General features: G+C 35.3%; 4 protein-coding genes across 5 annotated transcripts in view; 2 read left to right on the forward strand and 2 right to left on the reverse strand.

Moving 5' to 3' along the window:
- The window catches only part of LOC118751175 (basement membrane-specific heparan sulfate proteoglycan core protein-like), a 3320-nt gene extending 3203 nt beyond the window's left edge, over nt 1-117 (forward strand). The window contains exon 4 of the mRNA XM_036485946.1: nt 1-117. This exon is cut by the window's left edge and continues 690 nt beyond it. The gene's annotated coding sequence lies outside the window, so the exon portion shown is untranslated.
- A 36216-nt stretch (nt 118-36333) lies between these two features.
- LOC118751176 lies at nt 36334-46993 on the reverse strand. The gene is made up of 5 exons (XM_036485947.1): nt 46836-46993; nt 41284-41468; nt 40604-41223; nt 40106-40516; nt 36334-40049 (listed from the first exon to the last, which is right to left on the reverse strand). The coding sequence occupies exons 2-5, from the start codon at nt 41375-41377 to the stop codon at nt 36615-36617; spliced, it is 4560 nt and encodes a 1519-aa protein (XP_036341840.1). The 5' UTR covers nt 41378-41468; nt 46836-46993; the 3' UTR covers nt 36334-36614.
- Nucleotides 46994-47509: 516 nt separating this feature from the next.
- LOC118751177 (protein bride of sevenless-like) lies at nt 47510-55284 on the reverse strand. 2 transcript variants are annotated; one of them, XM_036485948.1, is made up of 6 exons: nt 55180-55284; nt 50794-50880; nt 50298-50723; nt 49586-50035; nt 48025-49487; nt 47510-47951 (listed from the first exon to the last, which is right to left on the reverse strand). In XM_036485948.1, exons 2-6 carry the CDS (start codon nt 50810-50812, stop codon nt 47694-47696), a joined length of 2616 nt encoding a protein of 871 aa, XP_036341841.1. In that variant the 5' UTR covers nt 50813-50880; nt 55180-55284; the 3' UTR covers nt 47510-47693. The 2 variants fall into 2 exon arrangements, with proteins under 2 accessions (XP_036341841.1, XP_036341842.1); XM_036485949.1 differs by having other exon boundaries at nt 55175-55233.
- Nucleotides 55285-58281: 2997 nt separating this feature from the next.
- On the forward strand, nt 58282-59868 carry LOC118751174. Its single transcript, XM_036485945.1, has 3 exons — nt 58282-58980; nt 59033-59156; nt 59217-59868. Exons 1-3 carry the CDS (start codon nt 58390-58392, stop codon nt 59816-59818), a joined length of 1317 nt encoding a protein of 438 aa, XP_036341838.1. The 5' UTR covers nt 58282-58389; the 3' UTR covers nt 59819-59868.
- Nucleotides 59869-68482: the final 8614 nt, after the last annotated feature.

Below are 68482 nucleotides of genomic sequence, written 5' to 3' on the forward strand. Positions count from 1 at the left end.
AATATTAAGTAATAAAAAATTTAACGCATTAATGTATTCAGGTGAAATCAATGCAAAATAATCAAAACCAAACACTCAATAGCAAGGCTAAAACAAAATACAATGCAATAAATAAAAACAGTGTGAATACTCTTCTTTTAATTTTTAAGTGTTATACTCGTAGCTATTTTCGTCCAACGGCAAATTTGGATAATGGGTAAGTACCAATAAAGCATCTTTAAAGATTACCTTGTTTGCCTTATTAACCGAGAAGCAGTTAGCCCAGGATTTTCCCAGCCAGATAGTTGCGGGCTAGCGCCGGCATTTTGGGTTAATACTGCGGTCTGGACGCCCCAGTGAAGCATGTTTCCAGATCTAATTTCAATGGTCAACAATGGTTAAACCCTTACTAAACGAAAAAACAAATGTCGGCCGGAAAACTCTGGTTCTCTTCAGGAAACTTCCAAAAACAATATCCAATTGTTTATTTAACCATTTCTTTAAACTAAAAATTTTTTATTTATCGCCCCGTTGCATTTTCTGTTACTATGAAAAAATGGTTAGAAAACTAATTGGGTTTTATTATTGGAAATCTCCCGAGGAGAACAGAGTTCAAGAATCCCATACCATTTTCCCCATATAAAATACATGGAAAACTTTGAGCGCTTTGAGCGACCTCTAAATATTTTTCGATTTAAAAATAAAAAATAGGGGTATATTTTTTTCGGTATGGAACAATCCTAGAGGGTGATAGCATAAAAATTCCGACTTCACTTTTTTACATGCATTTTTGGACAACCCTACTGTATATACTTCCAAACTTATTTATACTTTCTCAAAAAGTTATAGAACATATCTAGTATCTATAAACAAACCGAAATAAGTACGGTGTACATATGTATGTATGTCCATACTTATGTAAATGTGTATGTAATTGACCACTTTTATTCGAACTCTCCCAATGTTCTAAATAACCCCAAAACAAAGAATTATGAACAAAGAAATACAAAATAATTGGCTGTAACAATAGCAAAGTCTCGGACTTGCAGGGAAGATAATAAAACTTGGAAATAAAGCATTCAAGAACATATGCTCCTTTACCTCCTCCTCTTTATTTGTAACAACAATACAAACATGTACACGCATACATATTTTCATATGTTTTAATAGTGTAGCTACATTGTAGCCATCTCCTTATGTACCAAGGGGTAGAATTAAGAATGAATAATACTATACCACATATTACATAAATAGTGCGAGTGACGTTAAACATGCATATGTAAGTATATATGTACGTGTATATGTACGAGGCGAACGCGCAATCATTTCTTTAATTTGCTACTTTTAATCTTCATTAATTTTTAAATTTTCCATATAACACCCATTAATTTCAATATATTTCCTTAACCTGAACATCCACAATTCAAAACAGTCTTCAACATCACATTTTTTATCCTCTAAGGTTTGACATTAACCACATTAATAATCTCCGCATTGCTACTGAAGGCCTTCCCCTCATAATTTTCTTAATTTTTGGAAATAGGCAGCATTAAAACGGCGTTAAACGGCGTTAAACGGCATTAAAACAGCTAATTGCTATGTCGGTGGCGGCCTTTCGTCAAAAATTGTAGGTTATCTCATCTGCATTCTGACTTACTATTCTTTCAAATATTGAATGGCGCATCGGAGGATTCTTACAAAATGTGTAGAATTTTTTTATTCTTCAAAAACACTTAAAAACTAATTTATTTTACTTTTTTATTTTAATTTATTGAACTTTTGGTAGTCCCCTCGTAGATACGTTGAAGTTATAAGCGCTTCGCCGCTCCGTTTTGCTATCACATAAATGAGCAAAGATACATATTAACTGTAAATTAGAATGAAACGCTTTGCTGAACAAGCTTCTTTGTATGAAAGTTAAGATATAATACCTTAAGCGCTTTGAGTGAGACAAGCGCCGAGATATTACTCATACGCATAGACATACACAAAATTTTGTATCCAAACGCTTATTAGCAAATTAGTTTTATTTTACAGCTTCTTACTAAAATCATATACTGGTAAAAACATTCTAAAGAGTTTTAATGAAACTGGCATGGATATATAATTCCTAGGAATCTTTATTTGACAATTTTAAATAATCTACTAACATAAGTGATTTCGATGCTTAAATTGAACCCCAAATGAAACGCTTTTATCAAATCTTGCGTTTTACCTCTTTAAATAAGTAAAAATTTAGGAATTTGATAATTCTAAGAGCTAAGATGAATACCACACTCATTTGACACCCAACGCAAATTTAAAGCTGCGATGTGTCTGTTTTAGTTCAAGTCCACGGGTACATAATCTAAAATCTAATATTTCCACAAACAGATTTGAAACTAAATTCATGATTAACTATTTTCAAAGATAACCATAAATAACTACATATGTATGTAAACATCACAAAAATTCCTTTTGATATAGAATACGTCTTACGTGTACAAATGCTCGAAAACCGCTTGAATGATTTTGTTTTCGTTTTCTTTAATCAAAAACTCGAGAGTTTTCCTTTCGTTTGGTGTATGGGAAGTATTGGTTGATATCTTCTAAGTATTTTTATTTGCTTCAAATATATGGGCATAAATGATTTTCCAAACAAAATCACTTCGTCATCGGTTTGCAAACACGTGCATGTGTTGGAAGTGAGGGAAGGAGACAAAAAGTATGGATGTGTGCGGCAGTACATATTTCGGCTTTTGATAAACATACATATGTAACCTAATCGCAGCGTATGTTGCGTATGTACATTATATTTATGTATGTTGATTGCAGTTAATGTGGATCTGTTTCTATTTTTTAGTAATCTATGTGTGTCTATACATATTATATATGTGCATACATATATGTATGAACAAATGTATGCATAATACGTGAAAACTTTTTGAAGTAAAACAACACAGAAAACTACCAATCCCCGATCAAAAGTAAAGGTGAGTACGTACATAGATGAAGAAAAGGTAAAAATAAAAAACAAAAACAAAGTTTCGTGGAGTTAAAGGCAAATATGAAGACTAAGGTAAATTTAAACACTTACTTATATATGGCCAAAGGTGAAGGGGAATACGTACATATGTATATATAAATAAATATAAAGCAAAATATGAGGATGAGGATACCGATAATAGTATAGATGAAGATAGAGGAAGAAAGATTAAAATAAAGGTAGTTTTAGGGAAAGGAATATAGATAGAGGCTCAGAGATTCAGTCTGGGAACTATTTCGATATTTTAGAGATTTTCGGGATTCTCGGGACTTATCGATATAATAATCCAAATTTTTTTTCGGTTTTTTGATCGACATTTTTATCGATTTTGTTATCGAAATTTTTACCGTTATTAAATTTGATTTTGCTATCGATATTTTCGGAACTTATCGATATAATGATCGATATTTTTATCGATTTTGTTATCGATGTTTTTTATCGAGTTTTTTATCGACTTTGTTATCGATTCTATTTTCGCTTATTTCTCGATTTGGTTATCGATATTTTCATCGATTTTACTATCGATTATTTCTAGATTTTGTTATCGATATTTTTATTGATATTTTTGTTAGTTTTATTATCGATATATCTATAGATTTTTTGTCGATATTTTTATCGATTTTGTCATCAATATTTTTATCGGTTTTGTTACCGATATTTTTATCGACTTTGCTATCGATATTGTTATAGCTTTTTTTATCGATATTTTTATCGATTTTATTATCGACTTTGTAATCGATTTTTTGATAAATTTGGTTATCGATTTTGTAATGGATTTAGTTATTGATTTTGTCATCGACATTATATCGATTTTATTATCCATATTTTATCGATTTTGTGATTGGTATTATTATCGATTTTGATATCGATATTTTCATCGATTTTGATATCGATATTTTCATATATTTTTTTATCGATGTTTTTATCATTTTGCTATCGATATTATTATCTCTTTTGTTATCGGTGTTTTTTTCTTAGTGTATGCCTTAGTTTTTGACTTGGATATGCTCTTAACCATACGACGTATTCAACGTTTAAACACGAAGGTGCTGGACTGTTCCTTTTTAATAGACATTGAAAAAGCCTTCCATTTTGTTCTAAATAGTTCTTTTTTCATAATTGGCATTAAATTTGGAATGGAAGTGTATTTCAAATGAAACAAACGTAAAATTAAAAAATTGTATCTAAAAAAAATGTTAATTAGGGTCGTTTGCATTAATGGTGGCGATGTGTTTGTGTATCACAATTACATGCAGAAATCATTCAAAGTAAATATACATATGTGTATATTAGGGTGTGCCTATAAACCAAATTGATTTATTTTAGCGGTTTGCTGGCTGGAGGCAGTATCAACTTTAGATAGGAAATACAAAATCGCATTATGACTAAGTTTTCTTATATAGAAACTATTAAATTTCGTTTTATGTAGTGTAAGGAAAGTTTTAAAACTGTAGCAATATATGCGAAAATTAGATCTTAAAATAATTACTATTTAATTTATATATATGTTTCAGACAAAACATTTGGCTTTTGGACGTAATCTACAAATATAGGTTGCGAACTGAAAAAGTAAATTAACTTGGTAATTAGCAGACACCCTATTGTACATTCATGCTGCCTCGTGAATGCCAGTGTCTTCCCTTTAATTAATTTTATTACTTTGACTGAGTGGTCAGTTTACGCATTGCCACCAGTACACCAATTATTCAAGCCTATTGTGGCTCGCACAACTTTTTGTATGTACTTACATATATAAACAGATAATTTTACTTCATTACTACTCAGCCTTTAAGAGTGCATCTTCTTTTGGGGTTCTTTCCTCCTTTTTTGTACTACATACATACATACTGATACACAAAGTGCCCTCAACTGATTTTATATACCAGAGTATATAAGCATTGTAGTGGGTGAATACATAGGGCCATAATATACCTATTTGAAAATATTTGAATAGGAAAATTTCCAGAATTGATTAAGATTACTCATCTGAACTGTGTAAATCCCCACATAAACTAATTGTGAAAATATATTTGAATTTAACTTACATTAGGGGGGATAACATTACGCTAAGATTTCGATGTGAAAACAATTTGAACGATCAGAAAGATTAAGTTATCGGGCTATCAAAGCTTAAGTGGAACAACAAATGAATCGATTTTATCAAATCTTGTGTTTTAACTTTTCAAACCGACATATCAAATAAATTAAGCAACACTTTTGGAATTTATGGAGTACCATTAAATATACAACTAGGGGATTCACGAGACGTGTAAACCGTCGGAAAATCTTAAGCTTAAGATTTTGTATATAAAATAATGATTGTAATGGATTTAGAAGAATTCTAACTATACCGAAATATTTTTAAACTGACAAAAAATATATAATTAGCCCCTCCTAAAACCATTTTAACCTTATTATTAATCTTTGTGCTAACGCACTTTTATATATAAATGCATTTTATAAAAAAGTTTACTGACAATGATCACAGATCTGTTTCTAATTATCCTTATTAAAATAATTTATCCTTCCGTGATATTCTTGGTACATCTGTAATAATTCCAATTTTGAAAACGAATTTTTGATATTATTTATGCATCCACAGAGCTGAAAGGCCTGGGTACATCTTTACCTTTATTGGCATTCTTGATACAATTGTACAGCATGTATTCATGGAATATGAAGGAATTTTATGTTTGCATATACATACATATCATCGTTTAAAGTACAAAACCGCGTAACTGTCTCTTTTTGCAAAAAAAAAAAATGGATTTGCTCACACAAGCTCTTGGCTCAATCCTCATCCATTCGTCCTGAAATTTACTAACCCAAAATGCGATTGCTTTACAAAAACGAGAACCTTTTTGAAATATGAGAGTTTTTACTCTCTAGAAGATAATTTATGCAACCTCACATACGCGGTTTTGCATTTGGCTGACACGCGGTTTTGTACTTTGAACGACGATTGTATGTTCATTTCTTTTTTGTTTTTTTTACTTATGCAATTTAATAAATATAGCCCGCACTAAAGTATATCTGAGGGAAAGTCCTTGACCTTTCATAGCTGCTTCGTAGATTGACAAATTGTGTTGCAGTCATCGCATTAGCTTTAAAACGTTAAACCCCAAACCCAAGACAAACTGCGCAGTTGGACCACAACGATTAACGACCTCAAGATGAATACGATTAGACGAATGTATAGGTAAGCATACATTTGTACGTATTTATGTTAGCATCGAGAGAAAAGCTGATGTTTGATGACCTCAGCGAACGCAGCATAGCTATGCGTCAGAGACGAATACCAATCCAATCCAAGGAATGGGCGGCCAATGCAAGTAAGCAGCAATATTCATTAGGGCGACCATACGCACATGTCATTAGTTATTTGCACATTTGTACTTGTGTGATTGTGTGACTGCCTGACTGACTGCACGTGTTTCGATCAATCCATCAAAATGTCTGGAATGTCTGTACTTCAAATAGTCATTAGTTAGTTCAAGAAGCATGCTGTGATTACCGTCAAAGTTGGGTGGTCCTTTCGTACCAAAATGCCAGAAAAAGAAAACGCTATTTACGTATCTCATATATTTATATCTTTCTATTTACATATTTACAGTATCACTCCTACACAGCCTTCCACCTACACTATGATTCGACCAAGAATACTTTTTGGACTTTTATTGCTTCGTTAGTCTTTCACGGCGTGCAGCGTTGCCGGGGCATTAAGGAAATGTGTTGCATGACAGTCGACATGTGTAGTCTCATCCTAGGCATGGCACATGCAGCACACCGTCATAATTTACAGTGTGTACGCTCCAAGCTGCAAACTTTACGCTTCGAGGCTGGCGGACAGCCTGTCAAGCATATATCACAAACTTTTGCTTACAATATTTCAAATATGCCAAACTTTTGTTAGTTGCACTAGGCAACCAACAACACGCCTAGTAGTAATAGGACGCATAATTGCAACAATGCGAAACCTGCTTGGCAGCAATGAAACGTCACCAACAGGCGCAACTATGCGAACTTCTCGGGGCAGACTACATTTTTGGGTATTCTTTACCAACACTGTGCCTGCGATCCTTTGACTTTATTAAATTCTCACCAGCTACAACTTTTTCACTTTGTTTCTTTTAGATAAAAAAATAAAAGGAAAACAGAAAGCAACTAATTTAACTCGTTCAAGTCGGTGCTGCTGTCACTGCTGTGCGGTAAATAGCAAAACTTTGCCAGGACACAAAGACTTTATGCAAAGGCAAACATTGTATGGCCTAGAACCCTGAAGAACAGCAGCAGCTGCCGTAAGTACAACAAAAAGTCTCAAATAGGATCTCAATGAATTTTTAAGAGGTCTAAGGTAGAGTGGCCGCAAACTTTATTATCTAGCCCACAGGCTCTTGGCCCTATGAAGGTCTGAATTGTTATATTTAATCTGAATGTCCCTGCCAACGACTTTTTTGCATTATATATGTATATTCAACAATCAGTGAGACGGTCAGGTCACTACAAAATAACATTAGTTAACAGCCGTCTTCCATTCGCTGTTGTCTGATGGTTGGTTTTACGTACTTAAAGGTACGTCATTTTGAACAATTTTTTTTTTTGTTTCCTTGCGATTAGTTGGTGGTAAGAGTATTTATAAATCACTTGTGAAGGACATCATAAGTTTGGTGTATTTTGTAATATTATTGATATTATTATTATTTTTATTATTATTAAGAGCCATATGCATCGCAACCTCGAGAGTAATCTATTTTGCGTTACCCGCCGTGTGGGACGGCTGTAGCGTGGCACTTCCAGAGGCTTTTTATTCCAAATTTCAACTCGATTAAACCTATCACCAGCCAAGTGATCTAGTCTGTGCCTGCCGTCATGTTCACAGAGAATGTATTCTGCCGTTTGTTCGTCCAGCGTGCAAAAATACATTTCACTGAAGTGATAGCGAGGGGCGCAGTGCCCCGTTTAGTACCCAGTCACAGTTTTGAGATAATCTCTGCCTAAATTAAGTAGATATTTGAAGCTTCTTTTGAAGGACAGATAAATTGTTTGGCCTACCTCTGCCCTGGGCATTCCGTCCAATGAAAGAAATATTAAATAAATAATTTATACCAAAAAAAAAAAAAAAAAAAAAATTAGTGTCAGTAGGACTAACTGACTGTGCGACATAATGCAGATATATTTAGAGTATGCCCCTCTGCTAAGACATTCTCCGTCGCAAATTTCTATTGCATGAATCTCCGCTTGCAAGATGGTGGGGTAGCTACCCATTGGTATACATTTTTTTAAATATCGGCCGAAATATACCAGCTCCAGTTTGTGTCAAACCTCTCTATTACGGCTTGATCTGCAATGAGAACCTCCTACAGATTTCTAGTTTTGGAACTATTGGAATTTCATTTTATGTCAATTTTTTATATTTATTACAGGTTTGTAAGGCTAACTTAATTTGCATATACATATGTATATGTAAATACAACATATAACACTCCTATCGTATTGCTGTTGTGCAATAATATGAATGTAATTTCTTTTGAATGTTTAGTGTTAAATCTACATAGTTTTTTACATCTGGCGAAAATTCATAAAATTTGTTTAATTTTTTATAAAACAATATTTGCCATCCCTCTTCATAATATAAAATATTTCTAAAGTGTCCCGGTAAGTTTGGCTCTCCCATATTAAAACAAAAAAAAATAAAAACATTTTAAGATAAAGAAAACGCTGCTTAACACTAAGTCACTGCAATCCATTTAACTGTCGTCTGAGTATGAATAGCCATATTTTGCATTTTTTGTATAGTATTTTACACAATTGTTCTGCAAAAAAAAATTTTGTGGTTTTTCGATACAAGCTTAAATGATCTCCCTAAAAAACCTATTTTTTTGCAATCCTTTGCTTCAAACCGCTTACATGTGCTTCGCTTTCGAACTATTATAATTCCTAAATATCGATTAATCTTTTTTGCTAGCTGCATCAACTTTACTCGACCCGCGGTTCAAAAAAATTAATTTTAAAGATTCGTTAGTATTGGCCTCAGTAATGAAGTTCTTGCGAAATGAAATAATGTGCGCACTAGAATCAGTACAAATATAAGTGCGATCTTTGGACCCCTCATAAATCTCTTATACACAAACGAAGGTGAAAAGATGATGATTTGGGTAACCCACAAGATGAAATGAATTACATATTTTTCATGGAAAAGTGTTTGTGTGAATACTCACTGTAAAAAAGTGGTTTTGAAAATTCGATTAATCGCAATTAATTGCAGTTATTATTTTTGTATGGATTGTGATTAATCATATGATTAATTAATCGTTTATTTTATTTTATTTTTTTGGCACCCCTATATAAGTATATGTTTATATAACAAAATGCTCCAAATGAAGAGTTAACTGTTTTGAGGTCGGTGTGAAAGCAGGCAATACTCGCGTAATTATTATGTAAAGAACAAATTTAGTCTTGATAGTAAATATTAAAACTGATTGAAATGAAGGGGTGGAAAATAAAAACCAAAACTTAAGATTTAAAAATTGCCGGAAAAAAGAATTTTTCAAAACAACGATAACGAACATTCACAAAATTGAAACAACTTAATTTATTATCTTTTTGCAAGTATGTATAGTAGGTATATCAATAAAATGCGTTATACTTACTTTTTTTTATTTTCAGCCAGTCGTAAATACTTCCACTACAAATTGACTAAGAAGTTTGGTCATAATCATCTGCGTTTCATTTGAGATGAATGCACAGTGTTTTTATTCCACGAACGTCGATAGTATTTACGCTCGGTTTTAACAGACAGGCTTGCTTCGGTTACAACACGCACACACACATTCTCTCAACGGTAAAGTAACATCAGTTTCCGTTTTTCTATAAACAGACGGTCATTGAGCAGTGAAAGAGGCCCATAGCAAAGTCAAAACATAACAACTCTCCTTTGCTTTTGTAAAACGAAATGTTTAAAACGCCAGCAGTCAGTGCCATGCGCTTTGGCAGTTTACTTTACCACAGATAAAAGAACAGACATAAAGCTTTAACGGCAAAAACGGAAGCCGCCGGAAACTTTCACTCACTGTGTAAAATGCCCACTTATTGTGCTTAAGTACTTTTTGCTGAATTTAACTGCCTCCAATTGATCGCAGTCAGTCGTTCGCCGTCCCATCATACCTTTTGCCTCAGCAAAAGAACATTGACTCTTTCTGGCAATTTCTTTTCAAATTGGAAAATTGTCAGTAATGGCAACGTGCCGCGCCGCCTACACAATATGCCCCTCTATAGACTTTTCAGCAGATGGAGTGATTTAGATTATTTGGTGCTGTGGGCGCCAACTTGTGGACACAAAGGCGATTTGCCATGACTTTTCCAGCTTATTAGAGATGCTGTGGTTGGAGTCAACGGCACCACTACCAATGCCTTCACAAAACAAAAAATACTTCATCTATTGCATTCGTTTGTCTGCCAAAGATGTCCTGCAAGTTACAATCCTAACTGACACTAAAGTTTGCTGCCCTTAGCTGTCCACGTGTCAAAAGCCCTCCAGTTTACATACAGCGCTTCGTTTCACTCAAGTTTTGCCTGCCATTAATTGCTGGCTTTGCCTTTTATTTATTTTGGTGCTTACACAAATTTTCCTAAACTCATTAATCGCCTGCTATCAACCTCAGTTCCTTTTAAGTTTCTCCAGATAAATTATTATTGAATATATTGAACCTGTGGCGGATTTAAAGGGGGGGGGGGGTCGACAAGGGGCGACCTCTATTAAAAAAACGAAACTGTTTTTGTTTTTTATTTTCTGATGTTAGGTTGAACCGGGCTTGAACCCAGGCCCTGCGGAATGGTGGCGCGCATTGCCAACCGATGCACCACATTTGGGATATCTGCCCTAAAATACTATTTTAGTATATCAGTCTCTCACATATATTACAAAAATGTTAACGAAAAATTGACCAAACTCATAGACACTGTGGTTTTACCAAAAATGTCGATATACTACAAAATTGTACGTTTCTTGTTCACGGTTACTACTCTTGGCCGTAGCTTACATATATGGAGACGTTTCACTGTGCTATGTATTGAGAGACGAACAACGGAGCTCTTTGGTACCCAACAATCTTCTTCGAATGATTCATAAACCACGTAAATTTAAAACGGATTGAAAGGAACATGTAAACAGTTGAATGCGCGGAATCTAACATGCTGTTTCTGTCATTTTGCGTATTTAGTTCTGACAAAAAAACAAGTATCTTCCAGCAAATTATATATGTACATAAATTTAGTACGATAGCTTTTTAAGAGGGGTCTTAGATAAAAATTGCTCGTCGTTGAAATGAAGTCAATCTAGGCTGGGTGTGAGTTACTAAAGAAGTTATTTTTATGCAAAATATGCTATTACGTGTGGGATATAATATTGTTGAAATGTCCGACGTGGCTTCTTACGATACCCTCAAATCGTTTATTCAGAATGGCCACTGAGGCGCCCGCTGTGTGGCGAATAACGCTATCCTGCTGACACATGTCACCCATTATCTTCCTATTTATATATGCCAAATATAAATCGATAACCATTGTTCTGTAGAATGGCGCTGATTGCCTCACCAACGTTGTTTTTGAATAAGTAAGGACCAACAATGATAATAATATATGTTCATATTCTCCCTCAATGATAGTCATACGTAATATACAACAAAAAGTCGTTCATAAACTCATTTCTTTTTGTGAGCAATATGACCATTGCCTAGAATTGGATTTATGCACTGCATACAATTATTTATGTATATCAATAAATTATTAAGAGCTTTTCTATAAGCATTTATTTAAATAAAAAATGAAAGCTTTCCCAATTTACTCTATTTTGGGGGCAATATAAAATAGATAGTCCTTATTCGAGCCATATTAGGTAAAACGAAAGACTAAGTACATGCATACGTTCTCAATTTTAAATCCACAGCCAGTAAGATAAATTTTCATTATCTTTAACCCTAAAAACTTTAGTTTTTAGCTGGTCTTTTCCACTGACGTAACCGGCGGGGAAGTCTGTTTTACAAATCTTTTAATATTCACAATTTATTGTTTGCATGAGGAGCCGCGCTTCAATAAATTAACTCCCACCGTATAGTGCTTTGGTTTAATGCCGTGATTTAAGACATTTTATTTGCAGGCCATTACACGGCGACGCTATCAAATTGCAGTGGCTTTATCATAAGCGTGCATGCTTACATACATACATACACGTACATACTACGTTGGTTTGTGAGTATGCGATTTGGTGAGCTATTACCAAGTAATTCGCATCAAAGATACTTGTTGCTTTCAAGAACCCTGTAGGGAAATCTCATGTAAAAGAAAATTTCTGTAAACTTACTAATATTTTCCACTGTAAAAGAAAATTATCTTTAAATTGTATGCATATAAATATGGACACAGTGGTCTAGAAGAAGTGTTTTTGAAGTGTAATGCAGATAAAGGTTCAGATTGAGCTTAAGGAGAAGACGAAGATGAAGAAGAAGCAGAAGGTAAAGTTGAGAGTAAAGATGGAGGCGAAGATAAAGCTGAAGGAGAAGACGGAAATGATAAGATAAGCATGAAATGATGACGATTTGGACGATTTAAACATTTTTTTTTAAGTTAAATAAGATGAACCTCCAAACATTTATCTTGGTTGCCCAAACCACTTTGCTTAGAATGTATTCAGCAATTAGAGTCAGTTGCCATCCAAGATATGTAGTTTGTTTAATTTGCTTTTCCCTTTTTCGGTCCTTAAACTTCTTGCACATGCCTCACAACTAAAACATATGGTCGATTATTTGACTGGCTACGTTACATTCGTACACATTTTTTTCTAAAATATGAATCAATTGTCGACTAAGTAACACAAAACCAACTGGGCTTTTTAGGTGATATGATCAGGCATGGTCAAATCTGTGTCTCTGTAAAATAAAGGTTTTAATAAATCCTTGGGTTTCAAAGTTACGGGCATTCGAATGCGCACAGGCTACGTTACACTATTTGGAAGTTGTTTCAGAGAGTTTGAAGTTTCTGCGAAGCGGGTGGACGAATATTTGCTAGTTTTTCAGTATGTCATGCCGGTGGACATCTCTAAACCCAATTGTTGTAAATTTGAGGTTTTATCACAATTTTTGCTCATAAAATTTGGACACTGGCAACGTTACACCAAACAATGGCCACGTAACACGTACGGTTCGCTTGGGCAAGGTTTAACCAAAAGGCTTTGTTCATCCATTTTTCTATTTCTGTTCTGTCTTAAGCAACTGTTTGGGCTAAAATTGGGATCTTCTATTGCAGGATTAAAAAATAAATTTCGATTATCTATCCTTAAAAATCTAACTAGGTCAAAAATCATCCTACACTAAACTTTTTTTAGATATAAAAAAATTATCAGTGGTTTTATCGCAGTTCTATAGAAAAGTTCACTTTTTAACAAAATAAATAGATTTATAAACTCTTCGTAGTCTGGTGTAGACTTCTATCAGTTTCCATAAAATTGTAGTGTTATGGGCACAATCACATGTAATGGGCAGATAACTTAGAAGTTTTATATGTTGCAAAAAATTTAATTGAATTATATGTACGGTGACCATTCGTCCCGATTTTGGCGGTCAGTACCGAATTTAAGAAAATTGTCCCGCTGAATATTTTTTAAAAGCGGGACGTATAATTGTCCAGGTTTTTCATATTTTTACCGCTTACATCCTGATTTTCAGTGTCCCCTTTGTTAAGTTAATAAGAGTCTCCGTGTATTCTGGTCCAAAAACCAATTTTTCATACAAACGTGGCAGCACTTTCGTTATCACAAACAACATATACTGAGGGAAAAAACGCGTAGGAAAAATGTTTATTTTTTATTTGATTACCTTTTAAAAATGTTCGTATTTAAGTATAAAAAAAAAATTAGTAGAATTAAATAATAGCGTATTTAGTGATTAGACGGTCTATACTCAAATTTAATACGAGTTGTGTTTGTGCTCTTTCATATGGGTATTTTTTTTTAATTTAACAGTTTTTTTTTTTTTAATTCTAAAATTGTTTCCCCTCAGTGTAGAACACATTTTATTCGGTCAAACTGGTACTCTAGGCATATTGCAGTCTATCACTCTTGCCCGAATTTTTCAAGGATTTTATAGTTCTTTGTTACGTACTCTTCTTTTCATGAAACGATTCTAACTTGAATTTAGTAAAATTATAAAATATAGTAGATACTAATTCCCTAAAAAATTCATGGTTATGAAAAATATCGTGGCACACCGTGGCGCAAATATAAATAGGGAAGATATATTTTAGCAAACTTTGGCACCTTTTTTGGCACTTTTATTTTTCTATTTGGCACATTTGGCACTTTTTATCCTCAATATGCCACTTCATAGCTAAGGATAGTTGGCAGCCCTGCTTTGGATATTACCCTTGCCACTATTTAATTTTTATTATTTTATGAACACTTTTGTCTTTAATAAATTTGAAGAAACTAATCGAAGGCTCTGAAAACATTATAAAGTAGTCTAAGGTATCAAGAATGGTAGAAAAAATTCAGTCTCGTATAAAATTTGAGGAGCAATGAAACAATTGAAATCTTTCATATAAATATTTGCACACCAGAAAAATTATAAATACCGATTACATTCGGTCACTGCTTATTATAAAAATAACAACATATTTACTTCAATTATATTTAGTTTTAAAGGCGCTTTAAGAATGCTCCAAAAATATTTTGTTCCCGCTAAGAAAAATTTAACACTTTGAGCTCTTTTAAGTACTTTTCACATCAATGATTGGTGAAAAGAGTGGACAAATATCACTCTGTTAAATTAAACAGTTTCATAAATTGAACGTTACCGAACATTTTTTAACCTAAAAAATTTGAAGCTGGGCATAAAATGAACCGTCCGTTCAGGAACTATACGAAACCTATTTTTATGTTGTAATCGACCATAGCTAAAGCCTGCACTAGGTTTTGTTTCGGGTGTATTTCACGACCTTATTGTTTGTAGCGCCGTGTTATCAGAGCAGAAGAGACCTGCTAGTGGAATTCTCTACAGGGATAGAACATTTTTGTGTTCAAAGATCACTGCGTTCATGCAATCAGTTATGGCAACACGCTGTGTTACAACATAAATTTTCGGCAATAAAATTTCTCTTCCGTCTACACAAACGGCCAAATGGTTAGCGGGACAGCAACCCTCGCCACAATGTATTGGCCATAAATTAGCCATTTTGCCATGTAAGATTGGATTTCGTAGACATTGGAATTAGATTATTATTTTTAGGGCACTTTTCTTTCATTCATTTAGAAAAAATCTACAATGATCATAAATTTTCGACCCCGAATTGCATTTGAAAAAAACAAGCTGCTAAAGAACAATTACCAAACTTTATTCTTCGATATGTATGTATGTACATAAGGATGTATCTTACATATTTATCATTACAATGAGCCTTTTAGCGCTTTCCAAAGACGATTTAACTAAGAAATGAAGATATTGTAATTCTTCTATTTATAATGGTATATTACGGTGACTACCAAAAAATTTTACCTTTGGATTGCCCATTTCTCTTTTCGAGTTCGATTCTAAATTAAAGGCAAAGGGTGAGCAAATTGTGTTTCATTTCTCAAAATTTCACATTCTTGTAGGGGAAAAAGGCGCATTCTCTGCCCTTTGAAACTTTGTCAGGCGAGATGGTTGCCCTGAAAATCAGATAGTTATTTAAAAGGACAATTTTGTGAAATGCGTGAGCCAAAAAGGGACAAGAAGGTTGAGTGTAGTGTCAAACACATTTTGCACCGGGAAAAAGTAATATTTTTTGGAAGAAACGATATCACCATTAGAATACATATTTGTTTGGGCTCTAACCCATTCCAAATAGCCGAAAGGAAATTTCTTTAGAATTAGTTGGTCATAAAATTTCTAACAACTTTCTTAGTTCTTTAATTCATTCCGGTGTTATTTGACACGGAGCGCAAAAATTGAAACTAGTTGTAAATTCATGCTAACATATTTATATTAGATTCCCGTTTTCTACTTCCAGCACATATAAAATAGCTATTATTATTCCTAATTATTGTCATCACTACATAAGCCCACCTTCAGATCATTTAAGGTTAAATTAGTGGTGACAAAACCATAACCATATAAAACAGCTGTTCCAACCAACCTTATGGCCAACCATAACGCCATATCCATAGACACCAATTGAGTTTTGGTCTTACAAACCACTTAACCGATTCAAAAACGAATGATGTCGAAATAAAGATAATTAATTTATCTTTCAGTTGATGCATATAATTTTTATGATTTTTTAATATTTTTAATCCAAAAATACTAAATCGTATTTTTTCATAAAATAACCTTTTTTAACAAAATTTCATAATTAATGAAAAAGAAATGTATATAAGTGAGAAAGCACAAGTCATTAGCTTTAATTTGATGTACATATTTTATTATAATCTGCTTTTGTGTTTTTTCGAATTTAGTGTTAATTTAGTGATAGTGAAAAAAGCTCTGCGCAAATATACCCCGATATTACCCATTTTCTGCCCGCGTCTTGCTACGCGTCTGGCAACACCGACATAATTGATTACGAAAAATCAGCTGTTTATGGTTATGATACCTATAGTCGATGATAGTTTGCGTGGTTACGGTTATGGCTATGGCGTCATGGTATATTACCACTTATTTAACCTTTAATCTTTTATTATTTTAATTTTTAAATTAGTTTGACTTTAATTCCCCTTTAATTTTGTTATTTTTTGCCCTTTTTGCTTTGATACGCCATTTTTCATTCTTTTGGCTTCGTTGGAACAAGAACCTTTTACTTCCATTAGTTGTTCATACTTCTGTTGTTTGTTCTCCATTGCCGTCGGCTGTTAGCGGCTGCTGGTACTTATGGAAACTCAATGGCGAGTGATGAGTTAACTGAAGCGGCGGTGTAAAGCTAACACTCTTGTTGCTAACTTCCTGCCAAAGACACCTTGTATCAAAAGCAAAAAATTCATATGTATATCAGCCAAACTTCACTCGAAGGAATATCTAAGAAAAAACACAACTCTGCACCCAGTGATGCTTTTATATGTATGCATTCAAGGATGGTGAATACGCATCGGGAAATAAAACTTTTCGAGCGCTTTGCCTGCTTCAGTTTTATTTGTTGCTGGTTTCCTTTCTATGTTGAATGGTATACTCTCTCAGCTACTCCTCGTTTCATTTCAATACTACAAAAAACACAGCACTACTCGCTTTCCTTTATGAATGTCGTGTGGTCCAAGTCCTTTTAGTTGTTTGATGAATAAGAAAAAAGAAAAAGGCAAAGCCGTTTTTAAAAAAAATCTGTTAACCAACCTACTCTTAAAACTACTAAAATACATACATATATATTTGTAAATGCGTATAAAACAAATTAGAAATTATAAATCGTACTAAGCAATTATTTAAATATTTCGAGTTTGAACCTAGCCATAAGTAAATATGAGTTCAACCTAACCTGATCTATGAAGAACAGTGAAGGGGTCTGGGCTACGAAAAGTACGAGCATTGCTTAAGAAGCCAGTAGGTACGTAAACTCTCACGGTGGGTCGAAACCAATTTCAACCCAAAGGTCTTGGCTCTTAAAATTTTCTTTCGAATTTCTTTTCTGTAATGCTTTCCAAGTAATTTAAGCAAACAAGTCGTTAGACGGGGTTTTAAGAAAATCGAGTTTTTTGTGTTTTTTTATACTGAAGACATTGTTACTCAAGAGCAAGTTCAACTCAAAGGCCTTCGTACTTTAAGTTTCGTTATCAGTTTTATTTGCATGTTGTCTTCTAACAGATTTAAGTTCAAAAACAAAAAAAAAAATTGTTAAATATATATACAAAGAGTCGAGTTTTTATATTAAAATAAATTGGCAATCGACCGTATTTTTATTTTCATAACTGTTAGTATTTTATTTGAAAGTGAAATTATGAATTAATTTTATGCTTTAAATATTTATTATTAATGGATAACTAAAAGCAATTTGTATAATGAACGTTGAATAAGGGCCGAGCTTTTTCCACAAACTGCACTTAGTTGACACTTACAAGGCAGGTTTTACATTGATCTTGTCACTTTTTTTAAAATATTTTTTAGAATAATTTGTAACATTAATACTCAATTGCATGCGCTTTTTCGATGATACAAAATTATTTTACAGTAACCACAGATAACAGAAGGAAGTCGCTCATCGTCAGCGTCATATTTAAATACTTTCTCAACTTTGCCTTTCAATTTACTTTTTATCAGAAAAAAATTATTAGTTTTCCCATAGCAAAGCAAACAAATTTTGAGTCGACTTAAAGCGAAATACAGAAATACAATTTATGAAACAATTTAAAGTGCTCTTGCCTTTGATTTGAACTTACTGTTGAATAGCATTATTTTAAGCTTAAAAAAATAGCAAAACTTGATTTTCTTAACTTTTTTTTTCTTTTCGGTCTTTAATTAATTAGAAAACATTGCTGAAAAGAAATTCACAAGAAAATTTGAAGTGCCAAGACCTTTGCGTTGAGCTTGCTTCCGACCCACCGTGCTCGGCTAGTGTTTTTGAAGAAATAGGAATTTTACTACACACATACATGCAATATAACCTCTGTTACATTGTTTTTAGTTGTTTCCCCTTGTTAATGTTATGAACCAGGGATTGGCAAAGGGTGCTGTTTTTGTGACTTTAAGCCTACTCACGTTAAAAACGGAGGATGAACGAACACCACCGCAAAGCGTGCTGTCTTGCAAATACAGCCACTACAAGTGAACGAGGCTTATAACAGCTCATACTGATATTGACTTCGGCAAATTTGTACTCCGAATGATCGTGCACGAAACCAGCAACCGCCGTATTTGATCGACTGCCAAAAGCACGATATTGCTTTGGACGGTTGCCGAAAGCATGAGAGCTTATGTGAAAGACTGGCGAAGGCAAGATGCCGCAGTTAGCTAACTTGATTTGTTGCAGAAGTCAAACCGCCGCCTTTGGTTTGTTGCTGAAGGCGCGTTTGACGTGTTGCCGAAGTGATGATACTGTAGTTCAAAAACATTCAAAGACACTTGCTTGTTTGAAATGAAGCATTGATATGTACATACATACATACTTACGTACGTATGCATATTCACAACTAGCCAGCAGTGAGCAATGCAATTGAATGGTAGACGCGCTATAAATACATACATACATGCATACGAGACGATAAATTACCCTTTACCACAATCGTCGTCATTTCAGCAACAAGTCAGATGATTTTCAGCAACAAGTCAAATGGCTTTCAGCAACAAGTCAGATGATTTTCAGCAACAAGTCAAACGACTTCTGCAACAAATGATGACTCATGTTTTCGGAGCCGTTCAACTGCCACGTTTGCTGGTTTCGTGCACGATCATTCAGAGTACAAATTTGCCGAAGTCAATATCAGTATGAGCAGTTATAAGCATCGTTCACTTGTGGTGGCTGAATTTGCAAGACAGCACGCAATGCGCTCGTGTTCAGTCATCCTCTAATTTCGTTTAGGTATCGATACTACTAAGCCAACGCCGCTGCTCAGTCATACAAAGCAGCGGTATTGAATGAGTATGAACAGTTGACGATCAACCAATGCCAATCCCTGGTATGAACATGGTTCCATAGAGCTTTTCAAAATTTCTGAATCTGCAACAAGAGGTATCCCCATGCACACCACTTATTTAATTTACGCGCGAAACTTGCGCAATAACAGCGGCAGAAACTTTTGATTTAGCAACAATAACTTTGAGTTGGATATAAACATACAACTCGTAGCGACTGTGTGCATTGCGCATTCACACACATTTTTCGACATTTAGTTATTGCAAAGATGCTTATCACTGCTAGTTGTTTGTTGTCGTTATTGTTGCAGATATTATCGGCGAAGGTAGTTATTACTGCACAGTTTCCGGGCGCTGTATTTTCTGCTTTCATGTTGCGGTTATTTATATTTTTGAATTTCGAAAGGAAAGCATTAAGTCACGCCTAGACGGCCAAGATGCTTGATCAAACTGTTCAGCCGAGGTATAACGTGTTAGGAATATCAATTTGTAACTCTTTTTGGCAGTTAGATTAGATCGAGTTGTTTCAGTCTATTATAACAGAAATAATTTTTTTTATTCAGTAAGAAATTCTTATACAATAAAGACCTTTTTTAAACTCTTATAAGTTGCGGATTTTATTGCTTATACAAATGTATTTGCAATATAATGAACAGTTATCCGCAGCTGATGAGCGGATTTGACCTTTGTTGGTGCATTTAGTTGTTATTGGTAATTGTTATTTTTGTTCACATTTTTCTATTCTGAAATGTAAAATTTTGTTTACTGCTTAATATTCGTTGGGTTCAGTCCATCAATCATCGTAAAGTTTAGCGTTTAAAATGGTTTGGCATACAAACTTGGACATTATTTGTATTGGCTACCCCAAAACAAATATTAAGGGGGAACTTCTAGAGATATCAAAATGCTCCAACACACTCGTCAAGCACTTCAGGCATTCAAACTTTCTATCAATTAGCGTGAACGCTGGACTCAATCATAAATGGGGTTCCTTGATTCCGGTAAATAAATGATTGACCGCCTAGGTCTGCCTCCTGGAGGGGAATAAGTACAAAAAGCGAAAATTATAAATATTTCAAAGCTACATATTTTTCTAAGTTCTTTCTTCTCAACAAAGTAAGGAATTCCAATTCGAATTTTTTTTTTTTTTTTAGTCCGGTCTCATCAACCCACGTGTAAATTGGTCTATTTACGACCTTCACCAAAATATTTTCGTTAAATTCATCGTCATTCGTTTGAAAATTAGTTTGGTTTGAAAACACCTAGGAAATTAATAGCATGAAAATTTGGGAAATCTTCGTAGTTTTTGATGCGATTTAATACTACATATTTCATAATATAAGCTCCTTATCCGGCTCCCCTAAATGTATATAAATAGATGTATACAAAAAAAGTGATTGCTTAAATAGCTAATTCGCCACTTTAATAAAACTAAAACATCTTTGCGCAAGCGATCGGATCGGATATGAATGCGTTTGCAGGAGAATAAATGGATTGGCGAGGACAATGAGCCGCCACTTCATTAATATTTTCTTATATTGTAATTACCAACTCAAGACAAACAATATTTACGTAGTACAATCGCAAGACTTTTGAAGAAACCCATACCTTTATGATAAGATACAATGCGTGTATGTATGAATGTATATCCGTATATATGTATATACATACAAACACTTTGTAGCCAATGTGTTCACAATGGCATCAAATTGCCATAATAAAGTATAAGAGATTAAGTTAAGTACCACGCAGTGTCGGACCGGACGGGGCGAAATCCGTGTTTGCCAAAGTTGCAAAGACGATAATAACGAGAGGAATTTCCCATCAACGAGCGTTCATACTGGCAAACAGGCAAACAGCAAACAAACGGATGGGCAAACAAAGGCAATACAAAAAGTTAAATGACTGGAAAATATCGTAAAATGTTTAGAAAGGAATAAAAGTAGAGTGAAAACCAATGAAAAGTAAGCGATGCGGAGACGCGTTTCAAAACGATGGTGGCATGGCGAAGGCCGTTCTGAAATTGCCGCTGTCACTTCCGCTAATGCAAAGTTGCCGTTGGCATTCAGTGAAATACAAAATGGTCTAAAATAGCGATTGCAATGAGGAAATATATCTAAAGTAAGCTATATCGATTTTGTTAAGTGCTAATAATGCCTATGGTGGCATATAAATATTACGAAAATATTCTTATATTTGTACATGTTAATAGTAATTCAAAAATTCATTTCTACTAAACTATAATAAATATCGGGATGCAGTTTCGCACCCGACGTTAAACAGTTGAGCGTGTCAGCTGGCACAACCTATCTTATGGGTTTCTCGTATTAACTAAAACTCACCACCAAATGACAGTGATGTTGTCGTTGCTTCTCTCTCTCTCTCTATCAACAGTAATTTCATATGTTGACACGGCGGCAGGTAACGAAGGGCGCTCCGTCGGTGGCTGGTTGAGCGATTACATTTATGTAAATGTTTACTTTTAGTATACACCAAGTAATTTTTAAGGAAAAAACAAAACCGACTTCCAATCTCATATAAAAATTTAAGATTATCGTAAACTTCTTCATGATCCTATGATCACATTTAAACCAAACACCTGTGAGGTAACGCCTTTCCTTTAAAACTAGAACCATTAAAATCGGTTCACGTGGTCCAAAGTTATGCGGTAACATACTTACATAAAACAAAATTTAAACAAATTTCGACGAATTGATAACCTTCTCCTTTGTGATGACGGTAAAAAAAAGTAACATAAAATTGTTTTTAATAATTGCTTTTACACTTGTTTGTTTGGTTACAAATAACATTTTTGTGCTATTCACGCTACTACACATAAAAATGCAATTATGCAAGAATGAATGTCAATAGATAGCTCTTCTTCTTTATGGACGCGGTATAATAATATATAAATAAACTCTCTGGATTCTAGGCTAATAAAAAGGTAATAAAATTAGGTTTTCAGCGATTTGTTTTATTTATTTCTGTCAGGGAAACGGAAATGCTTTTTCTTAAAATGTCAGACCTTTTACTAGATTTTTCAAATAAATTTAAGTGAGAGGTGTGCAATTTTAAGTAAAAGCAATTGCTTATAGGGAATTTACATGAGGCGATTTTTAGATGAAAGCAACAATCGCCTGGTGTAAACGGCCTTTCAACTAATCGCTTACAATGAAATTGGTCGGCTGCCTACTTTCGTTCAACTTTTGGTTCAACTAATCGCCTGTGAAAGTTGAATCATGTAAATTCCCTATTAGTTTTTATGCATACGGCCCAATGTTACTCATACGCCATATCGTACATAGCTGCAATCGTACATACACGTCCACGGCGTATGAGTAATTTGATTTTCCATGTTAAAGTTTGAAAATGTTTTCATTCGCAATGCAAAATTTAAAATCTCGGGAAAATGACCTGATCTAGTAAAACGGAATACAGATCCGTAATCTAGGACCCAAAACGAAGTTTACTTGTCTCGGCGTTTTTTTGCTTCATTTTAGCGTCCCTACAGTAGAGCTAGAATACTATCGATAGTAAGTACTATCGATATATCGTTAGTTGAAAACTGTCGCCTCTATCGATAGTTTTTGAAGACTATCGATGTCAGTGTTTAGTGTCTACACAACTTTATGGCTCTAGGCAATTTCAAGTAAAAGTTAAATTTTAAATATTCATGCATTACAGGAAATCACAATTTATTTAGGTAAGTTTATTTTTCTTATATAAAAGAATATTCTCAACACCGTCACAAAAAAACTAAGAATCATTGGGATTTTGAGTGACTACCAACTTTACCAAATTATATGTATTAAAACTTGTTAATGCTATAAAACTCCATACACATTTTTTTTATATTATATTTTTTATGTTTTGTACAACATTTATAAAACTTAATCTAATACATATTTTTTGTTTTTTTTTTGTTTTCGTTTCTGTAGTACTAAAATGTATTATTATAACCGCATTCACTCCCTTGCACTTGAATAGGGACAAACAAAATCTGAATTTCATTTTTCCAAATAAAAAATTCAGATTTTGCCTGTCCCTATTCAATTGCTTGGAAATGTATGTATGTATGTACATAAGTATACATATCTAATTCAGATGTACTGATAAAAAGTCCCTTTTGATTCATTCAAATAAAAAAATAATTTACAAAGTAATTTATAATTTTTTTATAATTTTTGTAAGTTCACGACGATAGTACTATCGATGTTTTCAACTATCACTTCGAAAACTGTCGAGTGGTGGTACTATCGATAGTATCCCAGCTGTACTCTACTATCTTTCCGTTCAATAGTGGTCGCTAATCTTTTGTGTTAAAAAAAGGGAATGCATTCCATATCTTCCCACTGGGTAAGCTAGTTTGCACGCATGTGTGTGGTAATTGAAAATCTGAATCGACAGTCTGCTCGGACCGTGCCGGCTCTGTGGATATGTATGTACCCGTTATAGTACGACTTTGTAGTGCTGCATTTCTATTTCGTCGCTCGTTACGACCCCCCTTGGGATACATGGGTTATTTTGCTGCCAAACAATTTATTATTCCAGTTGATTGCAGAAAACGACTTTAGTAAAATAGTTATGGCATTGTAATTCAGTAAATCATTTGCTAATCCTTTGATTGCCTCCAAGTATCTAAGTACCCGAATAATTATTTGCATTGTCAATTGCAAGGGCGCGGCCAGAGGGCGAACGATGCGCTACCCCTTTAACATCGTTGAAAAACATTAATTTATATTAATTTCTATTAGGTATATTTTTTATATAAGTCCGATATTAATCGAACTTGAAAATATATGGTGCACAAGCTGAAAATGCGTGTGACGCGGAATATCATTTGTCGTTAAGATTGCGGATCACAACATATACGAGTATATAGTCACACAATTTTCAGACGATTCTACAATGTTCAGTGAAAAGTCGATTTGTTTACGCTTCATGTATTTTATGAGCAATGGCAATACAATGGCAATTACGACTGCATTGCAAACAAATTACGTACATACGTGTGTATGTATATACATATTTACGTACATAGGTATTTGTATGAAATTCATTAGGCCGTCGCACTATGGTTCAGAATTGAATTCAAAATCTTACATGGTTTATTGCGAAAATGCTGGAAAACTTAAAAAAAATCCTGGCGGACGAACTGAGGGATCGGTAAGGTATTTTACACTCTCTATAAATATGCGTTTTAGAGAGTCTGATTAATTTGGTGGATTAGAGAAGGGCGAAAACTCTTACCTGACTCAAAAACTAAGATAAGTGCCACAAGAGACTATTTTGCAGGTCGATCAAGTATTTGAACTTCAGCCTGGTGTAATTAATCAAAATCACTTGAAGGAACGATCAATTTCGTGTCCAAAAAATAAGCTGTTAATAAGTAGTTAATAAGGAAGTAGTTAATATGTTGTCCGGAGAAGAAAATTTTGACTATGGCGTCGATATCTTAATATCCACAGGAGCAAGTGGAGTAGGGGAGTTGCACCTCATGACTTGATAATAAAAGTTAGAGCAGCTGTGATGTGAATCCACAACTTAAATATGTATTTATGTATATATGAAGGGTTAGTTAATGGTCTCACCTAATAGTTAAAGAACTAAAACATAATGGTTTGGATGCCGCAATACCAATATGTAGATATATATGGCAAAATACGAAAGTTAAAGTCAAATACCAAAAGCAATGCATGTGGTTTTTACAATAAAGAAATATACAGATTTTTAGACCACGAGCACCCCGATTTTCGGGGATTATTATTACTTTAATTTGGATGGCGTTCAAGATGGCCGATTTTGAGTGAGAAGTTGCCAACGTATAACAGATTTCATAATTGCGTCATGGGTATCAATAATCGCAGCCACCATTGATGTACATATGTACATATATAAGTATGTGGAGATGAGTAGTGCAGGGGTTCCCTAACTTTTTTTCACCGCAACACCCTTGTTGTGCTAAACGAATTTCGCGGCACCCCTACTCTTCAAATATCTACGAAAACAAGCACAATGCAAACTTTATGCTCCTTTTGGCTTTAATATCAGGACTGGAATTCTATTGATGATTTCATTTCTTCCTTTAAGTTTGTTGGAAGCTTTGCCAATTTTACCCTGAAATCATTTGATATATTTTTATTATATTTTTTTTGTATGTTACCGCATTACCGCTCATTTCTTCTTCGATTTGCATTGCGACCTCCCTAACACGAGAAGAATATTATGGCCCTTTACGTCGGTACTATCGTCAAGTTGCAAACTAAAAAATTCACAAGCTTTTAAACTTTTTATAAGTTCGTTCTCGATTGTGAAGTTCTAAAGAATAAGTAACATATAAACGTGCGCGAAGCTGCTGAGGTTGTTACAAGAACAGCCCAGCCAGCAAAAAAATCCGAAAATTAATCCGAAAACGGGCAGAAAAGTGGATGAAACGCGGAAAAAGTCCAGTACCGAAAATGGTTGTGAAAAGGGTACGTTTTAGGCTATTTTTCAGAAAAGTTTCTGATTCAATTTTTTGTTGGCAAAACGTACTGGGGAACTACGCTTAAGAGCGAAATATCCCTTTGCTGCAAGCTATTTGTGTTGTGATGTGGTGTGACGAGACGCTGAAGGTAATTTTAATAAAAGTAAAATTTTTTTTTTGATTTTCTGGCCGCCATGTTGAAGTTACATCAAACCGCATGCGTTGTGTATGGAAAGTTTAAAGAATTTGCCCGCACCACTAGTATACTCTAGCCACTAGCGGCACCCCAGGTATACGCAACCACTTTGGGGAAGCCTGGAGAAGAGAACACGTCGCTTTTATCGTTATTATTGAATTTATTGCATGGCGAATTAAATATGCGCATAAATGCAATTTGCTTAACTTTATTTATTTACTGCCCTCTTGACTGATGTAAACTTTCACAAAGCAGAAGCAAATATATTGCGGAGAAACGGAAATACGACCAGAAATAGGAAAGGAAGTCGAAAGAGATATTTGGTTGAGTATATTATTAAAGGACGAGTCGCTTATAAAAGGTTTAATACAAGGAGCATATAAATATACATAAATAAGTTTATGCTTCCACCAGCGGGATTCACCACAACTTTTTTACAAGAAAATTTTGCAATCCCTTTTTTGAAGGCACCGTTCGCTCGATTTCAATGAAATATACACCGATTTAAAGAATATAACTTCCTCTAATCCAGAAATGTTAATCCCGATAAATAGGAGGCGTGGCATCTGACATATAGACTAAAATGTGAAAAGCACTATATCTCTAAATCCAATTATGCTGGGGAACTGAAACTTAGCATAGATGCATAGATTGTAAATACCCTACTTTGGTTGAAAAATGGTAGGTACTGGGAAAGTGGGCGTGGCACTTCGCACACAATAAAATTCTCATATTGCTTATCTCAGGAACTACTTATTATAAGGTAATGGAATTTTATACGCCTACATTTATACACATATAAAATTGCAAGAATAATTCAATTGGGAACCATTCTCCCAGATTTTAAAATCGCATAGAATGAAAGTTTTAAGAAGGATCAGTGTGTTTGTCTTCTTATAGGTGGCACAGGGACTGAGAGCTATCCTAAAAAATCATATTTATGATCAGATTTGTTTCACTTTTAGAACACATATCTAATAGTAACATAAAATTTGGTGTTACTTGGTAGCTCAGTCGTGTGATGAAAAAATATTGGGCTTTGGTTCAGTCTTGAAACCGCCGTTAGAGAAGGAAATATTATCTTTTGTTGTAAACCTTCTTTCTCAACCTTTAATGATTATACAGACAAGTATAATCGAAAAACTTATTTGCAGTCTGTATTGGTATATGTTTGACATATTAGTCAGCGATTAACATCTCATTCATACATACAAATACATATCGTCGATGTTTTAGCAAAACCGCCCATCGAGTAACTGCAAAACCACATATCTACGACACAAAAACGGGTTTTCTTTAAAGGCATTGCCTTGACAGGCTGTATTTTCTGTAGCTATTATTTAACAAATCTATTGTTGTAACAACGATTTTTTATAAATGAAAATCGAGGTTCCTTTTTCGGTCTAATTTCAAAAGCTACTGAAGTAATTTGGAGGAGACTTGGTAGAACTGGCATTAATCAATCCGGTATTAACGTTCATAATTCGATTTTAAGTTTTCCTGTAAATTCGCTAAACATTATGCTGGTGGACTTCAAAATAGTGACAGGTAAAATTCAAAAGTGTATAAAAAAAGATGTCGAATTTCGACAACTGGGCAATGCTCTCCGCTCTCATTTTACTAAAGCTGTATATCTATAAGCGTCTCAAGGTACTAAAGGCGTTAAATTTTTGGAATTATAAAATCTCGTCTACTTGGTAGATAACACAACCGCTAAGTTTGGCTTAAAATGGCTTCAGGGATACGCCAATTGGGCATGAAAAATCTCGGCAGGCTTCACGCCTGGTTTTAAGTATATCCAACCCTAGTTCAGCAACGCAGAACTATTCAAATATACCATGCCAGTACTCTAGCTAAATGCTTCCAAAAGCATTCGTCCCAATAATTTTAATTAATATGGCCCACGTTCGCTTTTTCATTAACTCACTTTGGTCTAAGGTTAATAATAAGGCCAACAAAATAAGTAGCATGAGTGATCAAAAAGTGTTCTCAAGAAACATGAATGCTTCGAAGCCGAATTCAACTCAGCGAATCCACGCGCCTCCTTTAATAATAAAATGACTTTTCAGCTGCCAACTTCGGAAATGCCCGTAAACATTTCGCCGGGCACAAAATCCAACTTTCAGTTCACTCAACAGCAACTTATCCACATTGATCTTTGGCTTCCTCTTGCTGTAAAACTTTCACTTTTAAGCTGCTAAACTAATGGAAATAGCAAGCATGTTAAATTACAAATGCCGGCTGATTGTAACCAACAATTTTAACGTAGGCATATTAGGGTAGTCCAAAAATGCATGTGAGAAAAGTAAAGTCGGAATTTTAAAGCTCAATTATTATTATAACAAATTATTTATTTAAGAAATATCGAATGAAGATAACAAATTTTGTTTACTTTTGAATACGGATTCAGCGAGTGCGCCATAACGACACAGGTATATTTAAATGCTTGAGAGAAATATGTATTGAGGCAAATCAGCTTTTTGTGAATGCGGTTCTTGCATAATTATAAACAAAGTAAATATAATTAATACCCACATTACCTTCAGGCAACGTTTCTAACGATGATGATACTTCGATATCACAAGTTTAGCATTAGTTTTCAAATAACTTTCTTTCACTTTTCCATTATAAATGTGGTGAAGCATTCATCCCTTTGCATACACAGATACGTATGTATCCTCTATTAAAACTAGTAATTTTAAAAAAAAAAACCGACTTCAACTCCCATATAAAAAAAATATATATATATATATCTCATGATCCGCTGATCGGATCTTAACCAGATTAGTATGGGACCACCTCTGCACTCCTTTCCGATGCAAAAAGAATTATCGAAATCGGTTGACGTGGTCCAAAGTTATGCGGTAACATACATAAAAAAAAAAAAAAAAAAAAAAAAAAATATTCCGACGAACTGATAACCTCCTCCTTTTTTGCAAGTCGGTTAAAAATGAACAGATTTTTGCAGTAAAACACAAGAACTAGCTTATAAAGCTTATACGATTTTTGAGAAAGCAAGTCATATCTAACCGCGTGGCATTGCCAACATCCAACACAATCTCCGAAAGACAGACACACACAAATGCTCCTGCATCCTTGTACTTCCCATGGTTGCATGCAACGGTAGTCAAAATTCTTTCCTAAAATGCTTATCTTACCACTAAAGAATTTTGCTAGAAATGATTAGGAGAGCTTGAAATGCGAACGGAGAATCGATATGAAACCGCACCATGGCGAAACAATTGCGGCAAATAATCGCTGCTAGCGCCGGAAACCGCAGCTGCTGTTCTCCAAAGACCGCATCGAGCAAGGCGTTTTGATATGCGGTCAATTGGGAAAGAAAATTGAACATTCCAAATGCTACGCAGCTTTGCCAATGACTGCTACTGCTACTACAGCACCAACGTTCAACCAATAAATAGGAAAGGATGATACAATTGAAAATGGTTTAAAAATGCAGAGCAGAAGACAAATAAGGCACACACCATTTGTGACTGGTTGTCACATCTATAAAGGCTACTAAAATCGGTAGAAGAAAATTAAGCAGTGAATTATGGCAATTATTCTTTCTTGGAAAATGCAGTATACAATGAAAAATAGCAATAATCTTACTATTTATTTCTGTTAGAGTTTTTTAGGGACGAAAAGTTTCAAATTGAGAGTATTGCTACCCGCTTGGCTTTTACATTTCGTGAAAAATCCCGTAAAATTTCAACCAGAAAAATTACTCTCTCAAGTGAGAGTTAACGGTGAGTAATAACCAAGAAGTACGGCAACACAAAAATGCATTTTTCGTGTTAAAACGTCAGTTTTCTTTCAAATTAAAAAACGAAAACCGAACAAATGGAAAGCAAAACTTAAAAGTTGATTGCTAGCCGGGAACATTGAATTGCATACGAAGCAGTAATATTTACAGTAAAATTTTAATATATTTTGCTTTCAACTTGACAACGTACACTTTTTGTTTACTTTTGTGTAACAGCTGATCGCTTGATACTTTTCGTGATCTCACCAGAAGAAAAAGGCCGGCTAAAATCTTGAAATTTCTTTCTCTACAAAACTCTCCAAAAAACAATAAACCTGTACTGGATCAGAGCTAGTATGTGTGTATCTGCATATCCATGTGCATTTCTTTCTAGCAGTGCGTGAAAACATTTTATGTGAAATATCAATATGCTCCTGCAGACTTGTGAGTAACACGGTAAAGCTAAATGCAATTTCGAGATATGGTGGATGTGGCTACCGCCCAGATAAAAACGAAATCTCTGATTTCCGCCTGACCAAATGATATTCTGGTCTCCTTACATACAACTTTTCAAGGCAATTCGTTCGAGGGAACGTACAATTTTAGAACACTCCAACAGGGTGAAAATTTGAAAATGCGCTTGAAAACTTAAAGAATAAGCCGAACTTAGCGTTTAGCAATAATGTTAAACTGTAAGAAAACCCGAACCTGGATGTAATAGGAGACATCTACATTCCGTAAAGAAATTTTTATTTTGAATACTTTCTGCTGGAAAAATCTAAATAATGAAACAAAACTTTTGCAGATTTACTGAAAGAGGGATTTATTCGGCGAAATATTTTTTTTTTTATTTACAGTTTTAGCTAAGAATAATTTCCGTTATTACAATATTACTACGCTGCCTAACGAAACTGAGCGTGGGGCACCATAAACATACCACAGTTAATAAGTCTAGTCTAATAATAAAAACGGAATGCTCGAAATTTCCATACACCCTTAACATCTGGATTGGGGCCAATACACCGTTTTTGTGCAGTCTGAAACTAATCTTGCTTATAATTTATGATTTTCAAATCGAATTTTATTCATTAGCCCTTAACCTGGATTTTGAAGTTGTGTTTAGAACTTAGAATATGTAGTTTTGTTTTACAATATTAAACTAGGCTACCGACTTTTGCTAACTATGCGGCATACAAAAGAATTCGAAAAACAATATACGTATGAGTTACTCTGCCACTTTTACAAATATACAATCTTATGTATCAATACGAAAACTACTAAATTGAAATATTTATTCTGAAAGGGAAAAATTCGATGTAATACAAAAGCGTTAATATATATAACTTTTTATTACGTTTTTCCGGCTGTTTCATGATTATATATACATATATTCAAATGTGAGTACAAGGCTGATATAAATTCAAGTATCAATACAAATATACATACTTATGTATGTATGTACATACATTCTATTTAAAATCTGGCAAAACAATTTTCTACATAAAAACAGAACGGCAACTCAAATCAATGAGTATACATTTGTGTATACGAGTACGATGATGGCGATGGGATGATGGATATTTAAACAATGAAACATTTACGGTATCCGCCATTTTTGCCGATTTCTTTAACGTTAATAAAAATTTTTCAGGCTATTTTTGAACAGCATGTGTTAACTTTGTATTTGTTTAAATAAATTCAAATAATGTAGATTTCAGCAACAATAAACGCAATTTCATACAGAACTCGTGAAAATGCAAAAAAAAATACCAAAAATTGTTCATCAAAATTTTCAATCTTTCAATTCGATTTCTTAGAAAAATCTTGCGTACGCAGTTTTGTAGCCCATTAGCCTAATAAAGTGCAAGTTTCAAGTCGCTAAAAATGACGCCAATTGCAAACGCCAAGTGAAGCCAAGTTCTTCTCCACCTGGCCTCTCCAACGCAGAGGAGGCCTTTGCCTTCCCCGGTTACATCGGCATCGTGACCCGGGTTGAGTACTTTCAGAGCAGGGGCGTTTCTGTCCATTCGACGTACGACATAGCCAAGCGAGCGAAGCCACGGTATTTTAATCCGCCGCATAATGCCTATATCGTTGAAAAGCTCATAATTACATCGTCTGCGGAGTTATGATATTTGAAATTTGATGGGCTATAAATCTGCATACCAAAAACCTTTCAAAAATTTCGTATTTCGTAGGTTTGCAATTCTGGTGAAACTCTGTAGAATTATTCTAATTTTTGCACCAAGTTTAGAATTGAAATGTGTGTATACGGCTTTGTTATAAAATGTTTGTAAAAAAAAGCAATGAAAATAAAAATAGCCACAGCTGGTCAAAATGTAGAGGTGGTATTGTTTTGGCCGTGGGTGTATTTAAAACCAGTTGGAAAATACCTAGCTACCTACTTAGCACATACATGCATACATATGTAGTTACTTATTTATAGTGTACATATACAGTAGAGTGGTCCAAAAAAATAAAGTCGGAGTTTTAATGCCGGCACACCCTAGGATTGATCTATATCGAAAAAAATATACCCCAATTTTTTTATTTTGAAATCAAAAAATAAGAATAGGGAGTGCTCAAAGCGCCCAAAGTTTTCCATGTATTTTATATAGAGAAAAAACAGCTTTTCGTAGAAATAGTGTAGAAAATCAATATTTTTGAAAACCAATATTTTTTGATCGGAAAACTTGACTTATCTTCAGAAGATACCCAATTGTTTTGTTAACAATTTTTTCATGGTAACTATATTTTATAGGTCCTCCAAAGCCCTTAGAAAATGCAATGGGGGGGGGACCAATAAACTTCTTTTATCATAAAAAATGGTTAAATAAACAATTGGATATTAATACTGGAAGTCTCCTGAAGAGAACCACCGTTTTCCGGTCGAAAAATATTGATTTTCAAGAGTTTTATACCATTTCTACCAAAAATTGTTTTTTCTCCAATATAAAATCCATGCGCTTTGAGCACTCCCTAAATATTTTTTTGATTTCAAAATAAAAAAATATGGCTATATTTTTTTCGGTATATAACAATCCTAGGGGGTGGCGGCATTAAAGATACGACCTTATTTTTTTACATACATTTTTGGACCACTTCAATATACAGGTTTTCATCCATATTATAAATTTATAAACATGCAATTGTAGGTTTTTCTTCTAATCGTTAGAAATCTGAAAAGTCTGAAGCGATTAGCCAAAATACTTGAATGCCGTGATATGTTGGTACTGATCAGCTTAAATTAATTGAAAAATTAACCTAACATATATCTACATGCGTACTGTTGTGGTTTTTGCTGTTGAATGAACTATATTTTTATAAAAAAAAAATAAGAAACATTTTGTATGAAAAGTATAAGAAAATAAAATCTTCAAAGGTCAGGTGGCGCTGACATATATACTCGGAAGTATTGGTTTTGTATATTATTTAAACAATATTGTCCTGGTTATCTCATTATAATTAATGAGATGAGATTAAAGTTCCTTAAATCGTATTTAAAAGTTATTTTGGGGGAATACCATTGAAAAAGGGTAATTTTTTAAGGACTTGGGGGGAATTAGCCTTAATAGAGTTGGCATCGCTGGTTCGGAGCTGGAGCGTAGGGATAAAAAAATCCTTTGCTCCGAAGCACAGGTTTGAGTAATTTCATTTACTTACATTCTCATTTATTACTAAATGCTGCTCCGTCGTACAAGAAAAGACTTCTGCATTGAGAGTTTTAGATAATTTTTAAAGTGGCTTTTTTATTTGAAACGGACAAAATATTCATTGCTCTGTTAGCGCAATAAACACCAACAAAAAGAGCAAATTTTAATTCCCCTGAATCCGTTAGCTATTTATATATAACTTATAACAGCTTTAAAATTTCATGGCCAAGTGCATTTGTATTATATGGCATCCCCGCCCGAAAATATGATAAATAAAGTATAATATTTACAGCTTGAAACTAACTCGCATGTTTATACTTTAGCATATTTTTGTAGATATGTACATTAAGGCGTATCACGAAAAAAAGTTTAGCTTGTGTCAGTTTTATTTGAACATTAATCGCGTTTTTTAAGTTCTTATGTCACCGAAAAGGACGTCATCGTTTTTTGAGAGCTTTGGATTTTTAGTATAAAAATAAAAATCTAGGCATAGTAATTGCAAAATTAGTGACGGTATAAATTAAAGCAATTTTGAAGGCCGAAACTGTCTAATGGTCAATTAGAGACCTGAGCGACACCTTTTCAGCGACATAAAAAAAAAAATCGGATAAAAAATAAGAAACTTATAGCAAAAACGCAATTTAGTGGTTTTTAGTGGGTGTCTAAAACAAAAAAAGTACACCTAATATTTTTTCTAGACGTAAGTGTTTAGATAAAACAGACACACGCTAATTTTTTTTTCTTTCATATGTCGTGATACGGCTCAATCTACATTCATCCGTACCAAGAGTTTTACAATATAGATTATACAGCACAAAAGTATATAAATGCGTGTATATATAATAAGTAATTGTCGAAATCTTTTTATTATTTAGTTATCGCTGCATAGGTGAAAACTTTCAATTAAAGTCTGGTAAAGTAGTTTCAAATTGGTTAATACATTATATGTTTGTTTGTATGTACATATGTATATACGTATGTATGTGGCTGTGTTAATGAGTATATTTATGAATGAAATTCGTTATGAAATTAGCGATATATACATACATATCTACTCTTAATCAAATTCATTCTACTACTTTGATTTTCGTTGCAACTATTCGGTTCGATGTAAGAAGCTCAGAAGTTTAGGTGTAGTATATGTGTATGTGTACTTATATACATATGTCTATATATACATATATATATTTAAATAGGCCCTTATTAAGAGTTGCATTCAATCGATAGCCAGCGAAGATCGAAAGTGAAATTCGTATTATGAGCTATGCAAGCGTGTCGAAACTTTCGTTGAGTATCGAATTTTCTGTCGAACAGAATTTTGATTTCGTTGGTGTAGCGTAGAAGTGTTGAAAATTGTGAAAAATTTATGATTTTGCATTTGTTCTCTTACCTTTTGGCGGCTAGACACTAATTTGAAACATTTCTTATTAATTTCATGCAGTTCTAACGTCGTGAATACTAAACACCAGCTCGTAAGGCTGGTTTTACTTGTGAAAGCAAATCCCAATACTCTGTTGGCACGATCTCTGAGAACAAAATCATAGATCTGTTTATAGTTTTAATATATTTTAAATAGATTTGGGTCAAAATATATTCGAAAGACTACACTTAAACTCTCTTAAACGTTTTCTGCTCCAGGCCAATTTTCTAAGCTCTCATCCTCTGACGAATCGTTCAACCAGAACTCCGCTGTACTAATTGTTACCAAGTTTTTATAAACTCGCTTTTTTTTACTTCATTTTAATTAGAACAAATTTACATAAATATGTATAAGCACTAGGGTGGTCCAAAAGAAATAAAATCGGAAATTTAGTGCTCTCACCCCCTAGGATTGGTCTATACCGAAAAAAATATACCCCTGTTTTTTTGTTTTAAAATCAAAATATATTTAGAGGTCGCTCAAAGCGCTCAAAGTTTCCCATGTATTTTGTATGGGGAAAAAAAGACTTTTCGTAGAAATGGCATAGAATCCATGGAAATCAAAATTTTTCAATCTGAAAACTGTGATTCTCTTCAGAAGACTTCAGAGAATAATGCCGAATTGTTTATTTAAACATTTTTTAATTTTAACTATTTTTTAAGGGTCTCCGAAATATCCCAAAAAAAATTAAATATACAAACAGAAATATACAAAAGAAAAAAAGAAAAAACTGTAAGCTTTTGAAATTCACAATAGCGCTATTCTTCACCGAATAAGTGCCATAATACCAAATGAAAATTCGTTCGTTCAGCGAACACAGTCGAAGATCGAATGCAACTCATAATAGGGGCCATAAATTCATATGTATGCATAAATACGTATCTGTTTATATACATATACATTATTTTGTTTATTTAGTGTTTATTTTTAAGTCCAGCACATTATATAACAATCATCGTACAAATCCATATTTCAAAATTTGTATAAAAATTGTAAAAATTCAACGAACTTTACTATGTACTTACGTAAGTAATTTCCCCTAAAAATTTTAAAATTTGTAGCTATGTAGTTTTATTGTCCATCAAATATAAGTAATATAAAGTATAGATAATTTTTTTGGCTGACGGTGTTGTGCTTTTCTTCCATACGAAAGAAATTGTCGAAAATTGTGTGTGGAAGAAAATGCAGAACACAAAATTTTTGGTACAAATTGGTAGTTTGTGAATATTTATAATTTGTGTACAAAGTTTGGAATGTGGATTTATATGGTGCTTGCTACATATATGTATATGATGTGCTGGTCAAAATTTTACTTAACTTAATCAGCTGACCACAGGGGTGTGTGTCTATGTATCGTTTATAGTGCCAAGCAAGTAAATGTAAATTGAATTTAGCCTTAGAATTATAACTAAATTAGAGCTACGATGTGTGATTACACTAGCAATTCCGTTTATTTATAAATACATAAATAGATTCTGGATATTAATTCGCGGACTTAAAAAATTTGCAAAATTCTCCGAATGCATGTTTCTAGATTATTCGTGGCATTGTCTTTAGATGGTCCAGACTTGGACTTTCTCAGCAACTACACACCAACTGGCCCGTTCATAATATGAAGACACTATGTGCAGACTGGCAACGTGATGGTTGATCAATGCGTCGAGCTCTCCCTCGCGGAAAACGTGGTAATAACGATGGTGTGTTGTCGCGCCTCCTTGAGAGGGACTTTCCAGAGAGCCAGTTGAGCTGTTTGAATTACCCCATGATTCTGTTGATTGCCGATTGCGGAGTGATTTTTGTTTGTGTTCGTTATTATCCCTCTCTTTCGCATTTGCGCCTTCTTCTTTTTCCGGGCCTACTTCCGAGTCGCCAGAGCCATAGTTAGTTGTATTTGTATTGAGGAGAGAGTTCAACGGTGTCCGGCTTTTCCAGCTGTAAGTAGTAGCCTGTTGTTCCTCTTGTGAAGGCAGGTGATCCAGTTCTTCTTCTTCTTCGAATATATCCGTCTCGTCTTGGAGCAGATAGGCTGTTTCCGGATTGAGATTGTATGGCCGGTTTCTTTTATAATTGATTTTTGATATTTTGCAGTTCTCATACAACTGCAGCGAGTAACTCCGTTCGTCACTCTCTTCCTCATTCTCTTCATGGATGGTAAAGCTCCGAGTTTGCGATGACAATGATGATGTCGAAGAGGTTGGCGATTGCTGTAAGCTGGGTTGTGTTGAAAGGTTTGCCAGCATTAAACGACGTTCCCGCAGTTCCTCTCGGATTGCCGACAAATCTCGCAATTCGTTGCTGCGCTTTTTATTAAGACTTTCTGCCGACGTACTGATATGTGTGTCTAAGAGATCGCCGGATTCACAATTATTCTCCGAGTTCGCACATTCTTCAAAGCCATTTCTCTCCTCGATTTTTCGTAACAACTGAGTGTTGAGTTGTTCAGCAAACTCAGCAAAGTCTTGGTCTTTTTTAATCACAGAGTTCGCATTTGTTATTACCTTTCCTCTTGTAGGAGGTATTGGGCAACTATCTTCTTCATTCAAAAATATCTCATTATGAAGAGTACTGCTAATTTTAAGTTCGTCTTTGCTATTTTCTTGCTCGTTTTCTTTGTTCGTTGGCTGTGAGTCGAGTTCGTTTGTCTTGTCGCGGCCGATTTGTTCACCTTGTGCAGACGTTGGTGATGTCCCTGGCTGTGGTTGATCTGCGGATGTTGCTGCCGCATTTGTTTTACCTGTACTAATGACACTGTCGATGGAGTTTGGCGTGGATGCCTCGCTAGAGTCGCTATCTAAATCATCAGTGGCGGGATTAAACAGCTCCAGAGACATGAGTTTAGGTATAATGGGAACAGACGAAGAGGCCGTTGCCGAGGAACGTCTTACAATAGGAAAATTTTGCCGAATTGCTTGTAGAGACTGTTGCTTACGGAATTTGGGTATAGGGGGTAAATTCTTAATAATCTGCCTTGTAATTTTAGCCGTGACTTCGCTTTTTTGTTTATTATGCTCCCCTTTTTCATTTTCGTGTTGCTTAATGTGAGCAGCATCGAAATTGAATCGATTCTCCCCAGGCTCATTGTTTTTATTGTCGTTTTGGGATGAAGGGGCGTCGATCTCATCTCTCGTATTTTTGGAAGGCGGAGTAAGAATGGCCATAGCAGCGGTTACTGCAGCTACTGTTTGAGGTGGTGACGTAGCTACCGCTTGTATAGCCGCTGGAGAATGTGCCGGAGTGGGTGGGCAGGGCATAATCAAAGGCGAAGTAGGTACTGAGGACAATCGCTGCTGGTGTGAATTTTGCTGATGGTTCAGACACGTCGTGCAGCTGGAAGCAGTGCCATTCGAATGCATTTTGCATGCACCATTTTTGTGCTGGCAGCAGCTACCATACGCCTGGCACACTCCTCCACTACCACTGCCGCCGCCGTTACTTGACGAAGAATTGCTCGAGCTGGAATTTGAATTTTGATGTTGCTGTTGGTAGTTAAGCTGCTGCTGATGCTGTTCTGGCTTTGGAATGAAAATTACAGAGGCAAAGCTATCTTCGGACTCTATACTAGTATCCGATTGCAGACTACTATCTTTGGAGGAGTCTGATCCGGACTCACGCGAGTGCCGCCGTGCTTTCTCCTCTTTATTCTCTTGGCCGTCGTTAGTCGTACAAAACGTATTGCAACCTGCATAGTGATATGTGCTGCAATAGCAGGCCGAGGTGGTGCACTCAGCGCTATTGCAGTATGTAACGGGACCAGCATATTTATTAACAGTGCTGCCGAGCGATAATTGTTTCTGCAGATTGGCTCCTAGCGGCGAGGCAGTTTCGGGGGTTTGAATAGGGCCACCTTTTTGACGTTGGTAATTTTGAAGATTGAGAGATTGTTGCTGTTGCAGATGTTTCTGTACGTAGTGATGGTGGTGATGATGATGATGATGGTACTTGTTGCATTTCGAAGAAGTCGAAGTCTGGGAAGCAGCACTGCTTAGCTCTGGTTCGTTAGTCGTCTTTTCGGACGTACTGGATCCTGATGTATCGGGTGTTATATAAGTTGAAATATTTTGAACGAGTTTGTTCAACCCAGTTTTTGTGGCCCTCTCGAAGCTACCCGTAGAGGATTTCATCTTCTTTGTGAAATTCTCGCGAATGACATGCAGCTTCCTTGAGAACATTGCTGATCGACAAAGAAAAGCCTCATTTAAAGAGGTCTGCTTCTGGATACGTTTGCGAACCCTCTCCTTTTCACGAAGGCGGTTGACTGCCATTAGTTCCTCATTCAAAGAACTTTGCTTACGCAAAAAGATACTCGCCTGCATCATTTGGCGGGCAGTAAGAGATGTCTGACACTGTGGACTTGCCGCGGTTCTTCCCGTATGGTTGTTTAAGTTTCCATTGTTGCTGTTATAGTAAACGCTGTTGCGCAAGTACAAATTGCTGCTGACACTATTACTATTACTATTATATGTACTTATCATAGGAAATGGGTTTTCTGGCAGTTGAAAGTCTTCATCACAAAGGGATTGTTTCTGTTTGATCAACTTCGGTCGCCGTCCTATTGAAGTCCCGCTATTCAAGCTTTTCACATTGGATGTTTTAATTAACTTCGTTGGTGAGACATTGTTTGTAGTGCCAGTACCAGAGACTCCATTGCAATTTTCCATCGCGTGCAGAGCATTTTGTAATGAGTAGGCAGCATTCGACGTTCCGCATTTCTGGCTTACATCCAAATGAAGAATTGTTCCACCTAAACTTGGTACGCTGGAACGAGATCGTACTATTTGACGAGGTGGTGGATTAAGTATACTGCCAAGACTACGAGATTTGAGTCCCGCAGAAAGAGGAGGATCATGAAAGTCTTCAAAGTCTTCAAGGCGTCGGAGCTCAATGGGCAGGTCTCTCACATCCTCGAAATCAAGACTGCTGTCATTTTTCGTTTCTTTCGAAGTCCATGAGTCCAAAAACCACGGATGTCTACGGCCACCAGCCAGTTTCTGAAAGTTTCAAAGTAATTACATGTTTCCGCCCACTGTCCTTTTAAGAAACTTACTTGAATAGCGCGGCGGACAAAGCTGTAGCACGACTCTCCAGGTGACGATGAGGATAAACTCGAACTGTCGCCATCACCAGCGGATCGGCTTGAGTTTGTGGAATCCTCGGTGTAGGCATGATACGGCGGGAGGAAATTATCATCGTCTTCCTCGTCCGACCAGCTAAGAGTGCGAATTTTTGGCGGTTGCCATGGAATGAGCACATCTTGGGACTCGAAACGGCGATGCCTTTGCTCAAGTGCCCAAACCGTTATAATAACACGGCCGCCAATACGCAATATACGTGCCAGCTCTCGAAGAGCGCCCACTCGACGCTCTGTGGTGGCAAAGTGATGTACAACCGCCAAAGAGAGAACAGCATCAAATGATTCATCTCGGAATGGTAGCTCCAAGTTATCACACATTAAAACCTAAATGAAAGAATAGTGAAATTATGAGTTTCTTAATTAATAAGACATTAATTAGTTATTAAGCACACTGGAGAAATAGAAACTGACCTCACCACCTTTTTCACGTGCTACTTTGCTCAAACGGTAACACCGATCCACTCCCACCGTACAAATGGCCGGATTTCCATGGGCTAGATAACGCCCATTTCCACAGCCAACATCACAGATCACAGAACCAGGCTCCAAGTTATTAAGGAATTGTGCGATACGTGGGCGCATTGGCCCTGTAGGTTCCTCGCAGTGTTCGTAAACATCATGAACATAGGCATGTTCCAAGGCCGCCGAACGCCCACTGGCATCACTGCCCACTTTGGCTGAAGACGCGGTATCATTCGCTGATTTTTTGATGGCCAACCCGTTAGCGTCAACAGAATTTGACAACAATGTGATGCAATTGCTGGTACTTCTTTGCAGTACTTTTTTATCATTGCAATCTTCCGTCCCAACGGAATTTACATCATGGGTAGTGTTTGCCACTGTGACATTGGCTATAGGTGAAGGGAGGGGCGATAAAATAAGCGTGCCTGCAGACCCGCGTGTATTGGCAGCGACGGACAAAAGTGTGCAATTGGGGTTCGTTGTGCTGGAACTGGAAGTCAGTTGTTTTGTCATCGATGTGTGTGATTTTGTGTCTACCAAATGTTCGAATTCAATGGCGAAACTTTCATCTAAAAGAAAATTGTTTTGATAATATCTAAACTTTATTTCGTGGTTTATAAAGTGCGTACCGTTTAGATTCCCATTAATGGAGGTCAAAACACCATTCGGGGAATTAACCGAGATCTCCGCTGTAGATGTTATAGCTAAGCAGCTTGTTAACATTTAAGGTGGTTGTATTTGACGTTTATTCGGTTGGTTTGACTTTTGGATTCTTCTACCATAAATCGTTTTTAGAACTACACCACGGAAATTTCTGCAAAGTATATATTTTAGAGTATTATATTATATCGTTGATGTTTTTGCAAAACCGCCTAAATCGCCGTTGTAGTGAAAACGAGATTTGATAACCCTGAACTCCAGGTATTGAGATCTAAGCATAACTATCCTAAAATCGTTGTTAAAAGAATATATTTGTTAAATAATAGCTATAGAAAATACATCCTGTCAAGGAAATGCCTTCAAAGAAAACCCTTTTTTCGCTCTCCTGTAAAATTTGAGTCTCGTAAGATAAGCGGTTTTGCAGTTAGGCGATGGGCGGTTTTGCAAATACATCGACGATATGTATGTGTAGTGTTGTGGTTAGCAGTGCGTGCTACTACTCCGCAGGGCCTGGGTTCAAGCCCTGGTCGAGGCAACATTGCAAAAAAATTTACAAAAATCTTATTTTTTAACAGCGCTCGCCAGCAGGAAATGGCAAACCTCCGAGTGTATTTCTGCCATGAAAACCAACTTCTCGTAAAACTGTTGGTCCCTCCCCTTTGTGTGACAACATCAAGGCGCTGGCCACAAATCGGAGGAGAAGCTCGGCCCAACACTAAAATATGTGTAAGCGCCAATCTATTATTATTATTAAATACATATATGGATGCACAATGTGGTATAAAAATGCGCTATATAAAACCAAGTGTCAAGATCAAGACCTTTGTTATAGGCATCTCGCATCTTATTTACAATTGCTGAATGTTTTCCCTAAAAATTGTAGGAAGGGCGTGTGTGAATCGGTAACAAAGTTCTGTAAGCAAAATTGGTGAATAAAATTTTTTAATATGGTGGGACAAATTTGGCAATCCGTTGTGTGAAATTAAATAATTTTTGCCAACCGTAGATTTATTGGGAATAAGATATTATGAATTAAAGTGAAACCAATATTTTAAAAAGGTATCTTTTATATTGATTGTAATTCACAAATTAAAGTTTTTAATCAATTTGATTTTAATCAACTCAGACTTTCGAAACATCGTCCACCTAATGCCAATTCCACCTAATACCAATTCTTAGTTATTGTTATACCAAAACTCAGTATACCATGCTCACATGGAAACCACATATTTTGCAATGTCAATTACATGAATTTAACTCTACATTCTTCATAGAAAAAAATGTTACTTGATTTCCCAACATTTGGATATGAGGCTTTTACGCGTTTAGATAAATTGCCCTATTATTTTTTTTTCGCTTCTGGCTGTTTTTCTATATTTGTGTCGGAAAATGATACACATCAACAAACTTTGCGATTGTCAAAATTTTCTATACATTTTTTAAAAATTTCACTAACCTCATGGGCCAAGGCGAATTAATATAAGGTGGTGTTACTAGCTCAGCTGATTTTGTGTATGTGTTTCGCCGCACGGCTTCTGATATCAAATTGAAAAATTTTTGTTTGAATTTCTACACACACTCTTACAGATTTTGACAGTTTATGCGCCGAAGCAAAAACAAAATACATGTAAATTTTTGTTTTTGTACTCCTGCTATCACCTTATATTAATTCGCCTTGTCATGGGCTATTGAAATTTTATTCAACTCAAACTTTTTCAAAATTTACTCGTAGCCATAGTAAACAGTAAACCAGCCATTGACAATATGCTTTTTTGAAAATTAATACATGAAATATTGGCTGCATTTCTTTATTCATTCAGAACGTTTGGAATAAACTTTTTTGTTTATTTATTCTTTAGAACGTTCCTGATGATATGTTGACGTATATTTCAAACGCATTCTGTTTATTCCGGCTGTGAAATGGGATTATCCGGAATGTATAAAGAAACGCCATGATTGTGAATGTATAGGAATCTTTTATCATTAACCCATAGGCAACGACTGATGCAAAAGTATCCACAAATGTTTGTTGATATATTTGAAATGTAAATTTGAACAGCGAAATTCGTAAGAAAAATAATAATAAAACAAAAATATTTTTAATTACTACGTGGGAGGTGGGCGTGGTTATTAGCAGATTTCGCCAAAATTTTACACTAACCTAAATTATACCAAAGGCAGCTTCGACACCGACTTTCGTTAAAATATCTAAATTTTGTGCTACTTAGCGTCACAGAGAGGGTTGAGAGTTCATCTCGTCATTTTGAATATTTGATATATATGTATGCATATGTGTATATATATACATACATACATATTATACGGTTAACAAACGCGCTTTTTTATCTGCATAAACGGTCTTTACTTGCATTAATTCGTGCATTATCCTAAGGGTGGGTAACTCAGCAAATTTATAGGAGTTGACTCAATGACTCCAACTCACTTTAAGGAATCAGCTCATTCAACTAACTCATTTGACTCTTTGTATGTTACACTCATTCGTATCGTAGACCCGTTTTGAGGCATAGATGCGGTATAGCGGCCGTTGAGATAAAACAAAGCTTTAAAGTGGGCGTGGTCAGCTCCTTTCTACTGATTTGAAAGGTGTAATTTTTTTTGTGTGCAAATTAATAGGGCGGTGCTAGGGGGAGGGTAAAGGTGGAATTTTCAATATTTTCAAAAGCTTATATTTCGAAACCTATTGTACCGAATTTCAAAATGTGGATATGGTTGGAAAGGCAATTGATTTGATATGCACATCTTTATATATCTTACATACATACATATTTCGAGAAAAACTAAAAAAAAAAAACGAAATTATAAGAATTTGTGAGATTTGACATAACACCCGCAATACAAAATACATGTGGTTGTTGTTGTTGTATTCTTGCCACCACCTTGTATAAATTCGTCTCGTGCAAAAACAAAATGCAAGACTTTGCCATGCTAAACACTGTGGCGAAGCGAGAGAGTTATATGGACAAATATGAGCCACTATGATTCAATTGATTCATGTGAGCCCTACGGCATCAACTGAGTTACTGAGTTACATTTTTTTTGGACAGGGAGTCTGAGTTACCGATTCACTTATAGGAATCAACTCAATAACTCAACTCTGAGTTGAGTTACCCACCTCTACATTATCCTCTTTCAAATGTGAATAAGCGGCTGAACAAATACATACAAATTTCGTGCATTTGAAAATTAGAGAGTTCTGCCTTAAGCCAAGTAATACTTCTTTTACTGCCTAATCGATGGGACCATTTTAAAAAGTCAGCCCACTATTATTCACTCAAAGTTGTGTTCGGAACACGGTTGACTTATGTAGGAACTGCATCCGGTCATAATCGCTTCCCACCCGACCAAGAAACGTATGTTAGCGGATGTTACGAGTTTTACGATAGTTTCTTTTACCCGCAAGCTCCGCCTCACTTAAGAGTCTCGTATTTCAAACGTTTTCTCGTTTTCAAACGTTTTTCGTTTACGCTACTTTCTCGATAATCGAACTGATCGAAACCATTGCCGTTTTCATTAATTTCTCGATAGAGAAACGGATCGAAATAACTTCCGCTTGAGTTACGTTTCGACCATCGAAAACACTTCGAAAAACCTTTTGAAAACGCATGTCGAGAACGAAAATTCTGCTGCCACAAACTGAGCAACGGGTAATACTATTACGATACTTTTTCGGAACCCGTTCTCAATAGGTTTGTAAGTGAAAGCGTTGCTAAACTATCTAAAACGGATCCATTCTCGTGTACGTTGGTCGGGTGGGTTACTGTATACCGTGCTCGCAGCGAACTTTGTGACCGACTCACTCACGCTCTAAGTTAGATTTAAACGTTTTTATTTCGAGTTTACACTTCGTTCCAGTTTACCGCATTGCTAAGCACTGCACTCGTTTTTTAAATGTCAGATGCTTTACGAGCCCGTAACTATATGGGCTACATGGTTTTCGAGATGTTTTGTGTATATTTTTGAAGTACTTGATTTCACGTACCTTTCCGACAAAAAGCCTTATACATATTTAAAATATTTACTTCATTTGTAGGCTCATTTTGTTGAATTCTTCCCTCCTTTCTGTGTTCTATAAATCTATATTTAGCGATAGCATTGAGCCTGAAATATATATATGCAGCTAGATATGTACATACATACATATGTACATATGTATGTGCGTACGTTCAATGTAATTATTCGAACATATGCCGAATCACAAAGTATAACAATCTGCTCGTGTTATTTTTTGCGGATGCTAACTTTCGTTAAGTTCACGTAAACAAAAAAGGCTTCGCTCTCATTTTATTTTGGTTCAACAAAATGTGCTCCACGACATGTCACAGATACTAACTGTCATTACACGGTATGCGCTCTCACGCCAAAGCGACTGTGTTTTGCTTTCGGTAGGAAAGCTTTTAAATTTTTATGAATGAAAAGCTCCTCCATAGTCCGCGTAGATTAGGAAAATTTATCACAATTTAGCAACTGGAATGGGGTCGTTGCGCTGGTTTCGTTGACCTGGCGTAGTTGGCTGAATGAATTTAGGCAACGAATGACTAATTTATACACAGAAACCCAAATATTTTCTGCGAAAAGCCAAATGTAACTATTAAACTATAACCTGTGACTAAGAGATTTGATGCTCTCTAAGAAAAAAGAAGCAACGAGTAGCAATGGGTCTGGTAGAAAATGCACAAGGCTCGTTAATGTAATTAAAATTGTAGACAAGAAACAATTTTTAGCGTGGTTTCCTAAAAGAGTTGCGTCATTTACATTATCGGCATTTGTCGTTGTGAAGAATATTCACCAACATTAATCAAAAACTTGACCGTTTAACAAATTTCAATACTTTCTCTTTTAGTTAGTTTTTATTTTCATGTCTGCTCCTTTAAGTATCCATTGCACGTTTGATACACAACACAGGCTTTCATAAAGGTGCAGGTTTGTTTGTTTGCAGTTAAAGTCGGGAGGCTGTTTTACTTTAATGCAATGTTCCTTTTACACACTCCCACGTATGTGCATATACATATGTATGTATATGTATGTATGCACATTCTAAATTTAATTTCTTCATGAAATCCATGTGTATTCGTTGTTATCTAGCCAACTTAACGAGCAGCGAAAGCTTAAACGGACAGCGGCAGAGAGCAACAGAGTATGCAGGATATGCACTGAAATTATTCTTTGAAATGTGTCAAGTCGCAATGGATAGAAGAGAGGTGAAAGGCGGCAGACCACGAGGACAAAGCATGAAAGCTTTGCCCAATGGGGTAGAAAGGCAAGGCATTTTTCTTCTGCGATTTTTTCTAAAAATAAATCAGATTTTTTGCCAAGAAACATATGTATGTAAACACTCAGAGCTCATGTACAGAGTTTTTCTTAAACGCTTGGTATTACTTATTAAAAATGTATTACTTATTTAAAAAACTTGTGTTTTCTAAAAGCTCAAAGTCCCGAAGGTTTTCTGTTCATGAAAAAAAAATGAATTTCACTCGTGTACGCAAAAGTAAATCTTACTAACCACTAAGCCACTAAGTTTAATGAGTTATCGAAACGACAATCGCGCAAAATTTATTCACACACTTTCACAAAGACCTGGTTTTTCACAATTCCTTATATAGAAAATTTTTTACAAGCAAAGACAAGCAATGCCGTCGAAATAAAGTTATGTCCAGACTATTCGAGCTAACGTCAAAAACTGAACTGGACGAAGTGAGTCAAACAACATTGAACCCAACAGAGCTTCACTGAAGTTAAAAAAGGTGCTGCCAGATTACATTTGATTCTACACCGAATAGTGGTGTTAGTATCTACTTACTTATTCGGTTGTTTATTCTCAAAGCCGCTGAATGCGCACATAAATATTGTTTCCCATTTTAAGGAAATAAATAAACTTAATGATGGATGCAATGATAACTTGTCTGAACTAATGCAAAACGCATATACTCCTATTTGCATACATACGTATTATGTGGCGAGAAGAGAAGCAGCTTTTTTGGCGTATAAGCATTTTAAAAAAAAGCTTTCGTTAAAAAGCTGTTGGCAACAAGCTTCGTATACAAAAGTTTTGAAATCAGCTTTCTTTACATTTTATAAGAACGCACGCGCAATAGAATCTCTCTTTCTCTCTGTAAATATTAAAGCTAATTATATTGGTAGAACTTTGCAAATAAATAATTTATTCTTCCCAAAATATACTTAAACTTGTAAGGATTTATTACTGACTTGGTAAAATATGCATTTGTATATAATATGCCTCGAGTTGATGAGTAATAAAAATGACAGTCTTCAAAAGACAATGACTAGATACAAAGATGATGGACCGTTAAAATACAATAAAGTAATATAAAATTTCTCCCTTTCACTTATTCCTTCCCATCTAGAATCGAGTTATTTTACTGCTCTCGGGAGAGTCTGGTAAAGATGAACACTCTGATCTCGTGGGGCTTCCCCGTTGTGGACGAGGTGGAGGTCTCTGTGGATTTATGTTGGCATTGGCCTGACGCAGGTTGGCAAAAAATTGTTGACGTCGTGGACCACCACCGCGCAGTGGAAGTGTAGGAATTTCACTTGGAGACTGAGCCATTTCTGCTTGCGAGCAACTACGCATAGCTGGATTAACACACTCATAAACGCTCTATGGAAAGAGAACACAGGTCATGTATCAGTAGTTGAAGTTTCAAAAGACCCCATTCTGTCTCAGCATTTACCTGTTCGGAAGAGTACTGATTATTCTGCGCGAAGGCAAGCGAAGTAAGCGATGGCAACGCCTGAGCAATGTCCGAGCGCTCAATACCGCGCACGATAAGAAACGTACGCGGAATAAGCACTCCCACCAATATGGCCCAACCGGTGGCCTGAAGACCCAAAGGAATAGCTGCATCACGTATCTCATCTCCCAAAAATGACATTCCAATCCAAACAATCCAAATGAGAAAAGTCAGCACTGCACCAATAACAATGAGGATTCCTTCCCGATAATTCCGTTGTGAGCGATATATGAAAGGTACCAGGGCGACAACTCCCACCAGCAAGATGAAATCGTAAGCGACCAAAACCCACAGCCAGTGTCCATAGTACATATTCTCGCATGATATACTCTCAGTGGCGACATGCATAATCACAAGCAGCTGTATGGACATACCCAACTGCACGAAGATACTGAGAATGCAAATGACTGCCTGAATGTAGCCGTTGACATGGGACAAAAATCCACCCTCTGAGCCGATCGATGCTAACATTACGGCACGGCAAAGCAGCAACGAAAATGTAAAGCAATAGACGAGGGTCATAATGAAAACGCGCACGGCGCAAAGGGTGTTCAGTGTGGCGGCATCTTCGAAAGTCACGTGCGAGTTACGGTGTTCGCCAATGTACTCCAAAGAGAATGGCACAAACGATGTGAATAGTAAAATCAAAGACAGTAATAAGAGAATCGAGGTGACCGGGTTGCCTTCGAACACGTCGCCCAAGGATATGCGCACTACTATGAACACCAATATGGCTAAGGTTATTATTAAGCCGAGAATAGCGGCCGTCATCCCGGTGGCTACCCAAGCGTCGGGCTTAATACGCCAGAACATCACTGATTCTCCATCGAATAAAAACGGATACCTTGCATTCTCCCCCGCACTGTACTGGCAATTGAAGACCTGTCCGAACTTCGGTTTCAGCTCTAGACTTGTGCTGTTCGCTCTGTTGTAATGATAGAAAGTAGTTATGTTGGTAACAAAGTTTTGGGACGCAATCTCCCGCAGTTCTATGTGATCCTCGCCAGACGAAACGGTTGCAGTTCCGTGACCATTTTCGCTGACTTTCTGATACATTTGGAAGTTCATTAGGGAAGCAAATCGATGCATGTGTAATAGTTCTAGAATTTTTGCAGGTTCGTAGTACTGACGATACTCAGGCGTTTGCCAGTCGGCGATGAACGTGAGAAAATTGAAGCATGACTCGAATATGAAAATGTTTTGCTCCCGCTTACAGTTGCGCATCAACGAGCCCTTAAGCCAACGCACCAGCTCCAGCATTGGACGAGCAAAAGCGAAAACTCGAGATGGTTGAACTGATTTACCCTTAAATGTTTCGTCTAATGTAGATAAGGTAGAATTCCCGTCAATCGCATCCGCATCTATTTCGCGCTCCATAAGTATATATGATTTATCTGGTAGATCTGTAGTGAAAAATATTCAATACTATAGACGCTTTTTTATGTATGGGCTATTGAATACTCAAACACGGAGTTTAGTCCTTGTTTCTGGCGAGGTTTACCTGATATAAACGTACGATCTGCGCGATCGGTGGGAACTGCGAAAATTGTGCCATTTTCTTCAAAATGGTGAGCCATCTTATTACCGAAAAGGATGTAGACATTTTTGTCGCTCTTGAAATGCATTAAGCACATTTGTTCATGCCGGATTGCCTCCATAAACTCATTATAAGTTGCCAGATTTTCAGTGAGAATTTCCACAGAAGCTATACTTTCTCCCCAAGGCATTTGATGTAATAAGTGCGCAACTTTGGGAAAGAGATATACGTGTGGCGAGAGTATGGGCCAAATATTGTACTCCAGATCTTTGATGATCTGTTCTGAACTCTTGTATACATCATGGTCGACAAATATTCCAATGGCGTGAGTTATGCACTGCTGCAGATACTGCACCTCCTGCATGAGTAAGTTTTCGGCAATTGTTTCATCTTCGATGAGGATAGCACGGACTCCTGTAAATATTAAAGGATTTTCTGGAGCTTTAATAAATTTTATAAAAAATCATCCGTGTATAAGAAACTTCTATATTAAATTCGTAATTAAATATGCTTGCATATGTTTCTTTACGACAGCAATGCTTTTGCTGGCAGCCCTGGTTTGACATTTCGTTAATGAAAGTGCTATAGGCAGGATAGGCAGCTTGTCTTAAGGTTTTTGAGTTTCATATTATGTACAGCAAAATTCATCAGCCAGCCTGTGGTAACTTTGACTCACCAATTTCAAAATCTGCATCCAACAGATTTGCTCGGTTAATACGGTTCACAACAAAAAGCACCGAGGCGACGTCTGTTGTCAGAATGCTGAGCATGGCATCGCCTTCAATAATGTGGACAAAGTCCCGTTCATGGCGCACATTTTGTGCCTGGTCCATGTCGGTGGGCATTACTCTCAAGCCATGTATGCAAATCTCCGGTATGGTGGCCGATGTACTGCTATCAGTGATCTCCGTTGTCGACGAACTCGGCGGCGGTGCGGTGCTTGTTGCCGCTGTTGCAACTCTAGTTGCGGAACCATTATACAGGGTTCTCGGCGTTGGTTTAGTAATTTTAAGTAGGCCAGTTTTAAGGGTAGATCCTTGCGCGCAAACACCAATTGAATTTAAGCAAAATGTTGAGGCCAACACAAGAGGCCATAATAAAACTGAAAAGACGTATGGATTTACCTGAAGGCAATTAAGTTTTTTTCAGTGCATGTAGAGAATATTGCTCACCATTTTTTCTTGCTGCCATACTCGTTTATTCGGGAACTTCTACCTCATTTGTAACGCTTCCTGGTTGACAATGTGTCTGCTTGATACCTGGATAGATAATTATGTTTGCGAATCAGGTTAGATATTGAGGTCATAGCAAGAGTGTTATGTAATAATAACGTTCATTCTATCTTAGATCTGGGGCACCACTAACTGAATTATGCAAATTGTGCTGGTTATTCTGCAAGTTTTGTTTCCTCGTTCTTTGGTTTGCCTATTTCTGCATAGCGCCCGCCATTTAGTGTGTCTGCATGTACAAATGTATGTAAATATGCATTGTTTATGGTGGCATTTACATATGTAAAGGAAGGTTATTTTTATTTCCTATTTTCGAATACATATGTACGCATGCAGATGTTTAAACGAACATACGTATTTTGCAGATTTACTATTCACTGTAATCGCATTAGACCTACAGCAATTCGAATAGTAAAGGCAAGGAGACACTGGAATATATCTACATATGTACATTCATATGAACATTCATGCAATGTTGTGCACATTTTGAGGTACATATTTGCTGTTAACCAGACAGCGTAAGTAAGCATTATAAGGAAAACGGAAAAAATATTCATAACAATAATAGAAATAAATAATAACATCGCACAACAGCGTTTCTGATGATTAGGTTATGTTACATGATACTACCCTAATTTATAATGACCACTTAAACTCTGTGCATGAAATTTCTCTATCAGCTCTAGTTTGAAATTATGACAAATGGTATTTCGCATTTTTTCGTATTTTCGAACTTTTTTTTGTATATAAGAAATTGCGTGAAAATAATGCCAAAAATCAATGGTAAGTCCTAGCTACTTCAAACTTTATCATAATAAAATTTATTGGACTACAAAATTTCATACTCGAAAAAATTCTAAAAAAATCCGATTAAAAAGTTGCAAATTTGCATGAAAATTTATTGAATTTTCCTGAGTTTTGCACAAAGTCTAAAAGTACTATTTTTATATTTTAGAAGTTGCGGCCAGAGAGCTGTTCTGAATGTTCCAACAATAGTCAGCCATCATGTGTGGTGGTTTTACAAAAGTGAAATCTATAACTCGTAAACAAGAGCTGCTAGAAAAGAAATTAGGCTACATATATTTAGAAACAGCGAAGTAAAATTAAAAAAAAATGTAATTTTGTTGGCCAGTGTTATTAATAAGTTTTTATCATAATCAACAATTTTTTAAGCTTAGATATGATTTATTACTCGGCCATAAAAATACGAAAAACAAATAAGAACGAGCCCGCATTAAAGTTAAAATTCTTAAAATAAAAATTAACTTAAAAACAAGTAAGTAAGTAAGTAAGGCTATGCCGAAGGCTTCATACCTTTCTTGAACATCAAAAAATTTTACTTTAACAGATTACTGCATTTTTTTTCAACCGAGCTACAAAAGAACACTCGCTTAAATGACGAAATACCTGCAAAGCAACAACACAAACTCGGCTATTTATCCGAGTTCAGCCAGGTCGGTTAAAAAAATATGCGATCGGAGGGTAGTGTTGGTAAGTGAAAAAACTGTTTTTATATCCATGTTTGTGATCGGTATGTAAGGCTGTAACGCAATTTAATGTGATTAGCTGCCTTAACAAAAAAGTTATATCGCACAAACTTGTATTTGAACGATCACTCGTATGGGAAATATAGATGATACAGCACGGATCTTGACAAATTTCTCAGTGCACTTTGTATGATTACCTCTAGCTCATGAAATTTCTGGGTTTTAGGTGTCCAAATAAAGGAGTTTTTAAGTAGAACCCCATATAGGAATAATCAGTTGTATGGACGCTATAGGTTATAGTGACCCGATCGTAATAATTTTCACTCCTTTTTGCTTCTAGCTGCATAAATGAAGGAGGTATAATGAAAAATCTCATATTTGAACAATCAATTGTATGTAGCTATGTATATGTTGTTGTGGTCCGTTTTTCCGGTTCCGACAAATGATTAATATATATCGGATATCTCGAAAACTGAGAGACTAGATTGTATATAAACAGACGGACAGACGAACATGGCTAAATCGGCTCAGATCGACGTCCTGATCATATAAGTAAGTATACATTTTTGTGGGTCTATCTCTTCTTATTCTGGTACTAACAAACATCGGGCCAAAGTTATAATAACATTTCATGCTCATGAAAGGTATAAAGAACAACCACAGCAACCACACAATCAAGTCTAAATAGTTACAAAATCCATTACCGTTACCCTGGATTGTACATATTTGGGTTGGCAAATGTAAAAGTGTAAAAAGCAACAACAGTTAACGTTGCGAACTGATTTCAGTGTGTAGACCATTGGCTCTATAAGCCGGAGTCGTTGGTTCGAATTCCAGTAAACTCGATGAAGAAGTGTGACGAGGATAATGGAGCATATTATAGACGGAATAAAGTAATTTCTAAAGTTAGTTGTAATTTTTTTCACTGATATTCTATCGAAAATTATGTCAAAAAGCCTTAACTATCTTTAAAGTCGGCTTTATTTTGACTCTGAATATACCACAATCATATTAACCCATTTGTGCTCTCTGTACTATATAAACGACACCAATTCAACCCACGTTTAAAAGTTTACTATTATTATTAAAGCGAAATTGCTTAATAATTTACTGGTATTAATTTCACATCAGATAGAATAAAAGATAAAAAGGTATAACTGGGGATACCGGATTTGGACAATTACAAATCGACTTTTCACATTAGAAGTGATCCACATGAAAAGCTGGGATGTTTTCTTGAATTATTGCACTTTGCTTTAAAATATCCGATATTATAAAGTGGAAAGAGAGTAAATTAATCAAAACGTTATGCCTTGTCAGGTAATGTTTTAACAAGTAATTTTTAGAAAAAAAAACCGACTTCAACTCTCATATAAAAAAAAAAAATATATATATATCTCATGATCCGCTGATCGGATCTTAACCAGATTAGTATGGGACCACCCCGAAATCGGTTGACGTGGTCCAAAGTTATGCGGTAACATACATCAAAAAAAAAAAAAAATATTCCGACGAACTGATAACCTCCTCCTTTTTTGGAAGTCGGTTAAAAATTAACACGCCTAAGTGACCGCTGTACTAAAAAAGTACACTCCCAAAAGTTAACTTTTAAGCTTTTTTTCGTTAATTTTATTTCCTTAGTTTGTTTAAAATGGTTTTTATGATCACATAAATAAAAGTAGATATAATAAAACTCCAACCGTTTTTGTTTGGGCGTAAATGGGTTAATAAATATTGTTCGGAGTAAATGAGTGAAGAAATAAAAAAATGTAGAGCACAACGTTTAGAGTTTTGTCGGCAGAATTTAATTGTTTGTTCATTGCTTGATAGGCCCACAGGTTGGTCTATATGGCGTGGCATTCTGGATGCCTTTATTATTATTTTATCTCATTGTGTTATTTGGCAAACGCTGTGACAGTCTTAAAACGAATAAATAATTAGAGAGGTTTAAAATTGTTAATAAATATGTTTGTTCGTGATTACATTCCAAATTTTCCAGAAAATTTTCACATTATGTATACATATGTGCATGTTTTTATTGTTTCCTACAGAAGTGGGTATATTTGCTCTTAATGACCCACTAGTGTTTTTAGTTATTAAGTACTCGTGTATCTATCCACTTTGTTTTCTACCACCACCTTATACGTTTTTGAAATTGTATTGAGTTACATTTTTAAATATTTTTAACTGCACATTGTCATAATTTCTGCTGGCACACACTTATGTACGTATGTACATGCATTGTATGTACTTGGGCATACATACATACATACACATGTATTTACTGCATACATTATTCTGTACATTGTACATGTTTGACGAACGTGCTCTTTTGAGGTGCTCAATTAAGCATAAAATTGGCTGGTAACATTTTAGCGTATGTAGATGCATATGTACATACATACATACATACATACATACATACATACATACATATGTACATGTTTACTTGCTACTAATAGCTTCAGTTAAAACAGTGGTTAGGTTTTTTTTTCTTTTTCTACACATTCTTCATTGTAATTTTTCACATTTGTCTTCTTTTGTAGGGCACTTGTCCCTGGTTAAATCTAAAAATCAATAGATAAATCCATTTCAGTTGTATGTTGTCAATGTGTTTGTCATGGTGTTAGCCCTCGAAGCACTGTTTCTATGCCAATACTGCCAATAATTTTGCTTGGCCGCCGTTTACATTTATATGCAAATCAGATAAAAAATAATAATTATAATAAATAAAAGTCAGACTGTTTTAATTTAAATTTGATGCCCGTTTTGTGTGCACAAATGAACATTATTACTTTTGACGGTTTTTATGCATTTGCTATGTAGTTAGTTACCACCTTACCACTTTATCAAATGAGCCGGATCTCTGTGCACAGGTACTATTTGAGCGGCAGTAGAATTTTAACTGTTTTACCGTTGTCTTTCACTGTCATTCTACACTTTATTTACCAACCAATTGTATTATTTGAGTGAGTCGGACTTTACGCTTCAGCAGGTTTAAGCTCAAATAAAAAGTGGCCACAGGTTACAGCGCATGCTCCCTTACCCTTTGTAAGGTCGTTCGACAAAAAAAAAAAACGCTAAAAAGGGTAAATAACAATTGCTAAATGCGCGCAGTTGAATTACGACAATTTTTATTTCTGTTACTTGCGCGGATTCATCGCTCGAACTGATACATATGGCTTATTGTTGACCCAACCTGCAGAATATTGGTAGCCGAATGCTAGTTTCTGGATGGCTTCATGTTTACTGCTTTAGAATTTCATTGCCTTGATGACTGTCGACAGTGTTTGGCTTGGTTAATCGTCGCCATGGTTATGTTCATACATACATACATACATACATGTATACATATGTACATAGTTCACAATATGGCTTGTAAATTGTGTATGTATTTGAATATCAAGCTTGCCAACAACGCGAATATTGGGCTATGTCTTAATCGAAGACTATCGAAATTATAAAGGTCGACCAACTTTAGCATCCTGAAAAACTCATTTACCTACTATACAATTAGAAGTGGATATCTAATGATTCGTACCTATTGTTTAGCCCTTTTCCTGTATTTAATTTTTTGTAACATTGGAAGCGTGCTACAAAAAATCTTATTAATATTTCTGAAAACAAATTAAACTTTGGCTGCATTTCTTTATACATTCCAGATAATCCCATTTCACAGCCAGAATAAACAGAACAGGAACGTTCTAAAGAATAAGTAAACAAAACAGTTTATTTCAAACTGAATAGTTTACGTGAATTTCAAAATCAAAAACGTTTCAAAAATATTTTTAGAATTTAATTTAAACAGACCATTTTGTAAAATTCCAGTGACACGCAAGTTGTGGTAATTTACTGTACAAAAAATACGTGAAAGTCAAGTAAAATCGCCAATAAAAGCACATCGTATGGAAATATCTAAAGCGTTTCATCATATAAAAATGCTAAAATTAAACTATCATGAATTAAAATATTTTTCCCGAGTTCTCAAAAAAAATGTAGAATATATTGAACAATTACACGGAAAGGTTGTAAGTGTCTTGTGCAAGACATATATTGTACAAACGTCCGCAAAGGTTGCAGTTGAACAGGCAATTAGGGTGGTTTTTGAAATGCCTGTGCGCTGTTGTTGCAGCAAAGGGTAGGCTTTTGATTTCTTGATCTACTGAAGGCAGAAAAACCGGGAAGGTTTATTAAAACGGGTCATTTGTATTTTATATTGTAATTTTATCTGAAATTTTTCAAAATTTCTTTATATAATTCTCTTCTCATGGAAAAAATTTAAAATTTTTTAATTCAAATCTTAACCAAAGATACTTAAAAAGGTATAAAATATTCATTCCAACATATCTGCATAAAAATCAATTAGTTTGTGCATAAATAATTTCATTAATAATTTAATAATGAAATAAAAGTTTTATTCCGTCAAGCTTAGTGAAATAATTATTGATTTTTCTTGAGTGCTTTTACTCCTTTGCGGACTTTTGTACAATATATTGCAAAAATTTTAGGTAGCTTTAATAGCTACCCAAAAAAACGTTTGAATATTTTTTTTTTTTTACATTTGGTATTATGAGGCTCTATGAACCTTGCAATTAAGAGGACAAATTTTTATATTTATCAGGGACGGATTTGACCGGAAAGGATTAGAAATCCATTCATACATACATATTTATCTGTAATTGAAATTTTATTTTTTTCTATTTTGAAAATAGTGCCTTCAAATTAGTGTAAAAATTGTCAGTCTATGCAGCATCTATTTTTCAATAGGGAATATAATCTTGATCATCACTTTGCGTAGGATTTAAAAATTTGTGATGAAATTATATGCGTCTGGAATTACCACAAATGCACAAAGCCATTGTAAATTTATGATGTGTGTGTATGTTTTATATCTCTATGTCCAAGGCGAATTCATATAAGGTGGTTTGGTTTCAACAGCTGTGAATGGTGCTTGAATGTCAAAATGTTGTATTTCACTAGTGAGTGAGTGCAACTTTCTTTTCCTCTGTTTCCTTCAAGGAAGAATTACTAAAATTTGACGATGGCCTATTAAAATAAAAAATGAAATACATATAAGTTAAGTCTCAATGAGCGAGGTGAATTAAAAAATTTAAGTTGCGGTGAACCAACCGTTCACTGAAGATCAAATTCAAACAACGATTTCACAACGTTATAAAAGTTTTTTATTCTGTGCTCAATGCACCACTAAATTTATGTTATAAAAGTAAACCTATCGTGTGCTCAATGCACCGCCCAAAAATAGACTGATCTTAACAATTCAATATTCCTACCAACTAACTTCTTCGATCGATTGCGCGTGTAGGCCGATATTGCCTACCTTGCAATTTTTTGAAATCGAGCAATAACCACGCCTACCTCCCATATAATGGTAATTTACAGAAATACGAGATTTCCAATAATACGCATCAAATATGTACATATGTTTTGTATAGGGTGTTATCAATCCCAATTTGCAGAATTTCGTATTAAGTATTAAACGCAAGATGGTTAAGCATGCCGTGTCTTTGTATCAAACTTTTTTTTAACAAAAGTTACGCCAAGGCGAATTTATATAAGGTGGTGTTACTAGCTCAGCTGATTTTGTGTATGTGTTTCGCCGCACGGCTTCTGATATCAAATTGAAAAATTTTTGTTTGAATTTCTACACACACTCTTACAGATTTTGACAGTTTATGCGCCGAAGCAAAAACAAAAGACATGTAAATTTTTGTTTTTGTACTCCTGCTATCACCTTATATTAATTCGCCTTGAGTTACGCACTTTGAGTTCTCCACCTCAGTGTATTAAATTTTTCGGGCACAATTCAATGAAACACAAATTGACATTTTCGTCAAAAATTAAAAAAAAAACTTTTTTAGAAAAGTCTCAATATTTTTTGCCGCCCTTATTTATTTATAAGGTTCCTACCATTTCCTACCAAATCATCTCTGCAACGTGTCTGCTCAAGTGCCGTCTCAGCCGGAGAGTCGGTAAGGACTAGAACCATACGACTTAAACCCCACTATCGCTAGCACTCGATTATCTTAGCAAAATGGTACGACAACGGCCACGAAAGTCCATCGAGGAACTATATGCGTCAAAATTCGAAGCGAATTCAATGAAATCTCAAGTAAACAATAGCATACTAAAGAATTCGCGAGACCGCGGAGAATACGGAGCTTACATTATCACTTCGAACACGCCATACAATACCAACTGTCAAGCGGCGTCCGCCAACGCAGCTAATCTGAATGCAAACGGTGCCCCAATGGGAGCCAGCAGCATGACGACTGGCCGACGAAAGAGCGCTCGCCCCGGTAGCAGCAGTATGAAGCCAGACAAGTATTTCGGCAAGGAGGAGAAAGCACTGAATCTGGATGATATCAAGAAAGATCATAGCAGCGCTGCAAAAGCTAAAACCACGCGACCGGAGAAGAACAGCTATGGTGCAACATCGGCGGTGTACAATGTGCCAAACTTGTTCGACAATAAGAACTATGTGAACTTTGCCGATAGTAGTGGTCAAAAAGAACATACCAATCATCACCATCATCATCACGCAAGAAATCACGACGATGATAAGGACGATGACACTGAGGAGTTTTTTGAACTCATACGCCAAACCGTAGAAAACGCTATTGGGGTAAGAGTTGACAGCACAACTGAAATACTAATTTTCAATGTTTCCCTCTTAGAAATCTATCTCAGATTTACTTAATCGGAATTTTCGTGAACTATCGGCAAAGGTCGATCGCTTTTCAGCTGAACTGAAATCCACCAATGCCTTGCTGAACAAACTTCAAACTGATATTAATAACAGTAAGCGACATTTGAAAGTTTCTGTACAATTTTGATGTTTTTGTTTCATCTACTCCATAGAGGTTGTCCACTATGGCGAGGAGAATTCGCGACACTTTAGGTATCTTTGCATGAAGTCGGAATATGACAAGATGTTCTACCAACACCATACGATGCTGGTGGCATCCACGTCAGGGACTCAACCAACTGCTGCACCAAATCCACCCGCAGCGCAACCCCAGAAACATTGTAGCGGATCGAAGCCAAGTACATCGACCAATGAATGTGAAAAGGCACAAAATTCCTGTTCCTGCCGCAGCACTATAAAATCGTCGCCCTCGGAGCCCCACAAGACCTCTTCTGAAGAGCGCAGCATTGGTCAAAAGTCATCCGAGATTGGAATGCGGGAAGTGCTGGAGCACATTCAACGCTTCTGCACTCAAATGCAAATGAGTGAACTAAAATGCGACGATCAACCATTGCCCAAAAGCAACAGCTACCGCTTGGAAGAAGCCATGAAAATCAGCAAGCCCGTCTTCGATGAGGATGACGATGAATTTCAAATGAGCTCAGATGGCATGACGCCGCGCAGCGACGAACACTTGCACCACAGCAAGTATGGCGGTACGACAATGCGTAGTGGCAGTACAGCACGTGGCGGCAACGGAGGCGGAGACGCCTAAGGCGAAGGTATACATATCTACATATTAAAACATTAAAAGGAAGAGCTAAATAGAAGATCGAAGCAATCTAAAAACAAATTATAATAAATTTTATGTGAATATTGAACACTGTGAGAGAGTGCCTCACTGAAAAGTAAATATGTATTATAAACATTTTAAGTCTTGCTCCAAATTGTGCTCATTATCGGTTATTTTTTTCTTGAAGAATTGGAAATTTTTAACCAAAATGTATTTTGTATTTGCTTTCTTGGTTTTATTCTTTTATGGAATAAACTAAAGCTGATTGTTTTGCACTTCTAGTAAAATTTCTGAAATTATTTTTGGTCTTTAGAGATAAACGATTTTGAGTAAATATTTGTTTGTCTCTGGGGGTTTCAATATATACTTATATATACTTATAAACTGGGACGCGACACATATTTATTTTTCTTTAGTTTATTTAATGTTACTTTTATGAAAATTAGCTGTTCACTTAACAAATACCCGGGTACAATATGGAATCTTTCGGTGAATACTGCGCATGCGCTGAAAAATGAGCACGAACACCCACGGAGAAAAGATCAAGTGAGGCCCCGAACGACCGAAACCGATTAAGCACGGATTGTCTGCAATCGTATCAAAAATATTTACTTTGACGAAAAAATTAAGCATAGAAATTAGTTCCATTATAAATTTCATGTTCGGAAAACTAGAGATATATGTATACTTATCATCGCTTAATCATATGAGACATTCTTTTTTCATATCGGACACCAAATTTGGTGTCACACTTTCGATTAGCTTCAAATTTTTGTATGGGTTCTATCATATATGTAATACTCCTATATTGGCAGTAAGAGCTAGTACCATCCGAAAAGACACAGAGTACAGATATATCAATAAACACGTACGAAAGAAAAGGAACACATACGTTTATAAATAAACATGTACACAACACATATACAAAAACGGCACTCCCCAGTGGGAATTAGGAGCACGTAATAATACCTTATTAGCAACTTACTCTTCACCTGGCAGTCATTACCATTTCCCTGCCGAACGTCCCTTACTTTTACAAAGGCATGGCCGCCTTATGTAAGTAGGGATTTAGAATGTACATTTGGTAGCAGACATACTTCTGAGCCGCTTTACAAAGTAAGTTACGTGTAATGCAGAGCAGTCGCTCGGAGTAGTTCGGTGCTTGGAAATAACTTCGGCTGCACGTTATTTTGCAACTGACAACGTAATGTGTCTTCGGAGGTGTTCATTTTGCCCTTTACTAGTAGATGACATTGGCCATGATGACAATTTTGGTACTAAAAACTGAAAGAAAACATGGCTTACCTCGCAAGGTGCTTACCTATTTTCCCAGTGGGTCAAGTACGCAATACATTGACAAAAACGGTACTAGACTGTCTCGCTTTGATTTCGGAATGCTTACACATTGAGAAGCTAGCTTACTGCCTATATAGAAGTATTACATATATGGGTTCTATACATGAAATAAGCTGTGTTCGAGGTTTTTTTTTCGGAGATATGATCTGTTAAAGTTTGCATTTTTTCGTGATTCTGATTATTCGTGTACTTTTCAAATCGTTATATCTCGCGTTCTGCTGATCATACAAACTTCATCTTAACGTAATTTTAACCCTTTCCCTGCATTTGTACAATATATTGTACATTTAATTTTTTGTAACATTGGAAGCGTGCTACTAAAAATCTAAATCTAAAAATATTTTTGAAAACAAATTAAATTTTACGAAGTTTTGGAATGTTCCGAATCGTTTACGTAAATTTCAAAATCAAAAACGTTTCAAAAATATTTTTAGAATTTAATTCAAAAATATACCATTTTACAAAATTCCAGTGACACGCAAGTTGTGGTAATTTACCGTACAAAAAATACGTGAAATATAAAAAGCATTTCATCATATCTGTGTTCGTATGGAACAGTAGCTTATGTCGAAAGGCTGGCTTTAGTATAATGCGGCATTCCCTTTGTTCTTTAAACGACAACGAATTTTTTGATGAGACTTAATAAGAATATTGATTTGCTAGTATCGGAACTATTTCTTGCGCGTTTATTAGCCAAAAGTTCTTCAACGGCTCAGCGCCAATGAGTCATTCGCAATCGTATGCTGCGAATGCCAATTTATACTAAAGCCAGCCTTTCGATATAAGCTTCTTTTCCATACGAACACAGATATAAAAGTGCTAAAATTAAACTATGATGAATTAAAATATTTTTCCCCAGAGCTCAAAAACAATTTACCAATATATTGAACAATTACACGGAAAGGTTGTAAGTGTCTTGTGCAAGACATATATTGTACAAACGTCCGCAAAGGTTGCAGTTGAACAGGCAATTAGGGTGGTTTTTGAAATGCCTGTGCGCTGTTGTTGCACTAAAGGGTAGGTTCTTGATTTCTTGATCTACTGAAGGCAGAAAAACCGGGAAGGTTTATTAAAACGGATCATTTGTATTTTATATTGTAATTTTATCTGAAATTTTTCAAAATTTCTTTATATAATTTTCTTCTCATGGAGAAAATTTAATATTTTTTAATGCAAATCTTAACCAAAGATACTTAAAAAAGTATAAAATATTCATTCCAACATATCTGCATAAAAATCAATTAGTTTGTGCATAAATAATTTCATTTTCAATGAAATATAAGTTTTCTTCCGTCAAATTTAGTGAAATATTTATTGAGTTTTCTTGAGGGCTTTTAATCCTTTGCGGACTTTTGTACAATATATTGCACAAATTTGAGGCAGCCCTAATAGCTACCCAAAAAAATTTTTTAATATTTTTTCTTTACTTTTGGTATTATGAGGCTCTATTCAAGTATTTTGTAACTTAAAAAAAATTTAAAATAGGTCGCATAGGGAAGTTATAAACATGATTCAATAATAAAAGATTTGCTCAGAAGACAGTTCTCTCGCTCCCTCATGAAAATCCCTTAGCAAGGCACTGTGTGTGGGTTCGTTTGTGTGTGTGTGTGCAAAGCTTCTGTAAGGAAGTTAAGGGAGTGTAAAAACTGGAATGTGACTACTGAGCAATCATTTAGTTATTAAATCCTGAGTTATAAACAGGTGAAGTAATAAAACAGCATTCTCGCTTTATTGTCTGTACATTATTCAAATTTTCAAATAATATAGCGTCAAATCTTTCTTCTCGATCTTATTATTACACCTGGGGGAGATTCTGTTACCAGTACTTGCAAGTTTCTAATGGAAATGCATTCAAAAATTTGCAATAGAGAGCGAATTCGAGAACCTAACAATCCGAGAGAGTTGCAAATTCTTGCAAGTAAAAATTGTACTAGCAGGAATTCGCAGATGATAAAAATGAGGTTATGTTTCACATTCAAATGTAAACAAAGTGTTTAAAAGGATGATTTCATTTAACAAAATTAGTGAAAATAAAATATGCGTGAACTATTTAACTCCAAGGTATATTTTTTTATTTTTATACGCTCTCGCTGCAAGTACTTACTGGATGAAGTCGAAAACGTCCATCTCTAGTTAACACTAATCCCAAGTTAAGCCTCTTTATCGACATGCTTATAACATTCTGGTCATCACTACCTCCCAGTTAAACGTCATTATCGACATCACGCATATAACATATAATCGATAAAGCAGTTGTTTCATTTAACCGAAACTTCTACCTCCGGACATTGAGTAACCGGTCTTTAGCGCATCTACAGTTCATATCACTTCATACCATGGGGGAGATTCTGTAACCAGTTAGCAACAATTTTTGAATCGCTATCGCACTTTTTGACACAAGTTTGCTCAATTATTTACCATATTTCTAGCTGCGTTTGTAAAATACTTTTCACTAAAATTTTCCGGCTTCAGTCTTCCTTTCCATTTTCCTCGCAAAGAACCAAATACAGTAGAAAATACTTAGCTTTCACTGGACATTGAAATAATGGTAAATATTAAAATACTTTCACTGTGGCCACTACAATTTTCAGGAAGGAAACACTTGCCGGCCGGTCTCTGAGCTTAAGCCGGTTCGCATATTTTCTCTTTGCATCGTTAACTTAACATCTAACAAACCTCCTTGGGCACTGAAAGAGAATTTGTTTCTATGACGCGCATGTACAAACACGAAATGGCTTCCACAAAAGCTCTCTGTCCTGTTTTAAAAACGATTTTAATGTTAAAGTGAAAGATACGAGCCAACATTTTATTTACTAGTTAGGTACATATTTGTGTTAACAGCTAAGTATAAAGCTTTCAAGACAAATTTGAAGAAATAATTTTCATTGATACTGTTGCTTGAAAAAAAAACATTTTGCTTTTGCTGTACACTTCCTTAAAGCAATAAATATGCGAGCATTTTTTTATTGCGAGGTGTCAAGTGAGTAAAAAGGTTTTGTTCAGCATTTTAAAGAAAATAATAAAATACGACTTCTGTAAAGTAGTTCCGACTCATGCACACATACATATAGCATACGTTGGTACTTAGGGTGGTTCACAAATTACATTGAACATTGTTATTGAGCTACATATGTAGATATCTACCCCTAAACATCTGTCAGTACATACGATACTGATTGTGTCGAAATTTTATGCGATTTTATATATAGGTCGGGTGGAATTCCAAAATTTCTTAACTAGATTTTGGCAATTTTTAAGGCTTTTTCAATTGTCTTTGACGAGATTCGACCTCTGCTAAAAAGCATTGGCGTTGATAATCGTAACAATTGCGATAATTTGGGTATTCTAGAACGTTTGTTTATCTTTTTGATAACTTTTGCAATTTAGAGTTCGCACATATTCAGATACCCTAGCTATATCTACATATGTCATCATAATTACAGTGGCTAAATTCACTTAAAAACCTATCTATCTGTTATTTCGTTATTGCAAGTGTGCGCACAATTAAGCACCAAGGTATGTATGTAAGTATGAATATGTACCTGGTAACTAACATCGCGTAATCAATGTAAATGGTCGATCAATAAATACACTGGAAATGCCAATGGTCTATTGATATCGCTTATCACATCATTTCGCGCCAAAAGCGTTGCGTTATTTTCTCTTTTTGCACAATAAGTGAAAGTTTTTTTTTTCGATTGCTGTCGTTTGAAGTGCTCTCTTCGAAAGGACAGCAGCAACATGTTTGGAATCAGCGAAACCGAAAATGTGTGTTGTGCTTTAATAGCTACATTGCCAGCATCATCAAAAGCAACGCAGTGATTTGTTAGTCTGCTGTCGTCATTCGTAAGAGCAACATGCTCCATTCGTGCACTGTGTTAAGCGTCCATTTGCTCGTATATACGGGTATCTACGTAGTTCGTGTTCGGTCTTCCGTAAGTTTTAAGGCGCGCCTTGAGACGGACTAGGTTGAAATTGAACCGCAGTTACAGTGTGTTGGCAATGTAATCAATTGATTTGAGATTAAACAGCGGAAGTTAACTGCTAATCGTTTTTGTACAAACGGAATTACAAAATATTTATGTATATAAATAACCGATCAATTGCAATTCATAAAACATTGCAACGTGTGCAGTTGGCAGTGGATAATGTTTTCACTGATTAGTATGGTGGGACGGTGTCTACGGTATTTACTGTCAGAATAATGATAAGTTGGCGCTTACCGTGAAACTGCGCTCGAAAGCGGCAGCGGGCGCATCATAATGAATTGAGTGCAAAGTACCTGAAGTGTCCACTACCTACTAACTAAATATAAGACGCAGCAAGCAGCAGTTACAAAAAATATGCAGCTTAAAAACTGGGTACACCAGTTTTTATAAACAAGCAGTGATAAGAAAAACGGTGAGAGGGCTACATAAGTCTCAACTTCAGTTCAGAGTTATGCTCGCGTACAACACCTGTAAAGATATGTGAATACATACATATGTACAGTACTGGTCAATACAATAGCACACCCATTTCAAATTGATATTGTTTGCCACTCGTGTTTATTTACACTATGCGGCAAAATCACATTTTTTCCTGGGTATTGGACTAGACCAGTTTTTTTTTTTTTTGAAGCGATTGACTCACAAGTAAAGAAATAATTTCTCCGCTCTTCGAAGTTAGCCTCCGAAATCGAGATATGGGCCTTCGAAGTTCGATATCGGGCTTTGGTAACAAATTATTTTTAATGATTGTATGTAAACTACTAAAAAAGTAAAAAAATTAGATGTGGTCCGCCTTTTGCTCTTGTTTAAAGGGTATGTCTCTTTTTTTGTAAAAGCTTATATTACAGGAGCTATAAGGGGGCAAAAACCAGATCTTCAAAAAAAATTTTGATCTCATTTCTGACCTATAACCTGTAATATAATTTGCACAAAAAAAGTTACATACCGTTTAAATAAGAGAAAAAGCCGTACCACGTCTATACTTTTAATTTTTTACTAAAGACCCAATTTGGAACTTCGAAGTCCCACATCTCGATTTCGGAGGCTAACTTCGAAAAACGGAGAAATTACTTTTTTAATTATGACTCAATCTCGTAAAACAGTTGGTTTCGTCCAATACCCAGCCAAGTGATGTACAGTGTTATTTGCTTTTAGGAACTTTAAATTGAAATACAGTTTATTCTCTAACAAAACTTATATAAACCAAAGTTTAAGAATTTTTAAAAGACTACAAAAAATGCAACAAATTTTCACCCAAATTTCTAACTCTTTTTTCTCAGAAGTGCAGAAGTGGCTAAAAATCACTGTGAATTTTTTTAGAAACTTTTTCGCCGAAGGTGTAGCGGGTTTCCTTCATATTTTTAAAAATAAACTGTGTTTTTCGTAATATGGAAGCGAATGCGACAAAAAAAATATAAAAAACCAACGGTAATATTTAGCCACTTGAAACTTGCACATTTTAGACTAAAATTGCATGGGCTATAAAACTGTGTACTCGAAAAACTTCAGGAACCTCTGAGAAAAAGGTTTGAAATTTGCTGCATTTTTTGTAGTCTTTTAAGAAGTTTTAAACTTTGGTTTATATAAGTTTTGTTAGAGTATAAACTATATTTTAATTGAAATTTCTTAAAAATAAATAATTAAACATAAGTGGCAAACAATATCACTTTTAAATGGGGATGCTACAGATATCTCCAATACTGTATTCACATTAGGGTTGTCCAAATGAAGTAAAGTCGGAGCCCTGCTTTTTATTAAAAACAAAGAAAATTTAGATGTCGCTCACAGCACTAAACCTTTTCCACGTATTTTGAACTCCTTGAAAGTCTATATTTCTCAATCCGCAAACTCTTTCTCTTCAAAGGACGTCAGGGAATAACACCCAACTATTTATTTAACAATTTTTAAATAATAACTATTTTTGTGGATCCCCAAAAAAACAAAAAAAAAAAACGCAGGGAGGACCCACAAAAGATCATTTATATTAAAAACATTTCAAATAAACAATTGGGTATTATTTTTTGAAGTCTCCTGAAGAGAAACCGAGTTTGCCGATTGAAAAATATACATTTTAAAGGTTTCTATCCCATTTCTACAAAATATAGTTTTTTTTGCCCCCATATAGAAAACAATGGGAAAGTTTGAGCGCCTTGAGGGACCTCTATTTACTTTTTGATTAAAAAAATTTGGTATATTTTTTCGATAGTCCGAGGGGTTGAGAGAATTAAAATTCCGACGTGAATTTTTTGATCACCCTAATATATGATACAACTTGGTAGCAAGTTGATGAGCCACTAGTATAAGAAAATGCATGCATATTCATTTACATCTATGCATACATATGTATGGACATATGCAGACGTTAACAGACATGTATTTAAAATTAAATAAATTAGTTATAGCATTTATCAAAAAGCTCTATCTATGAAATATCGTCTACAGATTGTCTCGAGTCTTAATGTTGCATTTAATTTACATGCATGTATATTTGAATACAAACAAATGTACGTACGTATGGTTGGACACATTCATGGTTATTAGGGAGACTTTTGTTTTTCAAGTTTATAACACACTGACTGAAAATGCAACTTTTTTTTTTATATAATATTCAAGTAACCAAAATACTAATACCTTCTGAATTGGAATCACATCGGAATGTACAAAGGAGTTTTAGAGATACCTCAAGAGCTAGTAGCTACCGAATTGGTTTTGGTAGGTATCCAAATATTTATGCTTATTCAGCTAAACTACAGCTTGAATTGAAATCAAATCGGACCAAGTAAAAAACCTCTTTTTTTTGGAGATATCTCCACTCCTGCACCACCTACCAGAATTACTATTTTGCTTTATTCACAGTAGTAGACACCTGCCGAATCAGTTAAGCAGTTTTCGAGCCTACAAACTACAAACACAAAAATATAAGTACTCGCTGTATCTGCATATGTACAATGGCGAATATAAAACTAGGGAAGGGACATTTTAGCATTCTTTAGTTATTTCCCCTTTCGCATAATTATTATGTCTTCATGCAAGTGTAACTTTTTATCTAACAAAAACCATGTAAATCAAAATTTCAAACCTTCCACAAAAATTTGCAAAATTCAACAAAGTGCAAATTTTAATTATCTCGGACTTAATGTTGATTTTTGGCAATTTTCTTTGTGGAAGGTGTTGCTCATTTTCTGCATACAAAAAATTTGTCAAACATATTTTCTATCGCAGAAAATGTGCCAAAATCTACGGTAAGTCCTCGTTACTTCAAACTTGCACTTTAATATACTAAACTTGCATGAGCTACTGC

The sequence above is a fragment of the Rhagoletis pomonella genome, unplaced genomic scaffold (assembly GCF_013731165.1).
Source record: "Rhagoletis pomonella isolate Grant_MI unplaced genomic scaffold, Rhpom_1.0 Rhpom_scaffold_00584, whole genome shotgun sequence".
Taxonomy (NCBI): Eukaryota; Metazoa; Arthropoda; class Insecta; order Diptera; family Tephritidae; genus Rhagoletis; species Rhagoletis pomonella.

Coding starts and splice junctions, on each gene's coding strand:
- LOC118751177 (XM_036485948.1), bottom strand. Junction 49,488..49,585: donor AGATCGTACGTTTATATCAG/GTAAACCTCGCC, acceptor TTTTCACTACAG/ATCTACCAGATAAATCATAT. Junction 47,952..48,024: donor ATCAGTACTCTTCCGAACAG/GTAAATGCTGAG, acceptor CTCTTTCCATAG/AGCGTTTATGAGTGTGTTAA.
- LOC118751174 (XM_036485945.1), top strand. CDS start 58,390: ATGGTACGACAACGGCCACGAAAGTCCATCGAGGAACTATATGCGTCA. Junction 58,981..59,032: donor CCGTAGAAAACGCTATTGGG/GTAAGAGTTGAC, acceptor TTTCCCTCTTAG/AAATCTATCTCAGATTTACT. Junction 59,157..59,216: donor TCAAACTGATATTAATAACA/GTAAGCGACATT, acceptor TCTACTCCATAG/AGGTTGTCCACTATGGCGAG.
- LOC118751176 (XM_036485947.1), bottom strand. CDS start 41,377: ATGTTAACAAGCTGCTTAGCTATAACATCTACAGCGGAGATCTCGGTT. Junction 40,517..40,603: donor CACGTGAAAAAGGTGGTGAG/GTCAGTTTCTAT, acceptor TCTTTCATTTAG/GTTTTAATGTGTGATAACTT. Junction 40,050..40,105: donor TTGTCCGCCGCGCTATTCAA/GTAAGTTTCTTA, acceptor TGAAACTTTCAG/AAACTGGCTGGTGGCCGTAG.